Source organism: Chlorocebus sabaeus, chromosome 14 (genome assembly GCF_047675955.1).
Source record: "Chlorocebus sabaeus isolate Y175 chromosome 14, mChlSab1.0.hap1, whole genome shotgun sequence".
In the NCBI taxonomy this organism is placed as follows: Eukaryota; Metazoa; Chordata; class Mammalia; order Primates; family Cercopithecidae; genus Chlorocebus; species Chlorocebus sabaeus.
In genome coordinates this window covers 92,072,973-92,124,480 of record NC_132917.1, presented here as the reverse complement: position 1 = coordinate 92,124,480, position 51,508 = coordinate 92,072,973, and the positions used below count along the sequence as shown (strand labels likewise).

The following is a 51,508-nucleotide window of genomic DNA, read 5'->3' as shown; positions in this document are numbered from 1 at the left end:
CCTCGAATTTCAGCACCCTTAGATTACCTATGGTACTATCACATTCTAATACACACTATAATTAATTTTTTATTTACAGTACTTTTTTTCCTTCATCCTCCACCAGGGTGCAAGATCCACAAGGCAGAGGATTTTCTTTTTGCCTTGTTTATGTATTACCAGCATGCACAAGCATTTATGATGTGTCAGGCACTCAGCAACATTTGCTGAATGAAGAAAAGAACCCAAATAGGATCCCCAAAATGGTCCTACTTAGAGGTCACGCTCTGTGGAGAATAGCACCAGGATCCCTATCCAGATTTATCAGGAAAGACTGTGGCAACAGGTGGGAGTAGTGGGAAAAGGGTCTAGTCCCTAGAAGGAGGTCTGGGGAGGGGTGGACAGAATCTCAGGGCTCCCAGTCAATGTCTGAAGCACTTTGCATGGTGTCTCTGTTATCTATTGCTGAGTAACAAACCAACCCACAATGCAGTGATTTAAAACATCAGTGATTTATTATTCCTTCTGATTGTGTGAGTTGACTAGGCGGTTCCTCTGCTGATCTTCCCAGGACTCGGCTGCATTCAGCTGGAGGCTCAGCTCAACTGGAAAGTCCAAGATAGTCTCTCCCATGTCTGGCTGTTGGTGCTGACTGTTGGTTGGGGGCCTTGGCTCTTCATGTGTCCTCCCATCCTCCAGTAAACTGGAATGACTTTCTTACATGGCTATCTTAGTGCCGCTTCTCAAAAAGGGAAAGGTAGAAGCTGCAAATGCTCTTGAGGTGTAGGGTCCAAAACTCAGATTTGTCAAGAAGGACTGTGGCAGTGGGTGGGAGTAGTGGAGAAAGGGCCTAGTCCCCAGAAGGGGGACTGGTGAGGGTGGATGGGATACTGGAGCTCCCAGCCAGTGTCGGAAGCACTTTGTCATATCCTGCCTCATGTTATTCACTCCTGCTATAGACTATTGGTCTAAGGAAGTACCAAGGCCAGCCCTGATTTATGGAGATGTGGATAGAGAAATGGATTCTTCCTCTCAAAGGGAAGATCTGCAAAGAATCTGTGCCCAAAGTCATTGTAAACAAATGGAAGAGGAGGGGGTAAAGCACAGGTTGACTGATTCCTGAACGTACACTCTTGACCATCATGCTATATGCTGCCTCCATGAGAAACTGACATGACTGTGTAGCAGTTCATTCATTCATTCATTCATTCATTCATTCTTTCATCAAATGTTACTGACCACCTGCAATGTTCAAGTACAGAGCTGGGCATGGGTCATACAGAATTGAATAGGGTCCAGGACTTGGTGCTCCTAAGGAAGATGAGAAAGCCAGCCTTACCCAAGCTCTCTCAAATCTTCTTCATCTTGCTCAGTGGTTTTAATGCTAGCTAGGAGCCCAAGGGAAAGGGTCAGTCCTTGGAAGGACTTCCAGAGGAAGGTGAAGCCCAGCTGGAGTCCCAGTCTGTGGGAAGTAAACTGGGAGAAGCAAGGACGGGCTTAAGGCTTAGCTTCTGCACCAGGGGCTATGTGTAAGGTTTGACTTCTTAGCCTTCTCAGGTTTGCACACTACTCCTCATTCCTTCATGCCCTCCCAAGCCCTGAATTTGATGTTGAGCAACAGTGAGAGCTTAATCAACGACTTTGAATGATTCGTATGCAAGCTGAGAGGAATATCAACAAATGTTTTGTCAGATATTCCCAAGAGTAGCTTGACCCAAATCCAAGATTATCTCTATGGTCTGCCCCTTTACATCAACTCAGGATGTTGTTGACATTATATATTTGTATGCTTACTATGTTAAAAATGCACTATCAGGAAACCAGAGGCTCTCAAATGATCTTAACCACTTATATCAGGATCAGCTGAAATGCTAGTTAAAAATGAAGATTTCTGGGCCTCTACCCCTTACTGGCTAACAAAATTGTGGGGCTGAGCCTAGAAAGTTGAATTTCTAGGCAGCCTGTGGGTTATTCTTACGAAGATTCTGAGGATCTCCAACCTCTACGGAACGTCACTTCTTCCATGACCGTTTCTGCCACTGATGCTGAATAGACAGAATCCCTCCTTACTACCACCACCTGTAACATGTGCTTGTCACATAATTTAAAAATAAAGCCCCCTGCTGAAAGTCGCAAGTCAGCCCCACAGAAGTTAGATCCCAATCAGGGAACGTGACGCTCGGTATGTTTATGTTCCTATGACGAAAAAGGGAATAACTAAAACAGGAAGTTGAAAATCAAACTTTAACTTTCCTGTATGGAACCATGCGCCAAATTCTGACCCTCTTTGTTGCTCTCTGCTCGTGTGCGTTAGTCATAGGAGGTCATGGAAAATCATCCTCATTATGAGAGGCTGCTCATCAGTCATTACCTCCACACCCTGCCGGGGAGGCAAAGTAGGTGACCGAGCACGCAAATTCAGGGAAGTTTGGCTCAGAGAGTTCACATCCCCTCCTAACACAAGAGACAGAGACATCAAGGGTTTGAAATCCGGTAGGGGTGGGAGGTGCTTTGCCTAGGGCTGTCTAGTGTGGAGTTAGGAATGTTTTTTGGGGGTGAGTGTTCAAGTTAGATGATGCTTCCTTCCCTGTTCTGGAGGTTGGGTCCTCTTCCATAAGGTATTGTCCTTTGGTACAGCTTTGTTGTACCATCTAGATGGTACCTTCTGGGCGTGGCCAATCACTTGGCCAAAGGGATGGAAGCTTTTGCTCTGAAGAGATCCTGACAAGAGAATATAGGTGTGGCAGAGCCCATTGCTACTCCCCACACACCCTGCTGGCAGTAGGTAGACATTTATCCCTTTATCAGTGTCCTTATGTGGCACCAGATGGTGAGCTCCTAAGGGATAGGGGCCTTGGTATTTTTATTTCTAGATAGAGTCTTGCTTTACAAAACAACAGAGATACAGTCTGAGAAATGTGTCATTAGGCGATTTTGTTGTGTGAATATCACAGAGTGTACTTATACAAACCTAGATGGTACAGCTTACTACACACCTAGACTATGCGGTATAACCTCTTGCTCCTAGACTCCTACAGCATGTGAATATACTGAATACTGTAGGCAATTGTAACATGATGGTAAGTATGTGTGTATTTAAACATATGCAAGCATAGAAAAATGTAGCAAAATATGATATTGTAATCTTATGGGACCACCGTTGTGTAGACAGTTCATCCTTGAGTGAAACTTCATTATGTAGCACACGATTGTTCTCATAAAGGAACATGAAGTGATTGGGCCACCTTGTATAGAAATGTGGGGTTTCCACTGTGTAACTCTAGAGGGCACCACTCACATGTTGATAGCATAGAATTGAATATTTACTGTAACAATTTGATGACAGTTGGCTATAAAGTGCTTTGCACTAAAACAATAAAAGCCATGATTTCTAATAACTTTCTAGCTGATGGGAATAAAATCAGAATAGGCAGCCTGCTGCTAATTCACTCCAAGGAGCCACAAGTTGTTAAAGCAAAGAGCACAGCCAGATCAAAAATCCATTAAGGCGAGCTACAAACCTGGTGTTTATTAGGAGGGCAATATGGAGTCACCATGGATTATTTCAAGCAGGAGAGTGACATGATCAGACTGACCTCCTAAAATAGTTGCTTCTGGCTGCCGACTGGAGCACGGATTGTTGGCATGGCCACTCAAGTGGTTTCCTGCAAGAATTGTTAGACACTCATCATCTCTCAATTCTTGCAGGAGATTTAAGGCATCTTTGGGAGGTAGAGTTGATAGATTTCGGCGATTTATTGTAGGCACAGTGAGAGAGTCATTGTGAAGGTTTCTTGTTTTGGTGTCTATTGGTAGATGTCTCTACTAATGAATGGTGATTCTGTTGATGGATGGTGATCCTATTCACTGACATAAGCAATGCTGGAGAAGAAAGTGGTAGTTTGGGGGCAGAAAGTGTGGAAATGATAAGCTCTGCTTTTGCCTATGTTGAATTTTGAGATGTATATGAGCATCCTGGTAGAGGATTTCAGTGGGCAGTTACATGTGCAGACACAGACTGCAGGAGAGAAATTTGGAATGGAGATATAAATTTCAGAGTTTTCAGCACAAGATGAACTTATGAGGTGAATGAAATGAAGAGAGAGGTTAGTTTAAGAGAGGAGGTGGCCCAGGAGAGAGAGATATTTGAGAGGCAGGCAGAAGATGAAAAGCCTTCAACGGAGGCTTAGAAGGAGAAGTCTGGGAAGGCAGAAGGAAAATCAGGAGAAGTGGAATCATGGAAGTCTATATAAGAGGGCTTTAGGGCGAGAGCCAGCAGTGTCAAATACTAACAGTAGATCAAGTCTGGAAAAGTTTAAAAAGTGTCCATTGGATCTAGGAGCTAAAAACTCCAGAGTGTTTTCAGGAGAGTGATTGAGCAAAAGTGAAGATGAAGCGTCTTCAGGAGTGAGTAGAAAGTGAGAACACAGCGACAGTAAGTAGGGAGAATTCTTTTAATAACTTTGGCTGTGAAGGGAGAAAGAGAAGGGTGTAGCTAGAGGGAGTCATGGGGCTAAGGGAAGAAACTGTCAAGATGTGGCAGGTTCAAACAAGTGTGAAAGCTGATAGGAAGGAGCCAGTGGAGAAGGACAGGTTGGAAAAAACAGGGCGAGGTTACAGTATGAGTACATGCATGAGCTCTCAAGCAAACCTGCCTGAATTTACATTTTCACTCTGTTATTTCTCATCAGAGAAAACTGAATGAAATTGATGTACTCAAATTACTTTAAAAATTTTAAGTGTAGGAGAGTCATGCTTTTGTTATTTTCTAGTGAATCTGGGAGCAAAGAAAAATGTCAGTGACTAGCTGGGTGTGGTGGCTCACGCCTGTAATCCCAGCACTTTGGGAGGCTGAGGCAGGCCAGTCACCTGAGGTTAGGAGTTCGAGACCAGCCTAGCCTTGCTGGTGAAACCCCGTCTCTATTAAAAATAAAAAGTTAACTGGGTGTGGTGGCATGCGCCTGTAGTCCCAGCTACTAGGGAGGCAGAGGCAGGAGAATCGCTTGAACCCGTGAGGTGGAGGTTGCAGTGAGCTGAGATCATGCCACTGCACCCCAGCCTGGGTGACAGAGCAAGACACCATCTTGGCCGGGCGCGGTGGCTCAAGCCTGTAATCCCAGCACTTTGGGAGGCCGAGATGGGCGGATCATGAGGTCAGGAGATCGAGACCATCCTGGCTAACACAGTGAAACCCCGTCTCTACTAACCATACAAAAAAACTAGCCGGGCGAAGTGGTGGGTGCCTGTAGTCCCAGCTACTCGGGAGGCTGAGGCAGGAGAATGGCGTGAACCCAAGAGGAGGAGCTTGCAGTGAGCTGAGATCCGGCCACTGCACTCCAGCCTGGGTGACACAGCAAGACTCCATCTCAAAAAAAAAAAAAAAAAAAAAAAAAAGACACCATCTTAAAAAAAAAAAATGCCTGGGCATGGTGGCTCACACCTGTAATCCCAGCACTTTGGGAGGCTGAGGTGGGTGGATCATCTGAGGTGGGGAGTTCGAGACCAGCCTGACTAACATGGAGAAACCCCGTCCCTACTAAAAATACAAAATTAGCTGGGCATGGTGGTGCATGCCTATAATCCCAGCTACTCGGGGGGCTGAGGCAGGAGAATCGCTTGAGCTGGGGAGGTGGAGGTTGCAGTGAGCCGAGATCATGTCATTGCACTCCAACCTGGGCAACAAGAGCAAAACTCTGTCTCAAAAAAAAAAAAAAAAAAAAAGTCAGTGACCTTCCTCAGAAGTAGCAATAAATCTTTTCAATATTTATACCATTAAAAATTTATATCATTAAAAATATGAAAATACTTTTTCAGTATTATTTCCATTTATCTATTTATCTATGTTTCATGTAGCTATTGCTGTGGAATAAACCACCTTTAAACTTAGTGGCTTAAAAATAGGAATCATTTATCTGTGCTTGCTTCGGCAGCACATGTACTAAAATTGGAACAATACAGAGAAGTTTAGCATGGCCCCTGTATAAGGATGGCATGCAAATTCATAAAGCGCTCCATAAGAAAATTTTTTTAAGAGAATATTTATTCTCCTTTGTGAATCTGTAATTGGGCAGGACTCACTAGGGACGTAGGGACATCTTGTGTTCACTCCACTCAACATCAGCTGAGAGGAGTCCAACGGTGGGAACTGGACTGGTCAGATGACTGCCTTACTCACAGGTCTGGTGATGCTGGATCTCTGCTGGGAACTCAGCAGGACTGTTGGCCAAACCACCTTTGCTTGGCTTCTTCATGACACCCGGGCTTCCCCACAATATGGTGAGTGGGTTTCGAGAGTAAGGGCTAGGAGAGAGAGAGTCAGGCAGAAACTGTATAACTTTTGATGACCTAGCTTCAAAAGTCATTCAGCATAACTTTTGCTTCATTCTATTCACTAATGTCAGTCCGCACTCAAAGGGAGGAAAATCATACCCCACCTCTTAATGAGAAAAGTCTCAAAGAATTCATGGGCATGTTTTAAAATCAGAACAGTAACAAGTTGCCAATTAGGACAACAAATTACAGGTTTCATTTTCAGGGTTTTTTCTATAGTACGTTGAAACATTTTCCGAAACTTGAGTGTCTTACGCTGATTAGTAAACATAAAAAATTTACGTTCATAACAGATCCCTCTTTTGTTCAAATATTTGCAATGACATATCTATTTTAACTAGGAACGGAAAAGTTGGAGATGGCAGCCGGGTGTGGTGGCTCATGCCTGTAATCCCAACACTTTGGGAGGCCGAGGCAAGCGGATCATGAGGCCAAGAGTTTGAGACTAGCCTGGCCAACATGGCAGAACCCTGTCTCTACTAAATATAAAAAAATTGGCTGGACTTGGTGTCTTGTTCTTGTAATCCCAGCTACTCGGGAGGCTGAGGCGTGATAATCACCTGAACCTGGGAGGCGAAGTTTCAGCCGAGATGGTGTCACTGCACTCCAACTGGGCAATAGGATGAGACTCCATCTCAAAAAAAAAAAGAAAAAGAAAAAGAAAAACAGAAAAGTTGGTGATAGCAATGGATATTTATACAGGTTTTTATAATGCACAGAAAAAAAAAGTGTTAGTCTTGCAGCTGTTCTCAGTTTAATGCCTCTCAGATGAATTCTTTGATCAAGTTTATGTTGCAGAACCACTGAAGCTGTGAAGGAGTGGGGTCACCTGTATCAGAGACCTTTTTGCTTGTATGTTAATTCTGAAGACTAGAAGCACTATAAGCGATATTATTTGTATGATAAGCAACAACTCAGGCCTTTGGGCTCTTAAGATTTTCTCAGCTGAAATGAAATAAGAACTAAAGGCAGTTTCATTTAATAATAGTGGGATAAAGAACAAAGAGCATTTTTCTTCCCCTTTGTGTAAACATGGTTAAGTAAAGTGGGTGTAGAGTAATAAGAACCACCGCTTCACAGGCTTCTGGGGGGAAGACTGAGTTCGCTCATGCACTCCAAGCTCTTAGCACGGAGCCAGACACACCGAGGTACTGACTAAGTGACTGAGGATGACTGATGATGTGAGAGCCTTGAGGAGGCTGACTGGGACACAAAGCAAATGCAGAGAGACTGGCCTTGGGTAAGAGTGGGCTCCTGCTTCTATTGAATGAGAGAGAAGAGGGAAAGCATAAAGAGAGTTTCAACAGGTTTTAATGTGGGCTGATGGGGAACTGAGAAAGTGTCCTTCTACCAGCTTCTGTTACTTTGCTATAAGTGAGGAAAAGGGAGATGGACTAGGACAGTGAAGTCAATGAAGAAGATTGGAAATATGTTCTGTGGAGATGGGTCAGCCAGCTCATTATAGAAACATGAAAGGTTTGCTAAGCAACCATGAGGCCAGTTAGTTTTGGATATCATCAATGTGCAGGGTGAGGTTCTGTTACGTTCTCCTAAAGGGCTTAGTGGCTTTGGGTTAGAGTCTAGGAGGGTGGACCTTGGACAGATCCAGAGCTTTGCCCCACAGTGCAATGGGAGGGCAACAGAGCCAAGCAGTGGAGAATATTGATGAAAGAACGGTCCAAGTGAGCAACTGAAGGAAGTGAAGACCTCCAAGGAGGAGGTGGTAGAGCAAAGTTGAGCAGGTTAAAGGACTGAAGGTTTCTGTGTGGTTGAAAGACCAGAGCAATGGGAATAATGGAGAGAGAGAGAACAAGACCGCTATTGGTTGTGGTCAGAGGGTGGTACAGTACTTTTTACAGAGAGGTCATGGTGTTAGTCATCCAAATGGACATTAAGACTCCTTGGGGATTAGGACAAAGAAGAGAGCTTGGTTCCAGTGCCAAATATTTAATAAATACGGGAGAGTGACTAGGCAGTCAGTAGCTGAAAGCTACAAAGAGAGACAGGATGGTAAAAAACGTTAAAGAACTGAGGCTTTTGTTTGTTTTTGTTGTTGTTTTTTGTTTTACAAAGGCTGGAGAAGTCACAATCTGAAAACATCAGTAGACAGATGACCCCATGCTGGCCCTGTGATATCCCGATGGTAGGGGCATGAGCTTCTTCTCCTTGAGAAAGATGCAGGGGAAACATGGTCCCAGAGGATAGCCAGGTCTCAGCCAAGGCATGAATTGAGAAAACAGTTAGAAAAGAGAATAGAAAAAAATAGATAGGTTTTTTCATTTAAAAAGTAACTATCAAGGACCTGCTCTGTGCATGGTACTGTTTTGGGCCTTGAAATGCATCTGTGAATAAGACATAGTAAGGAATTTGCATTCCATTGTTAGGAGACAGACAATAAACGCCTGAGCAAATACATACTCAATATAATTTTGGATAGCGATACAGCTGTGCAGAAAAAAATATGCTATTAGATGAAGAGTGAAGGTGTGCAGAGAAGTGGAGGTTTGCTGCAAATTGTGTTCTCCGAAGGAAATGGAGAGTGCCGTGGGAGTTGTGTTGACAGTAAGCCTAGATAGATTTTATTGCATTAATGCTTGCTGGAATAAATAGCTCTACTGAATAGCAGATGGAAGAAAGCACACTGGGCTTTGCAAATCATCACTGTGATGCATGTAATTTTGCAGAACTGCCAGGGTTTCTCACAGCAACTCATTACCATTGTGGCTCCCTAGAGAGAGCTGTGGCCACTGCAAGATTTCTCCTACCTGCATGACCTCATGGCCAGGAACAGACAATTGCAACTTCTGCCTACGGACTTCATGGGTCAGGGAACCACTGGAAAGCAAAGCAGTCACTTGCTGTGTAGGGGTTGGAGGAACTGGAGGAAGCCTCTGAGGCCCCTTGCATGCAGCTCAGAGATTAATAGCGTTCTCAGGTCGAGCAAAGGGAAGTGGCTAGCACTTTAGACATGACACTCATTGAGGCTTGGAGGAGACGTTTTTAGGGCAAAGAAAGGGAAGTTTTACTTCACTCGTAGTTAGTAAACATAAGACATGTACATTCTTAATAGATCTCCAAATAACATTAGAGGAAGACCAGGAACAATTTTAAGGGGATAGAGCTATAACTGACTGGGGTGAGAACTGGGGACATTTGGGAAAGAGTCCTCATTCCAGGTGGCCTCAAGGTCAGTATCTGGGCTCCTGTGATTCTCTATGATGCTCTGATTGGCCACTGCCACTCAGGCTCAGACTGGTGTCCCCCTTGTGTGGTTTTTCTTTATCACGTATCCTATAGTCCTCTTTCCTGATTCTCCCTTAGCCTGTGCCTCTTCTTGAGATCATGAGGAAGATATTATTTTCTAGTTACAGTTAAAGTCTTTCCTTTTTAAAATGACCTAATTAATTCATTAATGCCTCATTTATTCCCACCTTTTGAGCTTTCATTATATTCAAGACACTATTGTAAAAAATAGAGACTTAAAGATAAAAATAATGTTATAACTCACCCAGCAGGGAGAAGAGATAATTTTTTTGAATGACGCTGCAAAATAATGTAAATATTGGGTTTCCCTTTACTCCACATTATCTCCTTTAGGCATCTTCAAGCTTCAACCAGAACTGACAGATCTTTATCTTTAGTGCATTTTTCTCTTCTGCTTCCAGGTTTGTACATCCAGTTTCCAACTGGACACTCCATTTAGCATCCTATCTGCATCTCAAACACAACACCACTCAAATGAATTAACCATCTCCCTGACTACCCTTAGAATCCATCTGTTCCTCCACCTCTTGTATCATCTTTCTCAATGAATGATGCTATTGCCGCCCGCCAGTTATCTAAGCCTTTAAATAATAATACCCTTGATCCCTACTGCCCTTCTACATTCAATAGTCACTTCCCATATTCAGTAGTTGCTAGGTCCTGTTGAGTTACTTAATAAACATTTCTAGGGCTTTCTCTCCATCCTCATGGTCAGCACTGTGGCTTAGACCCTTGCCTCCTCATCCGTAGGTCACTGAGCAACCTCCCTCCCAGCTAGTCTCCTTACCACAAAGTCTTGCCTCCCTTTTTTTGTTTGTTTGTTTGTTGTTGTTGTTGTTGTTTAGGGGCAGAGATTTAATAGGAAAAAGAAAGAGAAAGGAGAATAGCTCTCTCTTGCGAGAGAGAGGGGCTCCCAAATGGGAATTCCCAGTCTTGCTTTGTTCTAAAGCAGGTCCACGTTGCTACATAGGGATGGCACCCTGCCTTTTCCTCAATGGCTCCCCACATGTTTGTAGCACAGACAAGGCCCCTTGGATTCTGGGCCCTGCCAATCTCTAGGCCATTTCTCCATTGCCCTTCTGGAGCCTTATACATGCAGCAGGTTTAATAACAGCCATTATGATTATGAGGTTCTTAAAGACTCTCCAGGATGCTGTCGTCTCTCACAAGTTCTGTCTTTGCACAGAACTTGTATCTCAACTTCTGTTTAGAAAATCCTTCCTCTTCTACTTCCCTAGCTAATTTTATTCATACTTCAGAGCTCAGCTGTAAACTCAACCCCTCTCGGAAACTATGTGTAGCCCTGCAGCTTTTTCTCAGCAGCCACGAGACCCTGGATCACCCCCAGCATAGCATTTGCCAAATGACATGTTAATTGTGAACCCCTTCCATGAGTCCGTAGATAGTTCAAGGGCAGGACTGTGCCCTGTGTGTTTGTATCTCCAGTGACTGACTTGTAGTGGATACTCAATAAACGTGTGTTAAATGAATAAATGAAAAAAAGGGAGAAAGAATGAAAGGAAGAAAGGGAAGAAAGAAGAAAGGAAAAGAATAGGAAGGGAAGAAGGAAGGGAGGAAGAGGGAGAGGAAGAGGGAGAGGGTGAAAAATGTAGACTATGGGAATGAAGAGAAGCAATAATTAAATTTAAATCCTACACTAAATAGGCAATACAGTCTTCAAAGAAGAGGAGATGTTTGGGCCAAGTGTAAGGTAAAGGGAGGAGTTATCCAGGCAGAGTAAAGGCAAGGGGATTTTTGGACACAGCTAAGAATGCACACAAGCAGAGAGGTATGCAAAAGGGTGAAATGTTGGTTAATTTGTTGGGATTCAGTGAAAGACTATAGAAAGTACCCTAGCTAGTTTAATGGGAAAATGTTTCCATATAAAGAATTTGGTTTTTACAGAATCATCTGGAGGACCACAGGAATGGGCTTTTGACTGGACATCTAGGAATAATTCCCAGAGGGACACTCTAAAACTGGCTTGCTGGAGAGCCATCATCTTTGTCACAATCAGGAAGACGCTGCTACACTGCTGGCTCCAGCAACACAGCACTGGGGCCCAGTGCAGGGATCACACAGCTGTTGACTCTAGAAAAACACGGCTTTACCTATAATCCAGAGATCAGAAAGCTGCCTCCTGAAGCATGCTGTGCTTGCTAAAATATGCAGTAAGGAAATAGATGGCTCTAGGTTGGGTGTGATGGCTCATGCCTGTAATCCCAGCACCTTGGGAGGCTGAGGTGGGCGGATCACCTGAGGACAGGAGTTCCAGACCAACCTGGTCAACATGGTGAAACCCTGTCTCTACTAAAAACACAAAAATTAGCCGGGTGTGGTGGCAGGTGCCTATAATCCCAGTTACTCAGAGGGGCCGAGGCAGGAGAATTCCTCCGAGAAAGGAGGCAGAGGTTGCAGTGAGCCGAGATCATGCTATTGCATGCCAGCATGGGGGACAAGAGTGAGACTTCATCTCAAAAAAAAAAAAAAGAAAATAGATGGCTCTATTTAAATAATGTATTCCAAATTTAAGTCTGCCATGAATGCATCTGCCTAGCAGGATTGAAGTCACATCTGGAACTCTAGCTGTAAGAGAGTCTGAGAAATGTGGGTTTTAGCTTTCCAAGCACTGCAGGAATGAGTTGGATGGATGCTAAGAGAGACATTGAGTAGCCAAGCCACCATCTGTACTACCTCTTCTACATCTTCTGAGGTATAGGAACCAGAAATGGTCTGTATATGTCAGTAGGATAAGCCAGAGCTCTTTGTGGGATGGTTTCCCCTCCTGCTCCCCAGCCATGCTGGGGGACTGTGCAATTTGTGTACCTTTATGCCCATGGTGGAAAGTTGAGCCAACACTCTCACATTCTTCTCAAGTGAAACCTTGGCTCCTTTTCTGGGTTTCCACTGTGCAACTTAGAGCCCAGCTTAGCATCAGCATGTGTGGGGACAGCGCTCATGGGGTGGCTGACTCACAGAGACAAACCTGATATTCTTCTACAAGTGAATGTAGTACAGTGCATGCGGCTGGGAGGAGAGGTCCTATCCCACCATGAGCCCTACTCTTCAATAGCTGTGTGACCCTTGACAGACTCCTGCAATGTTTTGGATCTTATTTGGTGCTTTGTGATATCAAAATGCTCACTCATAAAGTGAGTGGTCAGGATAGCAGCCACTGCCACAGGTAACCCAGTGCTTTCTGTGTCTTGCTTCACTCCTTCAGATTCGAAGTCTTCAGTAACAGCATCCATGTGGCCTATAAGCCAAGACTCATGTGCCCATACTCTCCTCACTATCAGGGAGGAGGAAGGGAGTACTTGGTTCTTTCTGGTTATGAAATGGAAGGCGGAGCCCTGTCTCCCACCAAAATGAGACCAGTGTGGAATTTATTCCCAAATGGAACCATGTTTAGTTAATGGGTAGAAAATTTAAAAGCCACTACACTGCGAATGCTTGTATAATTGTACATATTTTTAAATAGAGGTTGCTCACTTTTGCTTCCTCCCGGGCATGGCACTGATATCTATGAAATCATAAGTTTAATGGACTGTGTATTTCTATTACATCTTAAAATAAACACATAATAATACTATTAAAACACAGAAATACATCCTGAGATCTGAAATCGATCTTATGTACCACCAGTGATATATATCACATACTTTAGGAACCCAAATGCGAAGTGTTGACAACAATTAGTGTGGCAAATTAATCCTTGTGGGTGGATCCATGTGCATCAGTCAGGTCTCTGTGGAACAAGCAGTGGAAATAGACTTCAGACTAATTTAAAGAGAAATTTATTGATTTTTTTTAAAAAAAGTATTCAAAAAAAAATCAGATTAGTTCCCAGAATTAACAGGAAGGCTGGAGAACTGGTTTAGAAAATGGACTGAGATCAACGGAGATTTTTGTAGGGGGTGGGGAAGGTGCCAATGAAAGATAGAGAGAGAGGGGCTATTCTGAGAGGAAGGAGCATTCTGCTGTAACATTCTCTTCTTCCTTTTTTTTTTTCTAAAAATTTTTGCAAGGGCTGTGAATGAAAATCATTTTATTTTCAGCATTACTTCTTTTTTTGTGTGTGATTACATTTTTTTCAATAGGTTTCTGGGAAACAGGTGTGTTTGGTTACTAAGTTCTTCAGTGGGGATTTTTGAGATTTTAGTGCACCCATCACCCAAGCAGTGTACACTGTACCTGCTGTGTAGTCTTTTATCCCTCACTCCCCCTCCCACCCTTTCCCCCTGAGTCCCCAAAGTCCATTGTATCATTCTTATGCCTTTGAGTCCTTACAGCTTAGCACCCATATATATATATCTTTATCCACTCATTGATTGATGGGCTTTTTGGCTGGTTTCATATTTTTGCAATTGTGAATTGTGCTGCTATATATATGCTTGTGCAAGTATCTTTTTCATACAATGATTTATTTTCCTCTGGATAGATAGCCAAAAGTGGGATTGCTGGATCAAAGAGTAGATCTATTTTCAGTTCTTTAAGAAATCTCCACATTGTTTTCCATAGTGGTTACACTAGTTTACATTCCCACCAACAGTGTAAAAGTGTTCCCTTTTTTCTACACCCATGCCAACATCTTTTTTTTTGCTTTTTTTGTTTTTTTTTTATGGCCATTCTTGTGGGAATAACTTGGTATTGCATTGCTGTTTTGATTTGCATTTCCCTGATAGTTAGTGATATGGAACATTTTTCCGTAAGTTTGTTGGCCATTCGTATACCTTCTTTTGAGAATTGTCTATTCATGTCCTTAGCCCACTTTTTGATCGGATTTTTTGGTTTTTTTCTTGCTGATTTGTTTGAGTTCCTTGTAGATTCTGGATATTAGTCCTTTGTCAGATGTATAGATTGTGAAGATTTTCTCCCACTCTATGGGTTGTCAGTTTACTCTGTTGATTATTCTTTTTGTTGTGCAGAAGCTTTTTAGTTTAATTAAGTCCCATTTATTTGTCTTTATTTTTGTTGTGTTTGCTTTTGGGTTCTTGGTAATGAAGCCTTTGCCAAAGCCAATGTCTAGAAGGGTTTCCCAATGTCTAGAAGGGTTTTCTAGAATTTTTGTGGTTTTTGGTCTTAGATTTAAATTCTTGATCCATCTTGAGTTGATTTTTGTATAAGATGAGAGATGAGGATCCAGTTTCATTTTTCTACAAGTGGCTTCCCAATTATCTTAGCACCATCTGTTGAATAGGGTGTCCTTTCCCCACTTTATGTTTTTGTTTGCTTTGTCAAAGATCAGTTGACTATAAGTATTTGGCTTTATTTCTGGGTTCTCTATTCTGTTCCATTGGTCTGTATGCTGGTTTTTATACCAGTACTATGCTGTTTTGGTGACTATGGCCTTACAGTATAGTTTGAAGTGGAGTAACGTAATGCTTCTAGATTTGCCTTTTTGCTTAGTTGTGCTTTGACTATATGGGCTCTTTTTGGGACTATATGGGACTATATGGGCTCTTTTTGGGACTATATGGGTTCCTTATGAATTATAGGATTGTTTTTTCTAGTTCTGTGAAAATGATGGTGGTATTTTGATGGGAATTGCATTGAATTTGTAGATTGCTTTTGGCAGCATGGTCATTTTCACAATACTGATTCTACCCATCCCTGAGCATGAGATGTGTTTCCATTTGTTTGTGTCATCTATGATTTTTTTCAGCAGTGTTTTATAGTTTTCCTTGTAGAGGTCTTTCACCTCTTTGTTAAGTACATTCCTAAGTATTTATTTTTATTTTTACTTTTTGCAGCTGTTGTAAAAGGGATTGAGTTCTTGATTTGATTCTCAGCTTGGTTCCTTTTGGTGTATAGCAGAGCTACTGATTAGTGTACACTAATTTTGTATCCTAAAACTTTGCCGAATTCATTTACCAGTTCTAGGAACTTTCTGGATGAGTCTTTAGGGTTTTCTAAGTATACAATCATGTCATCAGCAAACAGCGACAGTTTGACTTCCTTTTTGCTGGTTTGGATGTCCTTTATTTCTTTCTCTTCTCTGATTTTTCTGGCTAAGACTTCCAGTACCATGTTACATAGAAGTGGTGAAAGTGGGCATTCTTGTCTTGTTCCAGTTTTCAGGGGGAATACTTTCAACTTTTTCCAGTTCAGTATAATGTTGGCTGTGGGTTTGTCATAGATAGCTTTTATTACCTTAAGGTATATCCCTTCTATGCCAATTTTGCTGAGGTTTTTAATCATAAAAGGATGCTGGATTTTGTCACATGTTTTTTCTGCATCTATTGAGATGATCACACGATTTTTTTAAAAAATTCTCATTATGTAATGTATCACATTTATTGACTTGTGAATGTTAAACTATCCCTGCATTCCTGGTGTGAAACCCACTTGATCATGGTGGATTATCTTTTTGATATGCTGTTGGATTCAATTAGCTAGTGTTTTGGGGAGGGTTTCTGTATCATGTTCATAAGGGATATTTGTCCGTAGTTTTCTTTTTTTGTTATATCCTTTCCTGGTTTGGTATTATGATTTAGTGAGGATTCTCTCTTTCTCTATTTTTTGGAATAGTGTCAATAGTATTGATACCAATTCTCTTTGAATGTCTGATAGAAGTCAGCTGTGAATCCATCTGGTCCTGGACTTTTTTTTGTTACCATTTCCATTCAATTACTTTTAATTACCATTTCAATCTCACTGCTTGTTATTGTTCTGTTCAGAGTTTCTGTTTCTTCTTGGTTTAATCTAGGAGGGTTGTATATTTCCAGGAAATTATCCATCTCCTCTAGGTATTCTAGTTTATGCACATAAGGGTGTTCATAGTAGCCTTGAATGACCTTTTGTATTTCTGTAGTATTGGAATGTCTCCCATTTCATTTCTAATTGAGCTTATTTGGATCTTCTCTCTTCTTTTCTTGGTTAATCTCGCTAATGGTCTATCAGTTTTGTTTATCTTTTCAAAGAACCAGCTTTTTGTTTCATTTTTCTTTCGTATTTCTTTTTTGTTTCAATTTCATTTAGTTCTGCTCTGATCTTGTCATATTACCAGAATAGTCTTTCTGGTTCCTTCTCGTTTGGGTAGACTATGTCAGAGGGAAGATCTGGGACTCAAGGGCTACTGTTCAGTTTCTTTTGTCCCTCGGGGTGCTCCCTTGATGTACTGCTCTCCCTTCCGGTAGGGATGGGGCTTCCTTACAGCTGAACTGCAGTGATTGTTATTTCTCTCCTGGACCTGGTCACCCAGTGAAGCTACTGGGCTCTGGGCTAGTGCTAGGGAGTATCTGCAGAATCCTGTGATATGATCTGTCTTCAGGTCTGTCAGTCACGGATTCCAGCACTTGCTTTGGTGGAGGTAGCAGGGGAGTGAAGTAGGCTCTGTGAGGGTCCTTTTATTTTTGTTAACTGCACTGATTTTATGTTGGTTGGCCTCCAACTAGGAGTTGGTGATTTCAAGAATGCATCAGTACAGGTAGGATCAGGCAGTGGGTGAGACCCACTCCTGGCCTTAAAGCTCCCAAGAGATTATGTCCTTTGTATTTGGCTGTCAGGGCGGGTAGAGAAAGATCATCAGGTAGGGGCAGGATTAGGTGTGTCTGAGCTCATACTCTCCTTGGGCAGGGCTTGCTGTGGCAGTTATGGGGTCTGGGGGTGTGGTTTCCAGGCCAATCGAGTTATGTTCCCAGGTGGATTATGGCTGCCTGTGCTGTGTCACACAGATTGCTGGGGAAGTAGGAAAAAGCTGGCAGCCACAGGCCTCACCCAGGTTCCATGCAGTCCACAGCCCAGAAGTCCAGTTTCACTCCCACCATGCCCCACCAACAGCACTGAGTTTATTTCCAGGAAGCTGGTGAGCAAGGCTGAGGACTTGCCCCAGGCTACAAGCGTCCCAGCTGAGAAAACAAGCGAACTCACAGTTCCTCGACTGTCCCATGGAGCCTGCAGTGGCAATCCACCTCCTTCAAAGGGTCTGTGGACTCTCTCGGCTTTCCTGGTATGTTTCTGTGGAAGTGCTTGGGGCCAAAGTTCACGATGTGGGTCTCCATGCACTGCTCTGTTTGTCTGAGGGAGTTGCAAGTTAGTCCTGCCTCCTATCCACCATGTTTCCTCAGCATCCTCTTCCTTCTTAAAACCTGGACCACGCCTGCAATCCCAGCTCTTTGGGAGGCCGAGGTCAGGAGATTGAGACCATCCTGGCTAACATGGTGAAACCCCGTCTCTACTAAAAAAGTACAAAAAAAAATTAGCTGGGCTTGGTAGTGAGCACCTGCAGTGCCAGCTACTCAGGAGACTGAGGCAGGAGAATGGCTTGAGCCCGGGAGGCGGAGCTTGCAGTGAGTGAGATCGCGCCACTGCACTCCAGCCTGGGCAACAGAGCGAGACTCTGTCTCAGAAAAAAAAAAAAAAAGCTGGAAAGCTGGAGATTATTTTGAGGCCAGGCGCATTCATGTTCAGGCCAACAGGTACTAGCTGAGCCTCGTGCTAGTCACAAGAGAAGCAGCAAATGACGAGGTGAGGACAGGAGTCTGTCAGGCCAAGCACTGGCCCCTGAGGGAGACTCACAGCTATGAGGTTGGCTTAAAGGTTTCCCTTGGAGGCACTGTGCCACTTCACTTCCTATAGGGCCCACCTCGGAGGCACTTCTATCACCCTCTCACACAGATGAAGAAACTGAGGCTCAGAGAGGTTAAGAAACTTATCCCAATTAGTAAGTGGTGCTGACAAGAATCAAATTTAGACCGTTCTGACAGAAAGCCATGTTTGTAATCACCATATATTCATGCTCCTTCTTAGCACAGTGTGGCTAACAAGCTCAAACAAGCCAAGATTTAAATGCCACAAAGAAGATCCAAAAGACCTGTGAGGTAGAGGAGACTGCCAGTGGCTGGGCGATCAGGAAGACTTTGTAGGAGAGGAAAACTATTTTTTTCTCAGTTCTCATAAGTTCTTAGTTGGAATGGGCAGATTAATAAGAGAAAAGCAAGCAGATGTTTATTAGTATGTATATTTCATATATACATGGGAGACACCCAGGGAATAAGTAGCTTTCAAAGAGGTGGCTTTGAATTCCAGTTTATACAGTGTCTTCAACAAAGAACAGTAAAGTTTTAGAGACATGACAAGAGAATTAAAAAGGACTCTGAGTCTCTAAGAGGAGTGACTTGTGGAAAGGTGAAATGTCAGATAAAGGCTAGTTTGTAAAGCTTGCTAATGTAAATTCCTCTGGTGCCATCTCCAGACTGATAAGAGTCTTAAAGTTGTCTTCGCTGGTTGACCTTTGTCCTCCCTGGTGAATGCAGTGGGGGTGGGGAGTAGGAGTTGGGGTAGTGAGGGGTTTCCTTCCACCTGTGGGAAGAGGCGTTCACATTTTAAGATTGGGAACAGGAGGCCTGATGTGATTAGAGCTGTGATGTAAAACCGGCATTCACAGATATTTTAATATATCATACCAGTAATCTTTTTAAAAACTTGGGCAAACAACTTTTAATTTTTACAAGAACATTAATAAAAATAACAAGTTGCACCTACTATAACCACTATTTCATAGAAGAAAGGTCATTTTTACATTTCCTCTCCACTCGGTGAGCATGATCTCAGAAGAAAGGACTGCCCTTCTCAAGAGGGAAGAGTTAACAATAGCGTCCCAATATATTGAAATATCAAGCCCTGGGCTCTCGATTTTCTCATTTCATTTGGCTCATTATTAAAACTGGCACTGGTCTAAGGACCAACATGTGGAAACCACTGCTCTGAAAGATCTGGCAATAGTATAGAAGGCAGATTGGAGCTGGAGAAGAGAGACTTTTATTCTTAAGGAGCTTGTCTTAGTCACCTCAGACTACCATAACAAAATATCACAGGCTGGGCTGCTTAACCAACAGGAATGTATTTGCTGCCAGTTCTTGAGGTTGTGATCAAGTCTCAGATCATCCACTTGCTGGCTGGCAGACAGCAACCTTCTCCCTTCCTTGGTGTCTGTGCAGGCACAGGGACAGTGAGAGCTCTCTGGTGTCTCTAGCTCTTCTTCAAAGGACACCAATTCTATTGTGTCAGGACCTCACCCCTATTTAACTTCAATTACTTTCTTATAGGCTCTATCTTCAAATGTAGCCACTGTGGGAGTTAGGACTTTGGTATGTGGATTGTGGAGGGATTCGGTTCACACAGAGCTATTGCAATGGTTTGGACAAGGAGCTCTAACTGGGGAAGGGGGGAAGACTGTGGACTTGGGAAGGAGAGGTCAGGTGGGTCATGTGCGTCCATGTGAAGAGACCACCAAATAGGCTTCATCTGAGCAACAAGGCTGTTTATTTCACCTGGGTGCAGGTGGGCTGAGTCCGAAAAGAGAGTCAGCGAAGGGAGATAGGGGTGGGGCTGTTTTACAGGATTTGGGTGGGTAGTGGAAAATTACAGTCAAAGGGGGTTTTTCTCTCATGGGCAGAGGCAGGGGTCACAAGGTGCTGAGTGGGGGAGGTTCTGAGCCAGGAGAAGGAATGTCACAAGGCTAATCGCTCAGTTAGGGTGGGGCAGGAACAAATCACAATGGTGGAATGTCATCAGTTAAGGCAGGAACTGACCATTTTCACTTCTTTCGTGATTCTTCACTTGCTTCAGGCCATCTGGATGTATACATGCAGGTCACAGGAGATATGATGGCTTAGCTTAGGCTCAGAGGCCTGACAAGGCACAGGAGGAGCTGGGATGGAGGTGCAAAGTACTCATGCTGGCCTGACATCCCATGCCCACGGCAGACATGACTACTTGATCAGACAATACTTTCTTGGAATCAAAGACACAACCTCACTGTCCTCAGCATCATAGTTCAGGCAGCCTGTATCAGTGGATCAGAGTGGGCACATGACCTGGTGCTATCACTGCATCCTGTGAGGGGAGATGGGATCGGAATGGAGGTGGAGGAGTCACAGGTGGTCCTGATGTCACAGGCTTGGGAGTCTGGGAGAGGCACGGTAAGAAGTAGTATGGCCCTCAGAGACATCTGTCTCTTAATGTCTAGAATCAATCCAAGTGTTAACCTAACATAGACAAAAGGATTTTGCAGATGGGATTAAACTAAGGATCTCAAGATAGAAAGACTCTCCTGGATTATCCAGGTGTGTCCAATGCAACAGCAAGGGTTCTCAAAATAGGGACACAGGAGATTGAATTGTGAAGGAGATGTGCTGATAAAAGGAGAGATTGAAGTGATGGGGCCATGAGGCAAGGCATGTGGGTGGCCTCTAGCAGCTGGCAATGATGCAGAAATGGATTCTCCCCTAGAGTCCAGAAAGATCACAGCAGTGCTGACACCTTGATTTGAGCCCAGTGTCACCTCTGTCAGACTTCTGACCTGCAGAACTGTAAGAGGATAAATTTGTGTTTTAAGGCACTAGGTTTGTGGTAATTTGTTACAGCAGCAACGGGAAACTAATACAAGAAGGGTTGTACCATCAACAGAAATACAGCAGTCAGAAGAAAGATCGTTGGGGAGAGCAGAGGATGGGGTAGGAAGGTGATGGATTCTGTTTGGGACATTCTGGGTGTCATATGCATATTATTGGGGAGCTGTCCATCAAAAGCTGGAACTTCAAAGAGAGAAAGGAAGGAGCAATAGTATTTTAAAAGGGACAGAAGTAGGTAATGTTCAATATGTGTTGAGTACCTACAAGGTTTTTGGTTCTTTCATCAAGTTATTTTATTTAATTTTTATGGCATCCAGGGGTGTTTTTTTTGTTTGTTTGTTTTTTTTCTGAAACCAAATTTTCTCAGTTAAGTGTCCCATGTAAGTGGCCAGGGGTTACGAGATGTGACTAAGACGAGACAGAGTGATTTTCATCATTACATGGTACTATGGTTCTACTGAAGCACTGAGGAAGGAAGTCAAGAGAGTTCCTGAGTAATGTCTGGAGTCTTCTCAGCAACACACAGAGTGAGGCAGAGGTATTGTCAGTGTTAGCGGGTCACTTTGAAAGGTTAGAGGTAAATAAAGTTCAGGGCAATGCTACTTGGAGAGGAGTGAATCTTTGGTAACCTGGAGGAGATGCTTCTCAGAGGAAAATTTCCTCACAGCATGAAGTCACCAGCTGTAAGACTAGTGGGTGTTCTGGGGGGTGTTAGTAGTGACTCACTGTCTGTTGGTCCAGTGCAGGGAGGGATGAAAGGCTGGGAAGTGGGTAGAGAATCTGACTCCTCCTGCCCCCACATGTCTATTCCTGTGCTTTCTCACAGTGGGGGCAAAAGGTATGCAAAGGGATTTCCGCAGTGTCTGAGTGCTCCCAGGAGACAGAAGAGTAACTGATGACTTGGAGTTGGAGTCTTGTTGGCTCAATCAAGTAACTGGGGCGTTTTGGGATTTCAACACCTCCCTTTAGTTTCTATATATGATGCTGAGCGAGGAGTCAAAGACTTTGGTCTTGGTTTACCCCAGTAGCCCACAAGCCTGAGTGCATGGCTAACATTTATTAGGCACTTAGCATGTGCCAAAGAGCTTTATGAGACAGGTTCTTTTTGAGTCCCATTATACTGATAAAGAAACAGAAGGTCAGAAAGGCCCAGTAACTTGGCCAAAGTCACGTAGCAAGTAAGTTGTCCAGCTGCAATTTAAAACCAGGTTTATCCAACTCCAAATTCCACATCTGATTTATTTTGCCATGAATTAAATGTAGTTCTGATTTGGAGAAACTCCCAGTCCCAGCGGGAAAACAGATGGAATCACAAATTACCATAACACAGTGTAGCGATGTAGATATGAAAACAAAGACATGGGAACCCTGAAAGGAAGTTGTAACACTAATAGAGGAATGCACAGAGGAGATCTTTCAGAGGAGGTGGCCTTGTAGCTGGGCTCAGGGATGGATGAGTTTCTGGCTAGAAGCACATTGTGGGTAGAGGTAGAACATCCAGAAAGGCATGAAGATGGTGGCCACGTTTGGAAGGAGTGAGTACTAGGCTGATGAACATAATGAGTCAGGAGCTTATGATGTCAGGGGCTACTGCTGGCATAGTTGATGACTGAAGATTCTGTGAAAAGAAAACCTTAACATTTCCAGCTGAGTACTAGGGCTGTGGTGATTATATATCATCTCTCATGACAACACAAATGTTTGGGCTTACTTATCATCCTGCTTAGTAATCATTCTGTCACTCATTAAAGATGTATCAGGGTAAATTTTAGGTGAGAATTGATTAGAAAAATAAACTCTATTACGTAGTTACAGGCTTCACAGTTTGCCACTCAAACAATATGGTCATCCAATCATGAGGCACAATCATCTGCTCAGAACTTTTTTAAAATTGGGACAAATTGACATCCGAGTTCCATCTCTTCTGAGAACTGTGCGGCTCAGAAATCTCCTTCCCTTTTTTTGATTCCTCAGTTGGGTGAGATGATATTAACAGTGTATTATAAGCACTTTTCATGTTTACTACCCCATATTCAAAATTAAGCATTTCAAACAGCTGTATAATTGTCTGTAAATGTAGCATTGTTAGTTAATTTTCCCTTTTGCACATTGAGGTTACCTCTAGTATTTTGCTATTTTTAACTATGTTGAAATAATCATGTGGTTTTTATTCTTTGAATTATTTTATATTGTCCTGTTCCCTGAAATTAGATTAATTGATCAAAAGATTAGTAATGTTTTCATGACTTTTGATACATGTCACTCAATCACCTTCTGGAAGAGTTGGAATGAGAGCCTATTGCTGGCATCCCATTTCATGGCAATCTCACCAATGTTGGAAAATAGACTTTTCCTATTTTCTGCTAATTCATTAGTTATTAATGGCTTATTTTAACTATAAATTCCTTGTTATTGATGAAAGTTAAGCATTTTCCATATTTTTATTTTCTGTCTAAATTCTACTTTTTGCACAATTGCTTTTGCTCACTTCTTTATTGGAATTTAGTATTTTTCTTTCCAATTTGTATGACTCCAAAATCATGTGATAAAATAAGAAAAGGGTCTTTATTAGAGGCTAAGCAAGGGAATGAATAAGGAACAAGAACAGCAAAGGGATAGTGAATAAAGATACAAAATAATAACTTGTTTTTATTTTTGAAGTTTTTCCTGGGAGTAATTCTTGACCTTTTTGGGGATTATAAATTATTTTGAGATATGCATTCTTGTCCCTAAATTGAACCTGATTTAGTACCTAAAATTTAAACAAGTTGATAGATTCCCTGAAGTATATCCACAAAACGCTCTCAGGTTAAGAAATATTGTTCTATAATAACTGCTTTAACCAAAATGTTTAATTATTGCTTATTTTTACCTGTCCTGGCAAAGAGCTAATTGTTAAATTTTGTGTTAGAGAGTCAATATTATAAACAGTTTAATGTGGTCTCCCGTTCCTTTACTTTTTTTGAGAGTTTTGACGTTATCACTAAGTGGACTGTAGAGTACCAGGTAGGAATCTGACCTCACTGCTCAAACTTTCAACTTCAGGCATGAAGTAGTCCCAGTGATGTGGGAACCTCAGAGGCTAAAACAAAACTAGCAGACTGAGGCCCTCAGAAACCAGACTTATCAGATTCAGAATTTAATATAACTATGTTTGAAAGATTTAAAGAAAATAGATCAAATTAAAAAGTGAGCAAGAAGCAAGAATAGCAAATGAACTGGCATGTTCAAGAAAGAATTAAATTGAGCTTTTAGAAATAATACATACAGTTGTTGAAGTAAAAACTCAAGTCAATAGGTTTAAACAGCAAAATGAATACAGTTAAATAAAACTATTGTGCTGAAAGATTTCGAAAACTATTACACAGAATGCAAAATGATGACATAGGGCAATTCAATATATGATAGATACGCCAAGACACTATGAGGATAGTATGAGAAGACCTGATAGACATCTGATCACAGCACCTTAAGGTGAAAATAGAGAGAGAGCACCAATATTGAGGAGTTAATGCCTGAGGTTTTTCCAGAACTGATAAATAAATGAATCTACAGATCTCAGAAACCACAGCTTTTACAAAGGATAAATGAAGAGAAATTCACCGGAGATACATTGTAATGAATCTATAAATCACCAAAGCTAAAGATATTATTTCACAAGTAGAATGACAGCTGACTTCTCAACAACAATGAAAGCAAGGAGACAGTTGAATGACATCTTGAAAGTGGTGAGAGAAAAACTAACTGTTAATATAAAATTGTGTACCTATCAAAAATATCTTTTGGCTGGGCATGGTGGCTCACGCCTGTAATCCTAGCACTTTGAGAGGCCAAGGAATGTGGATCACTTGAGGTCAGGAGTTTGAGACCATCCTGGCCAACATGGTGAAACCCTACCTCTACTAAAAATACAAAAAAAAAAAAAAAAAAAAAAAAAGATTAGCCATGTGTGGTGGTACACACCTGTAATCCCAGCTACTTGGGAGGCTGAGGCAGGAGAATTGCTTGAACTCAGGAGGTAGAGGTTGCAGTGAGCTGAGATCGTGCCACTGCACTCCAGTCTGGGAGACAGAGTGAGACTCTGCCTCAAAACCAAACCAAACCAAACCAAAACAATCTTTCAAGAAGTACACCATAAAGACATTTCTGGATAAACAATGAATGAGATTACTTCCTAAATGAATATATAAAGATGCTTCTTTTATAAATATTAAAAAAAAATTTTGGAGGGTATTCATCATCTCAAGCATTTATTCTTTTGTTATGTTACAACCGATAAGAATATCTAAGGATGTTTCAAAAGGAAGAAAAATGGTCCCCAAAGGCTAGTATATTAGTTTGCTATTAGTTGCTTTAAGAAATTACCACAAACTTAGTGACTTTAAACAACACAAAATTATCCTTCAGTTCTCTAGGTCGGAAATTTAACCTCCTGATTTCTGGTCTGAAGTCTTACTGGGCTACAATCAGGGTATCAGCAGGGCCGCTGGAGGCTCTGGAGATGATGTTTCTCTAACTTCTAGAGGCATTTGCATTCCTTAGCTAGTGGCTTCTTTTCTTTTTTGCCATGTAACCTAACATAGTGACAGGCCCAAGGGAAAAATAGGATGTGGGCATTGTGGGTGGTGGAGGAGGGACATTATTCTGCTTACCACAGGGGACCTTGGATGCCAGTAAAAATGGTGAGGAAGAAATCAGTAAACATGTAGAATAATCTAAACAAATCTTCTCTGAAAAATACGTCTAAATGTGGGGTTAGAAAAAGGGCAGAACTAAAACGTTAAGACAAATTAAAATGTTAAGCCTATAAGTTGAGAGGGAGACGATCGAAGTTAAAAATACTCATAAATCATATTTTTTCGGTAGGGGGGTTAGATATTTATTAATTTTAGACCCTGAAAATAAAATAGTCATGATAAAAATTTGATAGTAACCACTAAAAGAAGAGACACAGAGTATATAACTTCTAAATCAATATGGGAAGGGGGATGGAATAAGAAAACAATAGCAACCACCAACATCCCCACCCAAAATAAAGAATGAGGTGAGAGAAAAAAAGGAAGCATTGAAAAGGGGCTAAAATAAAATTCAAAATTCAGTCACACCTGTAATCCCAGCACTTTAGGAGGCTGAGGTAGGTGGATCACCTGAGGTCGGGAGTTCAAGACCAGCCTGACCAACATGGAGAAATCCCGTCTCTACTAAAAATACAAAATTAGTCGGGTGTGGTTGCGCATGCCTGTAATCCCAACTACTCAGGAGGTTGAGGCAGCAGAATCACTTGAACCCCGGAGGCGGATGTTGTGGTGAGTCGAGATTGCACCATTGCATTCCAGCCTGGGCAACAAGAGCGAAACTCCATCTCAAAAAAAAAAAAAAAAAAAAAAAAAAAAAAAAAAAAAAAAAAAAAAAAAAATTAAGATAGTAAAACAAATCCAAATACATTAAAGATTACAAAAAATGAAAACGAACTAAACTTCCTAGTTGAAAGGCATATTGTCAGATTGGATTTTAAAATCTGGCAATGCTCTTTCCAGGACACAGTCCTAAAATATTAAACACAGAAAAGCTGAAAGTAAAGGGATGGAAGAACATAGTCTAACTAGAAGAGAGCTGGGTTCACCCTTTTGTACCAGAGCTGAATTTCACTAAGAAAACACTAACAGGAAGGGGGAAAGGCACAACATAGTGATGATACATTAATTCTCAACAAATGTATGACACTTCTAAACTTTTATGACTGCAAAAAAAATAACCTCAGCATATATAAAATTTTGGAAGAGCCATGGCTATCAGCCGACATGCACTTACCGTATTTGCATTGTCCTACTACGAACTTTACCCATATTACCAAGGTGCTGTCTTCATCTCCATTTTACAGATGGGGAAATTTCCCCATAGAGAAAAAGGTTTGGGCCGTGCCTTGGTTTCTTCTTGACTCTGCTTCCTGCTCATTGATCCTCACACCTCACCTGGAGACCTATTTCACATTATCCATCAGGATGAGAAGTGTTGTGCCTTTACCAAAGGACCACAGTCACCTTCAAAACGTGTTTAGATAGATCTGGATGGAGGCTTCTGTGGTTGCAGATGAAAAAAGAGGCCTTATGGTATATCTGACTCCATATCAATCACTGCATGAACACTCACACACATGCACACGTACACATGCAAGCACAGTCCTGTTCTGGTCCGGCAGTAGTGCCGACACTCAAATCCCAGGTCTTACTCTGAAGCCTTTGAGGAAACAATTGTCATTCTGGGGTTTATGGGAATGTTTCTTCTTGGTGCCCCTTGTTCCTCACAGAAGCTTTTTTTCTGTGCTGTGGGTTTGCTATCTTAGCTTTCCAAGCTATCCTAATTTTGCAACTTTCTCTGATCAACCACATCAGGTTCTTGGATCATCCCAAAATTAAAGAGGTAGGTTGTGCTGCAAGAGACAAAGACATTCGCCCCTCACACAGTTTGAACTCCTGGGTAGAAACAGATTCCAATGCTGGCCAGCCTCTGTAGCTCTCAGTGCCCCTTCAAACTCCTGAGGCATTGCAGCAGGGTCCTCACCTTGCATGAAGATAATTAGGTGTGCTGAAGAAAGCCAGACACTGCTCTTTCTTAGCTCTGCATCCTTAACAAGTTACCACCACTCCTTCTCTTTGAACCTCCGACTTGTCCATGGTAAAGTGCCTGTGATTCTTAAAGAGATAAAAACACAACCTATATAAAGCACCTGGCATGGTGCCTGGCACAGGTGGGTGTTTTACAAATGTTAACTCCTTCCTATCCCACTATGGTAGTCCATATCCTCTCGGGTAGGCTGCCTCTGGTTTCCATTGTGTCATCAGAGCCATACTAAGTCCACGTGTTGGAAATGGATCCCAAGAACTAATTTCTGGGCTGAGTTACGCCTACCAACTTCCCTGATACTTCTGTCTCTCCATTTATCAAATGGAAGTGTTTGCATTTGGCCTCTGCCTGTTGGAGTAACCAAAATGCTTAACATCCTGATTATCGATAGAGGTTTTGGAGAGGTCCTATGCTGCCATCTGTTTGACTACATACTGCCTTTTATGTGTAATAAGCATTCTTTCTTACACTTGTCTAGAATTTGCAGTTCACAAAGTACACTCATATATAAAGGCTTGTTTAGAATTGATCTTGGCAGCAATTCTATGAGACAAGTAAAAGGTAGGTCAAGCATTATAATCCTCATTTTAAAGCTGGGAAAACTGAGTGTCAAAAAGGTTGAAAGACTTGTCTAGGGGACAGTGTGTGAGTAAATGAGAAGTTAAGATTAGCTGAACTGGCATTTCCTGACTATATATCTAGTGTTTATTTATGGAGAAGGCACTATGGTGGCCAAGTGGCTCACAGTCACACAGCTCTGTGCCTCAGTTTATTCATCTGTAAAATGAAGATAATAATAATATATTCTGAATACTGTTCTGGAAATTCAAGGAGATAGTTCACATAATGGCATGGATACTGCAGTACACTGCCTAGTTTCCGAACCCCACCCCATCCATGAGAATGGCCCATAGCTCAAGAGGTCACTTTCTTTCCCCAGGTGAAGCCTGCATCCAATGACTGCTCAATGTGGGTATATAAAGGCCTGGCTCTTTTGCCAGGGCCACCCTACCTCCTGGTGAATGGACTGAGGCTCGCATTATGACTGCATTGCAGCTCAACTGTTCTTTCCCTTCAGTCCTTCCTTTACATTTACACAGGTGAGGATCCAGCCATTAAATGCTTCATGTGATAACCTCTATTGCATGCTAGGCTTCGTATGCATACACAAAAACCATCCTCTATCAATCAGGCCCCTTACTTGCAGGGGCAAAGAGGCCAGTCTGGGTTAGATGTGCACTCTGTTTTTACAAGAGAACAAGACAAACAGGCCCTCCTGAGGTGTAAGTTCATGGCCTTAGCCCTAGCCCTGAAACTCAGCCATCTGAGACAGCTTTAGGTCTGAGGCAACCCCAGACTTTGGGTTGTTGGTTCCTGGGCACAGCCTCCTTTTGCCAATGTTGCAATCTGTTGTAAGAGACCACAGGTTGATCACCCGTTCCTGTTACTGAGCACAGAGAGGTTTGTAGGCCAGTCTCTCCAGGAATTCTGACGCACTGCAAAATCCCATGGTCTGAATGCTTCTACCTTCCCTGTGAAAGCCCCTGGCCTCAGAAAAGGAAGCTAGCTTAAGTGACCAACATTTGGGGCAGAGCTTCCGAAGGCCCAGCCACCATGTTACATGCAACAATCAACAGAGATATTCTTTGACTTGAGTTGTTTTTCTGGGTATAGGACCCTATCATTAAAATCAGCTCTCCAACTCCCCTTCCTCCAAACAAGTATACAATGTAAGGAGGAAAATGCAAATTGAACAGCTGCTAGCCCTTCCCCAACTTCCAAAAAGATTGCCACCCCAAGCCTCCCCTGCTGGAAGTTCTCAAGTCCCCAACTATACCCCAATCCTGAGGCCCTTGAGAAGGTGAAGGAATGTGAGTGTGGAGGCCGGAGCCCCCCTCGCCCTGTAGGCTGCTCCTCTTGCTTTTCCCTTTGGACATTACAGTTTAGCTCTGTGACTTATAATTGCCTGCATTCCCCACCCATGCTTTCTCTTACTTTGGGGCTTCTCATCCTCCCTCTTCCTCCATCTTCCTCTTCTAACCCCACTCCCATGCTTGAGTGGGGTGTTCCTCTTCTTTTCTCCCACAAAACCCTGTGCCTCCTTCATCGTTGCATATATTATGTGGTGATGTAGTTTTCTGGAGGTGTGAAGACTATGAATCCTATGAAGACACATACACACCTACCTTGTTGACCGTTGTATCCTCAGAATCTAATACTGTACCTGGCACACAGTGGTTGGGAGTAAATATTCATGAGGCAAACACATATTAGGAAGGACTCTTTTGTTACGGTTGTTGGTTGTTGTTGCAAGTGACATAACCCCACCTTGATCTAGCTGACTGACAGCTCTACCACCTTGTGTTTTGCGGCATGAGAGGAAGAGGAACTGCACCTCTTCCTTCAGTTTCAGCTTGAATAATATCAGGAAGATTCGTATCGGTCTGAGTTGGGTCATGTACCCGATGTACTGTAACTGAGGATGGGGTAAGCTGGTTGGAGTTTGCAACACTGTTCACATAGCCAAGATATGGAAAGAACCTAAATATTAACTGATGGATGAATGGATAAGGAAATTGTGGTATATATATGTACACTGGAATATTATTCAGCCTTAAAAAAGAAGGAAATCCTAACATTTGTGACAACATGGTTGGATCTGGGGAGAATTATGCTGAGTGAAATAAGACAGACATAAAAAGACATTTCCTGCAAGAGCTTGCTTACATGTGGAATCTCAAATAGTCAAGTTTAAAGAAGAGAGAATACTGGTTGTCAGGAGCAGGAGACAAGTGGAAATGCAGGCGTGATAGTTAAAGGGTACAAAGTTTCAGTTATACAAGATAAATAAGTTCTGGAGGTTTACTATTAATATATCACATAGTACCTGTAAGTAACAATACCATATTTTATACTTAAAATTGCTAAGAGGGTATATCTTATGTTATATGTTCTTGCCAACAATAGTAATAGTAATGGTAATAATTAAGGGGCAGGAGGACACTTCGGAAGGTGACGGATGTGTTTATGGCCTTGATGGCAGTGATGGTTTCATGGGAGTATACTTATTCCCAAGCTAATTGAGATGTAAATATTAAATATGTACAGCTTTTTATATGTCAATGGTACTTCAATCAAGTAGTTTAAAAATGGTTGGACTGAGAAGAGGAGGAGCTGCTCAGCAACATGAGACTGGGTGCTAGGCAGACAAAGCCTCACACATAAATTACTGAACCAACGGACTCATGTCTGTGAGCTTTGTGGCCGTGGATGCACCATGCCAATGTGGTCAAGGATTCTTCAATGTGTACCTTACTGGATTAGTTCCCTCTGTTTTCATTTGTATTGACTCCTCAGTTCCCTTATGGGTTGCTTGTTGACTCTTGCGGAATTATTTAAGTAAGACTTTGGTTGCAGGAGGTGGACACGCTTGAGCTGGTTTTGGCGGTAATGGGGAATTTGTGAGACATGACACAGTGACGGGAAATGCAGCCACATATTGTGAGAGGCAGTAACTGGGAGTAGGAAAGTCATGAGAAGTTAAGGCAGTAGTAATTGTCTCTCTATTAAAGGCTATAATGTTATCATTCCTGCCTCTAACTGCTTTGTTCTTCTCTTTCAGCAGAATGGTCTTCTCTGCTTCTCTGTGCACCTGCAGAAGGTGACCACCCTAAGGCTTATGGATTCAGGAGTGCTCAGTTTGAGAGCAGTTACCCGCTGCCTGGCCCCTGTGAACTCTAGTCCCAGTTTCTTATTGCTGGTGTTGGCTTAGTTTGAGGCAGCTGCCCACCGTAAGTCCAGTGAGCCATGGCCTGGGGACAAGGTCAGGTACATGTGTAATCAGTTGGCTCTGTGAGTTGTGGTGGTGGTGATGGAGGTAGCTCCCAGAAGAGTGGATTACAGGTTAAGAAGAGTCTGTATATCTTGACCACAATTGATGTGAACTTGTAAGTTTCAATGTGTGACCATTTACAAAGTTATGATCGGGGGTCTCATTTATTTATGGTGATGTATGAGTCTGTGTGTGTGTGCGTGCGTGTGTGTGTGTGAGAGAGAGAGAGACAGAGAGAGAGAGAGAACGAGAATATGAGTGGTGGTTTCCCATTCATTTCTCTATGGACCAAATCCTGGGCTATGAGCTGGACATATAATAGTAAACAAAATAATAGACATGGTGCTTGCTGTGACCTGCCCTGGGAGACAGATATTATATGGAGGATCACATAGATGCAGAGTCTGAGCTGAAGTCTTAAGGGTGACTTCAGCTTCCTCCAGATCCATAATTCCCTCCAGATCCATCCATGTTGTCACAAATGTTAGGATTTCCTTCTTTTTTAAGGTTGAATAATATTCCATTGTATGTATACATATACCACAATTTCCGTAACCATTCATAGGTAACTAGTCAGTGGAGCAGGGGAGGGAAGGGTGTTCCATGCCTGTGTCAAGGTCCTGAGGTGAGAGAAAGAGGTGAATTTGAGAAACCAAAAGGATAGTGTGGCTGTAGTTCAGAGAACAAGGGAGGTTGTTTCACAAGCTGTGTCTGGAGCCAGGCTGAGCAGATTCTTAGGAACTCTGCAAAAACTTAAGGGTTTATCTACGACTGTGTATAAACAACTACGGTTGTAGATAAACAAGTTGGAAAACAACTCAAGGGTTTACAGCCATCAGAATTGTAAAACTGATCCCACGTATTTTCAAACCTCAGATCCCTTGCTCTGACCTCGTGTGTCTAAGCTAGCAGGAAGCAGGATGCCCCTGTCCACTGGCTGGAATGAAGGGACCCACCCAAGCTCTCAGTCTTCCCAGCATCCAGGGCCCCCCTGCTCGTGTGTGGATTTCCATTCCCATAGTAGGACTTTCTTTGGGAGCCTTGGAGTCTCTCCTGCCAGAGGGCTTCGCCTGGGACTGTCTCAATTCAAGAGAGGGGTTCTAATAACATTAAACCTCAATATCTTGCTCCTCCATTCCTGACACCTCCCTTTTCTTCTACCCTTCCCCTACCTCCTTCTTCCCTGTGCCTCAGGCTGGCAGGTTAGTGCTAGAGCAAGTGGCCAGTCACCGTCATTGGGGTTGCAGATCCTCAGGGTTCTTCAGAAGCACCCTCACCATGATCAAGAGTCCCCAGTCACTCGGAATTCCAAGGTTCCCAAATGCCAGCTCTCTCACTCCTCCCAGTGTTCTCCATCTCTGGGATGTTGGGCTCCAGGCTTCTCAGATGCACTGAGTTCCCTAGGCTAAGCCACTGATCCCTCAGAGCTTCATAGCCTTAGAGTAGAGGGAGGCAGGCCTGCAAAGAAGAGTTCTGGGGTGGACCAGGCACTGGGGTGCTACAGATGCTCATAAATCGTCCCTTTACCCTGGATGTGCCCAGTCTTGGGACCACTAGGGAACCCCCAACCTTGCATGCTGATCGACTTGTAGTCCCCTGGCCCTGACTGGAAGCCTAGTTTTCTCTCTTATGACTGACCCTGGACCAGCCAGGCCCCTAGCTCCCCAGGGAAGAAATCCAACCTATTTCCTCTGATAGTAATGACTAGTACTTAAATAATGCTGACCACATGCCAAGCATTTTACAGTTGTTAGCCCAGCCCTCACAAGCACTTTGTGAGGTGGACAAGAGTCTTACCCTCATTTTATAGATGTGGCCCAGGATTCCACAGTTATAGTTCATGAGGCTGGAATTTGAACCTCTGGCCACCAGAGCCCACCTTACTGTGTCCTCCTCCTGTTGTCATAACAAAAAAGTACAACACCATGATGACACAACAGGCTATCCTGGTAGGTTCCCAGGCTGCCCCAATACCCAACTTTCTAGGTTTACAAAGTTGACATTTACAAAGTTTCCAGGTTTACAAATCTAGTTTCTGATTCTTTAGGCCAGCAGGAATTTCTCTACAAAAGCTGCTTCAAAAATTTCCAGCCAAGCCTTACACACCTTGGCATTACATCTTGGTGAGCCAAGGCGGAAGAGAGCAGGAAGTGAAGGCCCCATGGGAAGTCCCTGTGGTCGGGAGCACCCAGGCGGGGTGGGGGGTGGGGGCTTTCCTGTGGCCGACTCCCTGTACCTCCCACACCCATTCAGGCCCTGTGAGTTGAACAAAGAGACCCTGGGAATGAGTCCAGGTCTGCAAGGTTAGAGGAAATTGAAGGCCCTTACCAGATCCCTGTTGAGAAGTTTATGAATTATGAGCCCTTCTGCAAATGAGAGTGTTCTTCCCTGTCAGAAGGGACAGATTGAAGGTGGTGGGATTGGTGGCAGCCAGTAGGCTGGTCTGTTTCTTCCTCTCTCTTTCATCTGCATATGAAGGCATTACCTGAAGCAAGGGCCTGTGTAAATGCATGTGATTTACAGAGCATTTTATAGTTTGTGTTTCATTCACCCTTCCGGTGAGCCCGAAGTCTAAGATAGGGCAGGGAGCATCAGGTCCATTTTGCAGCTGTCAAAATGAGGTCTGAAGGGCAGAAGTGGTGTTCCCCCCCAAAACACACCACTGGTTGGCTGCAGACCTGGGGACTAGACCCAGGACTGCATCCTGCCCAGGGGTCTCTTGCCACTGCTCCCCATCAACTTGGATGACTTTAAGCATTTGTGAGTTGTCTGCTGCCTGATGGCAGAATGCAGAGACATGAAGCTACAGCAGGTTCATTCTCAATGGCAAAAAGGAGGAGAAGTGTTCAGAACATCAGGTGCTTCTAGAGAAGGCGGGGGAGAGTATCTGGCCTTGTGGACAATGTCACGGCAGAGGCCAGGTATAAGGCATGGGGGTAACTGGAAGCGGGGATGGACCCTGTTATTCCCTAAGACATGGCTTCCACGTGGTGCTCAAACAAGGCCTTTGCTCTTGCTGTTCCCTCCACCTGGAATATTCTTCCCCTTCCTTGACATTGCTCAGGTCTCTGCTCCTATGTCACCCTCTCAGAGAAGTCTTCCCTGACCACTTTCCCTAAAATAGCCACCCCTTCCTAGTTCCCTCAAAAGCATATCCTGCTTTTGATTTTTCCCTATGGCAATATGCCCTATGAAGTTATTTTATTTGTTAACTCGTTTCTTGTCTGTTTTCCTTCGTTAGGGCGTTGGGGACCTTGTCTGGCTTGTTCCCAATGCCTGGAAGAGTGCCCGGCACACAGGATTAAGCCAACACATGTGTTTTGAATGAATGTGTGCACACACGCATGAGCTGGCGGCAGTCGGGGTTGGGGTAAGCATGAAGGCCCAGCTCAGTTCTCTGCATGTGACCTCTCATCTTACGCAGATAAGAACCAGTTTGGTTTCTGCTTGCCTGAGTCACTCTCCTGGAAACGGGGCCTGCTTGGCATCAAGTCAGCCATCAGCCGGCCCATGTCCTCATGCTGGCCAGCCCTTTGCGAGTATGTGGGAGGAGAGGCTGGGCTCCTCCTTGCACTCTCTGAGGTGTTCTGGAAGGAGGAGCAGCTCCACCCTGGGAGGGGCTGTGGCCCAGGTACTGCCTGGATGCTACTTTATGGGCAGCAGCTCAGTCTAGACTTAGAGTCTGGAAGACCTCGGAAGACCTCCTGTCCTATCAGGCCTCCCCATGGCTTTAGGTAAGCTCCTTCCACTCTTATTTTTCCACCTGAGAAATGAGAGAGGAAAATATCTACGATTGGTGTTTACCGAATGCTTTCAGGCTCTGGTGAACAAGCGTCCAGGAAAATGTCAAACGCATGGGGCTCCAGGCCTGTCTGGGGGACCTGGGCACAGGGAGGCATCCGTGGGAGACCATGCAGGCACTCTGAGGCAGGGGCTGCAAGCCTAGTGCCTGCTGGAGCAGCAGGTGAACAGAGAGGGGTAACTGCTGTGACAAAAGTCATAGAGTCCTTGGAGTGTGGGGGTCATTTTCAACTGTTGATAGAATAGGGAAATTGGTGAAATAGCTCTGTTAAATGAGAGAAAGAACAGTGTGAACTCAATGAGAAATACTAATAGAATGTGGCACTGAGCCACAAGGTCTGAGGGTTGATTGACAGGGAAGGGTGGGGACTGTGGAGAATTGAGGACTTGGCACTAGTCAGTTCCACTAGATAGTTGTCACAAGAGAATGCAGGCCCAGGTGGCCAGAACTTCTCACTTTTCCAGAAGAGTCAGATATTCTGATTTCGTTGCGTATAGTATTCTGATTAAATAAGACAATAAAGCAAGCAGATAAAATATTTAAATTATAAGCTGCCAGTTTGCAACCTCTGGTTAGGATTTGTGTGGCACAAAGGAAAAAACACTCAGGATCATTGGTCTGTAGACTCTAATTTTAAGTTTCTAATTTAAAATAGGCTCCCGAGTCTGGGCGCAGTGGCTCATGTCTGTAATCCCAGCACTTTGGGAGGCCAAAGTGGGTGGATCACTTGAGGTCAAGAGTTCGAGACCTGTCTGGTCAATGTGGTGAAACCCCCATCTCTATTAAAAATACAAAAATTAGCTGGGCGCGGTAGTGCATACCTGCAATCTCAGCTACCTGGGTGGCTGAGGCAGAAGAATTGCTGGAACTCGGGAGGCGGAGGTTGCAGTGAACGGAGATCACACCACTCCCCTCCAGTCTGGGCAACAGAGAGAAACACTGTCTTAAAAAAAATAGATAAATAAAGATAAATAAAATAAAATAAAATTGGCCTCTAATGAGCAGGCCATTCTCCTTTCTGGGTCTTACTTTCCTTACTCTCCTTTCTGGGTATTAAGAGGAGGTCTAGAGGAAGCTGAACAACTCTTAGCTTATAATAAGCACAATGGAAGTGTCAGCTCTTAATGTGTCATGGACACATTACAAGCTAGGCGCCGTGCTGAGCTCTTTACATGGGTTATCCCACTGAATCCTCTCAATAACCCTATGAGGAAGGACTATTATTGCTCACATTTTCAGAAGAGGAAATGGATATAGAGAGATTAGGTAATTTGCCCACGGCCAGACAGCTAGTATAAGAGGAGGAGGTGGGTTGACTGCAGACAGTCTGTCTTCAAACCACTACACTATGCTATGGGGGCACAGAGACTTGACGAAATCATGGAGAGGGGAATTGCTTTGTCAACCACAAGCAGTTATTCTGGGGGCAGCAGATCCTCCCCTCTCCCCCAGTGGGTACAATGGTCCCTGGTGGGTTGTACTACAATGTTAGCCCATGGTCTTATGTGTTTTTCAAATATGTAAAGTAGGATGCTGGAACCACTCTTAGAACCAGATAGTGATACATTGTGAAGAAATAAATCTCTGTGCTTAAAACTGGTTCATCCCAAAATATTTTGAACTGACACACAATAGGTGCTAAATAAATGTGTGTGAACTTGAATTGGATTGAATTCGGGAAACAAGTGCAATAAGCTTAGTGAAGACACCATGTTCCCTCGGCAGAGGAACCACATTCTCCATCTAAGTAAGGCCAGGAATATGGGAGGTATCAATGTTTGCCAAGCACAGAATAGGGTGCCAAGAAGAGAAAAGTTGAGGGGATTCATACTCTGACTGGAAACTGGAAGGGTGAGCACAGAGGGTAAAGGATAGAGATGGAACCATGTGCATACACTTTGTGTTACCTTGGACTAGTCATTCGTTTCTCTGGACCTCTGCTTTCTCTCTACACAATGGGGTCCCACCACTTCTTTCACAGCTGACTTGTATGAAGAAGGAGGTGGAGGAAGAGGAGAAGGTGAAGACAGTGCTGACTAAAACGGTAAATCCTTTTTAGGATCCAAGTCTGAAAACAATTTTAGGCTACTAGAGATGAACAATATCTTGATTATGTAGTTGAAGGAAATTAAAGATGAATGTTTTAATGAATAATTAATCAGAATGAAAATGATTGATTACTAATATATCTGCTATGGTTTATTTTCCCAAGTGGCAGACTCACTAAGGTTTTTGAATACTCCTATGTGATTGCTCTATGTATGTATGTATGTATGTATGTATGTATGTATCTATCTATCTATCTATCTATCTATCTATCTATCTGTTGTCTAATAAAATGGGTCACATCTCTGCTAATAAAAACAGACTATACTGGCAGGGTACAATTGCAATCATTAATTGTGCCTGCAATTTGCAGCAGCAGCCACTAGAGGTGCCAGTGCCCTTTAAGGGTTGATAATTTAGAATAACCCAATTATCTGAGTTTTTCAGGGACTGAGGGATTTGCCAAGGTGTAGAACTTTCAGTAATAAAGTCAAGAAAGTCCTAGACAAACCAAGATAATTGTCACTCTAGTCCACTTTACCAGGTAAAGAGCTTTCCCTGTAACCTGTGTAAGGTTTTAGAATCATTTCTTTCTATTACCAAAAATCCTCCCTGAATTTTCAAGCAATTATGAACTAAACAGTTACTCTATGAGATGGGAGTTCAGCCCAAAAGAAACACCATAGGGACAAATGTAATTCTTGCTTCTGTTAACCATGCAATGAAACAGTGAGAAAAAAGTCAACGGCCTCTTTAGCAGGACTGCAGTGTGGGAAGAAATAACAAAACTGGGTTTCAATCCTGGCCTGTCCAGGATCTGGAGCAAGTGAGTTAATCTTTCTAAGCCTTGAGTTCTTCTTCTTCTTCTTCTTCTTTTTTTTTTTTTTTTTCAAAGTGAAAGCAAGTTTATTAAGAAAGTAAAGGAATAAAAGAATGGCCACTCCATAGACAGAGTAGCCTGAACCTTGAGTTCTTCTGTAAAGTGACAATGAATTTGTACTCATTTTAAAAGTGGGTGTCAGTATGTCTGTCCACATTGCACAGCTGTTAGGTAGACAAAAGGAGATCTGTGTTACACTTTCACACAGAGCCTAAACTACAACAACTAAGCAACACAGTTGTCCCCTTCCCCACGGTGTCTGTTCTTCTGCATTTCCTCCTGCCTGCAGGGGGATTATAAAACTAATCATCAAAGCCAAGAAGGCAAGAGCAAACATGTACCTCTGAAAACACAAGATAACTACATAAGTAATGACTTTCAGGGCAGATCCATAGCTAACCCATAAACTGCTGGGGCAAAAATCATCTTGGAAGGTTCTGAACCTCAGAAAGGATTCACATGAAGTTAACCATCTAAATCCAAGAGGAGAGTAGCTTCTTGTAGATAACAGTTGGCTTATATACCATGTCCTGATCCCCTTCATCATCCAGGAGAGAAGAGGTGCTCACTCTGATAGCAGCAAGCCTGGGGGCTGCAGCTTGGAGAGTAGAGGTACTCAGGCGGACAGATGTCTCCAAACCTGTCCTGCTGCCTTAGGGAGCTTCTAATAAGTTGACGGATTTGGTTAAAATTAACTTGGTTACTTGGCAGGATTGGGTCAGTGGGGACTAACAAAAAGAAGACATCAGATTATACCCTGGGGGTTTGTATTTCTTGTGCTTCTTTCTCTTCTTTGTACTAAAGTTTTTACCCATGACTCGGAAAGAGCAACTGGAGTCTTTGCAGCATTATCTTAGCAAAAATTTACAAAGTTTGGAAAACAATATTGCTTATATTGTGTGGTGTGTCCTGTGACACTCAGGATTCAAGTGGTGGCTGAAACCACTAAATGTGAGATGAAGTCATTACAAGGCAGGGTATACATCTGTCCACCCAAACCTGGATGCCAACATTTCACAAATAGTGCTTGGGTGACACAAATGCAGCTCCAGGAGGTCCAGATGAAAATGTTTGTACTGAAATTTGTTAAAGCTTCCCGACAAACTGGATTTGTCAGTAAGGATTGTTTACTGCAAGGGGAGGTGAAACTTGTGGGGTGAGCCATTTGGGCTGAGGAGGAGGGAAGTTGGAGCTAAGAAATGTGGAGACAATTTCCCTTTGGAAGGGCTGAATCTTCCTGCCTCTCTGGGGTGCTGCAGCCCACAGGATCCAATTGTGTATATGTCTCCCCAGCTCCCCATTCAGTGATATCACGTCAGTAGCTTGAAATTATCAGTGGTAGGCGTATTATGTCATGGAAATTGGCAAATGGAAACTTTTCTTGGAGATTCAATTGTTAAACATTTACCAGCGCACCACTGCTCTGCCTTCGGGGTCAATGACCCCATCCAAGTTTAATCCATCTGTCCACTGTCTCCAACATGATCTTAATAAGATACACCTGACAACATTACCCTCTTATTAAGTTCTTTAAAAGGTAAGTTTCCAGCTCATTGGGGTGGCATTAAAGGCCATTCCTTCTCTGGACCTCACCCAACTTTTCAAATCACTTTTCCTACCCCTACCTCTAAATGCCACTCAAACTCCAGCCGTCCTGAATGATAAGATTTTTTAAAAGTAGATTATGGGTCAAGCACAGTGGCTCATGCCCATAATCCCAGCACTTTGGGAGGCCAAGATGGGTGGATCACCTGAGGTCGAGAGTTCGAGAGCAGCATGACCAACGTGGTGAATCCCTGTCTCCACTAAAAATACAAATTAGCGGGGGGATGGTGGCACATGCCTGTAATCCCAGCTATGTGGGAGGTTGAGGCAGGAGAATTGCTTGAACCCGGGAGGCGGAGGTTGCAGGGAGCTGAGATTGCTCCATTGCACTCCAGCCTGGGTGACAAGAATGAAACTCCATCTCAAAAAACAAACAAACAAACAAGCAAAAAACAGTAGATTACATCAGATACCTCTGGCCTAGGTTGTTTATGACCACCTCTACTGCTATGAATAACTAGAAAAGCTAGACAAAACATATTTCCAAAAGATCTCTTTGGAGGCATCAGAGAATGGCCAAGGCTGTAAGGAACTGTCTGAGCCCAGTGAGGTGGAGCCCAGCACTGGTGCCCTTTACTCTTGGGCACATGTGCTGGTTTCAAAAACTTCAGCTGAGATTTTGAGCATTCACGGAACTTAGTGGGGGAGATAAAATTTGTACCTTATATCCTACCTACAAGGAGGGTCCCTGATAATCCCCACCCAATTTGGAAATCTGGGTCAGCCTTCACAGGTACTGAAGCCCTCCTCTGAATGATCTCAAGTCCTGCTAGGGTAGAGGTTACCTGCTTTGAAAGGCTTCTGACTTACCTGTCCAGCGGGAGCAAAAGTGAACCATCTCAGGGTACAGATAACAATCACTCAGAGCCTTGAATGACCTCTACAGTGTTTAATATATAGTATTCAGCAGTCATTAAAAAGGAATGAGGCACATGCAAGAAGACCTGTGTATCAGGGAGAAACAGGCAATAAATGGAGATCCAGCAGGGATTCAAATCATGGATTTGAATCAGGGCAGACTTTGAAAGAACTATGGAGAATATACTCAAAGATTTAAAACACAAGATTGGAATTTTTGGCAGAGAACTAACAACTACACAAAAAAGGAACCAAATGGAAATCCTAGAACTGAAAGATGCAATTAACCGATGTTGAGAAATAGCCAACATCTATTGAACACTTCCCACATGGGTGGCTGTGCTAAACGCTTTACAAGCATCAACACAAGATGTGTCTCATTGCAGCAGTGCAGTGTCCCTCCTAAGACATGGACAACCTGGTTTCCCTATCTCTCTGCTTCACCAAAACCCCTTTACATGGGGCTTAGACACTCCTGTTGTCTCTAGTGTCTGGTAGCACAGGGCTCAGCATATAGAAGGCACTAGACACAATTGTGATGACCAGGAACTCCAATGAAAGCTGTGGGTGCTGACTGGGAAGGCATAGTCCTTTATGTGCTGTGGTCTTAAAGCTTCATCTAGGAAGCAGAACTGGGGGGATGCTGAGGACCCAGAACCGAGAATAAGATTAGTCAGAGATTTCCTGTGGGCAAAAATCATAAGGACGCCAACTGTTTGGGTGAGATAACATGAAACCAAGAGTGGACTTGTGGCCAGAAGCGTGAGGAAGAGGGAGAGAGCTTCCCCTGTCCCCTTTCTTCCTCTCCCTAAGCCATAGTGATTGACAGCCCCCTCCTTTGGAGTCAGAGCAGGCTTGAGACTGGACTGGGAAAGGAGGATGGGTCAGGATACAGAGTGGGAAGGCTGGGAGTGCACGGCAGGAGCAAGGGGCTGGGGCGTTCACTGGGCCTGATCTCTCCCACTTTACCTGGGGTAAAGAAGCATACACAAAAGCCACGGTGTGAGTATTCCCCAAGTGCCAGGGTCAAGGCATGATTCATCACGTGCAGCATTTCATTCAATCTGTATGGTAACCGATGACGTGGCTTCTATTATTAGCTCTATCAGATAATGAAACTGAGACCAAGACAGTCTCTGTACATTGTGTGGGGGTGGCCCAGCTCGGAAATGACACAGGGGGATTCAGACCTAGACTCCATAACTCCTGCCCCAGGGACCACCCCCATCCTCACCCTCTGCATATCGAGAAAGGGCAGGCTGGGCCACTTCTCAGGACACAGTGGGAAAATGACACAGGGCAGGGAGGTTACAGGAGCCCCGAGCATCTTTTCTCCAGGAGAATACTCTCTCTCTGAATTCAGACTGGGGTCAGAGAAACATTTACCTAGGAGCCACACTGTGGGTGGGGCTTTTACTTGAAATGCCGTCTGAGGGCAGTGGCCAGGATGGAACTCTCCACCATGCCTTGGCAAGCCACTTCTCTTCTGCAATCTGTAAGGACATTTTTGAGAGAATTACGGCTTTCCAATTCCAGAGGACTGAAGAAAGACAGATAGAAGAGAACCTATCCCAGTCAGGTGCTAGCTGCCTTCTCTTTCAGAGGGTGTGATGATAAAGTGATACACTTGATGATTGACAAATGCTTCGGAAATTTTCAACCCTAATATTCAACACACTCTGGAAGTGGCAAATAAGTAGACAGGTTCATGTACATCACCTCCTTCAGCTAGTCCTCACAAAAACAATCAGATGAACAAACAAAATGCTTCTTTGGCCCTCAAAGGAAGACACTATTTCTCGAACATGTGTCAAAAAGGATGGGTGACTCACTCAAGGTCACACAGCTTGTGAGGACCGTACAGGAATACAGACATGCCATTTTGCCTAAAAAACCCATCACCCAGGGAGTTGACACAATTTTGCAGAAATGTTCTATTTCCTCTGAAGGATGCATTCTTTAAACCTTTGGGAAATTCATTCATAGCCTTCCACCTTTGCAGGATTAACTCTTTGGACACAAAGTTTTTGATTCTGATTTGTTGGTTGAGAGAAAGATTCTGATTTGTTGGTTGAAAATAGTCAGACTCATCAAGATCAACTGCTGTAGTAGTAAACATTTTGACATTTTGTCTGTATTCTTGTACTGTCCTCACAAGCTGCATGACCTTGAGTGAGTCACTCATACTTTTTGTTTTTGCTTTTGTTTTGGAGATGGAGTCTTACTCTGTTACCTAGGATCATGTTGTTGGAGTGCAATGGCATGATCTTGGTTCACTGCAACCTCCACCTCCTGGGTTCAAGTGATTCTCCTGCCTCAGCCTCCCGAGTAGATGGGATTGCAGGTGCACACCACCACCCCCTGCTAATTTTTGCATTTTTAGTAGAGATGGAGTTTCACCATGTTGGCCAGGTTGGTCTTGAACTCCTGACCTCAGGTGATCCACCCACCTCGTCCTTCCAAAGTGCTGGGATTACAGGTGTGAGCCACCGTGCCCGGCCCACCCATTCTTTTTGAAACACGTTTGAGAAATAGTGTCTTCCTTTGAGGGCCAAGGAGACATTTTGTTAGTTCATTTGTTTGTTTTTGTGAGGACTAGCTGAAGGAGGTGATGTATATTAACCTGCCTACTTATTTGCCACTTCCCAAAGTGTGTTAAATATTAGAGTTTAAAGTTTCTGAAGCATTTGTTAATAATCAAGTCCCTGGGGCTGGAGATCAGAAGACCTGGATTTCTCTGCATACCTTTGCCATCAGCAAGCTGTGTGACCTTGGACAGATCCCTTTTTTGTCTGAGTCTTTTCTGAGTCTTCTTGAAAATAATGCCAGGTTGGGACAGGATGATTGCCAAGCTCCTGTCCAGCTCTAAAACACTGCAACCTATACTTCTGCGCCAGCACTGTCCATCCCGTAGATCATGCAGAAATTCTCTTCACCTTTTTCCTACCCATAAAATAGGAGCATGCTTACCTTTTTCCTGTCTAGAATATTGTAAGGAAGTAAGTTAATGTGTATCAGAACCCATTATGGGCCAGAAGTTCTCCTCTTCCTCCCTACACTTGCTTCCTCTCTCCCTCCCTCCTTCTTTCCCTTCCTTCCTTCCATCCATCTGTGAAAAAGACACGATCACCCTCATTCTCAGAGTGAAGAGAGAGAGGCTCAACTAATGAAATGATTTGTTTGAGGCCACACGGGCACATGGCAAGTGGCAGAGGTTGAATTTAGACCCATTCCTGTCCAAATGCTGAGTTTATGTCATCGTCCCAAGACCATAACTTTAAAGACGTAAGATAGTGGGAAAATAGTTGATTTTAAAGCACCTCTCAGGAGGACTCACTTTACATCAGGGGTCAGCAGATGCAGGCCAAATCCGGTCCATCCCCTGCTTTTGCAAATACAGTTGTATTGGAACACAGCTAGGCTTGTTGATTTATGGATTGCCAAGGTCCTTTTGTGAAACAGATAGCTGAGCTGAGTAATCGTGGCCCACAGAACCTAAAATATTTACTCTCTCGTCCTTTACAGAATGTTTGCCAATTTATGGTCTGGAGTCCAAGGCTGTCCATCCTTCAAAGAACACAAAGTGACATGAGACTGTCCCATGTGCAGGGAACCCTTTCATTTTATTATGAAAAAAAGGGCCTTTCTGCTCAAATCTGTTTTTTAAAAAGTCAACGAACAGACTCCAGGTACCTGTCAGGCACAGTAGGGAGTTTGGTTTCCATTGTGCTCTTCTTCCCAGGAACTCAATGAAGGGGAAATAGAAATCTCAATTTTGGGGAAATTGCACAGGGGAAAAAGGGGAGGGAATCAGTTACAACACTCCATTGCGACACTTAGCGGGGTTGAAAGTGACAACAGCAAGGGTTTCTCTTTTTGGAAATGTGAGGAGGGTATTTCCGCTTCTCAGAGTGGGGCAGGGTGGCAGATGCCTAGCTTGGGTGAGTGACTATTTCTTTATAAACCGCAACTCTGGGCCCGCAATGGCAGTCCACTCTCTTGCTGCAGTCACAGAATGGAAATCTGCAGGGGCCTCGGCAGTCACCTAATCTGTCTCCTCCTCTTCCTGTTCCATTCAGAGACGGTCGGCCGGCCCTCTGGGAGAAAACCCAGCAAGATGCAAGCCTTCAGGTAAGGCTACCCCAAGGAGGAGGAGGTGAGGGTGGATCAGCTGGAGACTGGAAACATATCACAGCTGCTGGGGGCTGCCAGGCCCCACAGGGCCTGAGAAGTGGGTTTGGGCTGGAGAGGATGTCCATTATTCAAGAAAGAGGCTGTTACATGCATGGGCTTCAGGACTTGTATTTCAAAATATCGCAGATGTGGATGGTACGACCGGAGGGCTGTCTTACTTTCCCAGAGACTCAGCAACCCAGTGAGTAATAGATGCATGCCAAGGTGTGCGGCTGCGATTCAGGCCCAGCTGAATGTGCTGACAGAGAAACAGAGAGGGGCACCAGGGCACAGCCCGAAGGCCCAGACTGATACGAGCAATGCCTGTCTGTGCTGACACGTCAGAGGGTCCCACTCTCCAGGGGCCTTGGGTTCCCCATCTGTGACATCTGTGACATGAGATTCACGATAATTCCTTGTATGCCTTACAGGGTTGTTGTGAAAGTTAAATGCACAGATAATAGCATAACAGGATTCTGTGCATTGTAAAATGCCTGAAAATCATTGTGATTTGAAAATGGAATCAGGGCTTTGTGAGACCATCACTATTGTAAAGATGTGATGCTGAGAGAAATGACAGGACTGCTTGTGCATGCCCTCTGCCGCATGACATTCCAGCAGTGAAATCATGTTGGGGTGACTTCTCCCCCAATCTGACCTTTATGTTTGTCTGGGTTGAGGCTGCAAGTCAGGTTCTGTGGGCCTATGAGTGACAAGTCTCTCCCTTCCAGATATGGGGACTGTCTGCTTCCCCAGGTTGCCTCTGCCTGCTCTGATCAGCTAGAAGCTCCAGGAGATCCCCCTGGAGGCCCCAGCAGGCAATGTCTAATCCCTCCAGACTGAGGCTAAATCTAGAAACTAGGAAATCACAAACAGGCCAATGCTGCCATATGCAAAGCACTTTGGTTTGCCCAGCCACCCCTTGTCGAGTGTGTGGGCTCTTCAGAGCCACCTGATGAGGTGGGTAGAGTTAGCCACACTTTACAGGTGAGGATATGAGGCACAGGTCCCAGGACATGCTGGCTGGGGCTCTGTTTATTACATCTCACAGCTTTGAGTCCTGCTCTCAACCAGAGAGGCTTTTTACCAAGAAGAAAGGATTGGGACCCAGAAGCAAGCCACTGGCTGAGGTAGAGAGGAAGCCTTCTTGTTCCCAAGGGCAGCTGCTCCTGCGGGACTCTGAGCAGGTCACCAGCTAATGGAGGAAAGGCTCTAGGGACAGACCTTCCTGGTCTAAGGCTCAGAGTGAGTTAGCTGCAAGGTGTTCTGTCTCTTGAAACTTCTAACTAGGTGCTGTGGTAGCCACTAGTCTCAGGTGGCTATTTAAATGTATACTTAATTGAATGAAAAGAGAAGAAAATTTAAAATCGAGACCCTTGGTCACACTATCCACATTGCAAGAGCTCAACAGCCACACGTGGTTAGCAGCCACCCTATTGGGCAGTGCAGCTATAGAACATTTTTGCATCCCAGAAAGTTTGTTTGGATGTTGCTGCTCTGCAGTGTGCTTTGCTGAAACAGAAGTGCCTGCCCTGGGAATCTAAGATGGGAAGCAAGCGAGGAGGGGAGTCAAATGTGGGCTCACTGCTCACCAGCTGTGAGGGTTGGGCCTGCCTCTTAACCAGTGTCAGCCTCAGTCTTCTCATCCATGCATGCCGTGGGTATACTAATATACCATACCCCGGGAAGAGCTGGATGCAAAGTTGACAAGTTCTGGGGGACACAGGAAGGTGCTAAGCACAAGGCTGGGCCCATGGCAGCTGTGCACTACAGATGAGTCCTTTTCCTTTTCAGAATCTGGGATGTTAACCAGAAGACCTTCTACCTGAGGAACAACCAGCTAGTGGCTGGATACTTGCAAGGACCAAATGTCAATTTAGAAGGTAAGTGCTTGCCAGGAAAGCCAATGTGTGTGGGGGCTGGGTCACCTTGCCCCTCTGTCTGCAGCAGCATGGCCTGCCTGCACAAACCCTAGGGGCAACGTCCTAATCCTTATTGGCTGTTTGTACCCAAGTTTGAAGCTGGGAGGGCCTGGCTACTAAAGGGCACATATGAGGGCAGCCTGAAGAGGGTATGGAGAGGTAGAGTCTAAGTCAGGGGTCAGTGACTATAGGCATAGCAGTCCCAGGGCCACAGCTGGGAAGGGCAAATACCAGAAGGCAAGGTTGACAGTTCCCTTCCTCCAGTGCCTATTAAGCCTCCATGTTCCTACGTTGTTCAAACCCTAACTCAATCCGAAATTAATCCACCATGTATAAGGCTGGGCTATGTCTCTTATTCCTGGACACCATACTCAGCCATATTCTCGTCCATGTATTAAACAAGATGGATGAACTTGAAGAAGCTTCACCCACTCTGTTCCTCAGCTTTCCCTTCAGCAGGATGATGTCAGTTGGATGACGGGATGTGCGATTCTTTTAGTTCCAGCCTTCTAGGATGTTTTCACTCCCCTGTTTGGTGTTGTAGGATGGTATTACCTCCACCTTCCCAACTTCCCTATTCCCTCGTTCTGTCTCCCCTGCCTCACTCTGAAAGTGGATGAGACCCACCTTTCCTGCCCTGGTAGTTCTCCTAATGAACACACTGAAGCACAAGGAGGCTGAGATTTTTGTTGCTACATGAGAGCATGGAGGCCTTTTAAGGAAAGAGGAGGTTCAGAGACCCCCAGGCTGCTGTGGAGCCCCACTCATGGCCTTGTGCCATTTTCACTGCCCCTCAGCAACACACCTATTGACCTGGAGCACAGGCATCCTGGGGAAAGTGAGGGAAAGATGGAAATCATGTGGAACAACATCCAGGAGACTCAGGCCTCTAGGAGTAACTGGATAGTGTGCTTGGTTTAATCTTCTGTTTAGATGCAGACCAGGAAGATGAGACCTCTCTGCCCTTCTGACCTTGGGATTTTAGTTTTGTGGGACCAGGGGAGACAGAAAAATACCCAGGGTCTCTTCATTATTGCTGCCTCCTCTTCTATTAACCTGACCCTCCTCTCTGTTCTTCCCCAGAAAAGATAGATGTGGTACCTATTGAGCCCCATGCTCTGTTCTTGGGAATCCATGGAGGGAAGATGTGCCTGTCCTGTGTCAAGTCTGGTGATGAGACCAGACTCCAGCTGGAGGTAAAAACCTGTTTTGGATATCAAATCACCCCAAAACCCAGTGGCTTGAAAAACCAAAATTTGTTCTTACGATTCTATGGCTTGAACAGGATTAGCTGGATAGTTAGTTCTGTTCTACGTGGTGGAACACACTGGGCTCACTCTGGCAGTTGCATTCAGCAGAGTGCCTGGCTTGTGCTGGGCATCTGAGATGGTCCCTCATCCTCCAGGCTCTCTTTCCCCGTGATCTCTCAGTGTTTAAGAGTCAGCTTGAGCTTCCTTACAGCATGGCGGCTGACTTCAAAAGGGATTATTCCAAAAAGACAAGTCTCAACATGCAGGTGCTTATTATAATTTCTGCTTACATCATCCTATTGGCCAAAGCCACTCATGTGGCTAAGTCTAGCCCCTTGTGAGAAGGGACTGCATAGGAATGTGAACACCAGGAGGCACAGTCACTGGGGCCACCACTCTAACGGTCTCCCACAGGACCCGAATCTCTGTGTGCTACTCCCTTGCTCAAAGGCCACCAACCCATTCGGACCTGCCCTCTTCTAGAAAAGCCCATCCTCAGGACCTTTCTCTTCCAGTCCTTATTGACTCACATTGATTAGTTGGTGCCCCACCCAGAGCCCTATGCTCCTTGATCTCATGTAATGTTAGTGGGTTTCTCAGCCCTGGGAAAACATGGCTTTGTCTCAGGGGCTTGCTGGATGCAACCTTAAACTCAATGTGAGTGGCCATACTGTGGTACTATCACATCCCTTACCAGTAGACAGGGATACTGCTCTGGAGGGTGACTGCCTGTTCTGTGAGGAGTGGGGATGGCTAGGACATTGCATGGAACACACCACCACCTCATCTCCTCAGATCTCAAACCCTGACAGAACACCAGCTCTACAGGCCTTGGCTTCTGCTGATGGTGCTGTGTATTTATCAGACTTACTGGTCCGAGGCCAGAGTGGCCAGATTTCCCAAAATCAAAGTGTGACAGTGGGACAGCCTCTTTGTGTCTTTGCTGTCCTAAGAAACCTGGACCAGTCCAGGTGTGGTGGCTCACGCCTGTAATCCCAGCACTTTGAGAGGCCAAGGTGGGCAGATCACGAGGTCAGGAGTTTGAGACCAGCCTGGCCAATATGGTAAAACCCTGTCTACTAAAAATACAAAACATTAGACGGGTGTGGTGGTGTATGCCTGTAATCCCAGCTACTCAGGAGGCTGAGGCAGGAGAATCGAACCCAGGAGGTGGAGGTTGCAGTGAGCTGAGATTGTGCTACTGCACTCTAGCCTGGGTGACAGAGCAAGACTCCATCTGGGGAAAATAAATAAATAAATAAATAAACCTGGGTCCCAGAGTCCCACAGAGTGGCAGACAGGAGCCCCTGGGGGCTTTTAGGGTACAGCATTTCCCCTGTACTAACTCTGGGCTGTCCAGAGGGCCATGTCATGGTGTGGAGTGGAGAGGGAGGCAGCACAGGACTTCCTAGGCCTCAGTTCTCACCTACCCATCTTTTGATTTCCAGGCAGTTAACATCACTGACCTGAGCAAGAACAGAAAACAGGACAAGCGCTTCGCCTTCGTCCGCTCAGACAGCGGCCCCACCACCAGTTTCGAGTCTGCCGCCTGCCCGGGCTGGTTCCTCTGCACAGCAATGGAAGCAGACCAGCCCGTCAGTCTCACCAATATGCCTGACAAGGGTGTCATGGTCACCAAATTCTACTTCCAGGAGGATGAGTAGTACTGCCCAGGCCTGCCTGTTCCCATTCTGGCATGGCAAGGACCGCAGGGACTGCCAGTCTCCCTGCCCCAGGGCTCCCGACTATGGGGGCACTGAGGACAAGCCATTGAGGTGTGGATCCTCAGAAGGAGTCACAAGAACCTGGTCACAGGACTCTGCCTCCTCTTCAACTGACCAGCCTCCATGCTGCCTCCAGAATGGTCTTTCTAACATGTGAATCAGAGCACAGCAGCCCCTGCGCAAAGCCCTTCCGTGTCGCCTCTGCATTCGGGATCAAACCCCGACCACCTGCCCAGCCTGCTCTCCTCTCCCCACTGCCTCCTCCGCCCTCATTCCACATTCCCATGCCCCAGATACATCAGGCCCTTTGATGACCCCCCACCAAGTGGCTCCCACATCCTGTTTTACAAACAAATGCCAGTCCCTGAGGAAGGTTTTTAAGAGTTTGTGGAGAATGAAAATTAAGGATTTCCTGATTTTTTTTTTTTTAGTCCACGTGAAGGAGAGCACTTCATTTGGAGTTATGTTCTTTTGGGAGAGGCTGGGGGCTGAAAATATTCCTGCATTTGTGAAATGATGGTGAAAGTAAATGGTAGCTTTCCCATTTTGTTTCTTCTTTTTCGTGATGTCCCAATTTGTAAAAATTAAAAGTTATGGTACTATGTTGGCCCCATAATTTTTTCTTTCCTTTTAAAACACTTCCGTAATCTGGACTCCTCTGTCCAGGCACTGTTGCCCAGGCTCCGAGCTCCATCTCCACTCCAGATTTTTTACAGCTGCCTGCAGTACTTTACCTCCTATCAGAAGTTTCTCAGCTCCTAAGGCTCCGAGCAAATGTGGCTCCTGGGGGTTCCTTCCTCCTCTGCTGAAGGAATGAATTGCTCCTTGACATTGTAGAGTTTCTGGCACTTGGAGACGTGTATGAAAGATGACTGTGCCTCTGCCTGTCTCCCCCACCAGGCTGGGAACTCTGCAGAGCAGCAAAAAAGACTCGTATATGCAGGGCTGAGCACCTAGCCTGGCTCGGCAGGTACTCAGCGAATGAGTGCTGTATATGTTGGCTGCAAAGATCCCTACTTCCTGTCACTTCAGCTCTGTTTTACAATAAAATATTGAAAATGCCTATATTGTTGACTATGTCCTTGGCCTTGACAGGCTTTGAGTATAGAGTGCTGGGGAAATTGAAAGACCAAGGTGTCTTTCGCACCCCAGAGGCTGGGGCCTGGCTGCCTCTTCTCTGAGAGTTCCTTTCTTCCTTCAGTCTTCCTCTCCCTGGATAATATGAGAGCAAATCTGTCTGCAAAAAAGATGTGGGGCAGCACTGTCCACAATAGCCTCTACTGGAAACAACCCAAGCATGCATCACAGAATGAATTCGTACATCATATATCTGCACACAACACAATGCTCCTTGGCAAAGAAAATGAATGAATTACAGCCAGCTGCACCTCACAAGACAGATGAATCTTACAAACATAATGTGGGTACAAGAATCACAAAAGCATGCATACAGTGTGATTCCATTTATACAAAGTTTCAAATGGGCAACATGGGGCTGTTGTGTGGAGGGCTGTGGGAAATGTTGTTGCAGAGAGAAGCAAGGCCATGCTGTCTCTGAAGGCCCAGTGAAACTTGGTCCCTGGGAGACACAGTGGCAGGCAGCAGCACCTGGGGGCTTTTAGGGTTCAGACAGCATTCTATTTCTTGGCATGGATGTAGTTATGCAGTTTTCTGCATGTATATTTTATTTCACAATACCTAGAAAATAAAAAGACTTGCCCCCCCCAACAACCAGGGTGTAAGGAAAGGAGCATCTGGGAGATTATGAGATTAGTGAATGGAGTATTGAATTTGGCCCCGTAGGTGGGAGTGCAAGACCATGAGTGACCACTTATCAAACACACCTCAGTAAACAGGCGAGT

General features: G+C 44.2%; 1 protein-coding gene and 1 pseudogene across 2 annotated transcripts; both read left to right on the top strand.

The window, feature by feature from the left end:
• The first annotated feature begins 5,893 nt into the window (after window positions 1–5,893).
• On the top strand, window positions 5,894–6,006 carry LOC119622414 (U6 spliceosomal RNA; annotated as a pseudogene).
• A 28,962-nt stretch (window positions 6,007–34,968) lies between these two features.
• Window positions 34,969–50,709, top strand: IL1RN (interleukin 1 receptor antagonist). 2 transcript variants are annotated; one of them, XM_008008429.3, is made up of 5 exons: window positions 34,969–35,120; window positions 44,657–44,708; window positions 46,545–46,633; window positions 47,756–47,868; window positions 49,371–50,709. In XM_008008429.3, exons 1-5 carry the CDS (start codon window positions 35,111–35,113, stop codon window positions 49,584–49,586), a joined length of 480 nt encoding a protein of 159 aa, XP_008006620.1. In that variant the 5' UTR covers window positions 34,969–35,110; the 3' UTR covers window positions 49,587–50,709. The 2 variants fall into 2 exon arrangements, with proteins under 2 accessions (XP_008006620.1, XP_008006617.1); XM_008008426.3 differs by lacking the exon at window positions 34,969–35,120 and having other exon boundaries at window positions 43,972–44,708.
• The last annotated feature ends 799 nt before the right edge of the window (window positions 50,710–51,508 follow it).

Excerpts from the sequence above, each read along its gene's own strand:
- IL1RN (XM_008008426.3), top strand. The coding sequence starts at position 44,593 with ATGGAAATCTGCAGGGGCCTCGGCAGTCACCTAATCTGTCTCCTCCTC. Across the intron at positions 44,709-46,544 it reads AGCAAGATGCAAGCCTTCAG|AATCTGGGATGTTAACCAGA; the intron begins GTAAGGCTACCC and ends TTTCCTTTTCAG. Across the intron at positions 47,869-49,370 it reads AGACCAGACTCCAGCTGGAG|GCAGTTAACATCACTGACCT; the intron begins GTAAAAACCTGT and ends TTTGATTTCCAG.